Below are 66,935 nucleotides of genomic sequence, written 5' to 3'. Positions count from 1 at the left end.
AGCATGTGAGGCAATAGGAAGATTTATCAAGGTCAAATCATTTTTTTTTTATTTTCAGAATTAATTTAGCTTAGATTCTATAATTGCTAAAGATAATTATCAATAAGATATGTAAGTTAAGTTTTGATCAAATTATTTTAAACAGTTATTTCTATTAAAAATTCTGGTTATGACTCAGATTGTGACATAAAAACAAAATGATAAACTATATTCTCAATAAAAGATCTAGTTTTAATAGGAATAATATGAATTGATATTTCTACAACTAGTATCTTTTCATTGAATATTTTATATGCATTGCTTAAAGAGTAATATCCAAAGAAATACTTGTTTTATCAGATTTGGCATATCTTTCATTGTTGAGAACATAACATGTACAACTGAAAAACATGAAAGTGTGCAACATTTGATTTTCTCTTTTTTTTTTGAGTTCACATGGGGTTTTCTTTAAAAATAGATCTAATAGAAACCTTATAATATGACAGGCTGTGATGATAGCATTAATTAAAATCAATTAAGCAAATTACTATCACAAAGCATCGTTATTACACAAATTTTTCAAGAGTTCTATTTTTTATGTTTTTATAACCCTTATATGCAATGGTGTTCTTGGTGCAAGAATAATTGTATTCAATACCATTTTCTATACAAAACTTATCAACAAATTGGTTTTCAAAGCTGTGCCATGAATTTTCACAGTTTGCAAATCATTTTCATTTAAAACCTTTTGTAAGTTTGTGCCAAAGCAGAAAATATTTCAATTTAAGTGCCAAAAATAAAACCAATGTTAGCTTTGAAAAATCATCCACAATTACAAAATCAAGAACATTATCTTCTAGGTTCACTATCCTAGAGATCCAAATAAGTTCTTGTCAAGAATTTTCAAAGCCTAAAAGGTGGAAACAATATTTTCAGATTCAGAAATGATTCTAGTTTGTTTTCCTAGATGACATACATAGCAAACTTTGACCTTGCAGAAATTAATCTAAGTAAGCCAATGACAAGATCTTTTGAGATTAAGTACATACTAACATGAGTTGATTTTATATAACAAAAGTGGTTTCTTTAATCTTGGTATTCATAGTGCATATATTCAAATGCATACCAAGTGTACATTCTCATGTCTATGATCAAAAAAAAATAATGCCATGGATAAGAACTCTCAATCAAGCATATAGATAATTCATAGAGTTATTCTTAATAAATTGATTAATCATTTAGCAACTTATCCAACAGTAAGTAAAGCATACTATAAAGTAACGTGATTTGATTATATTTTTAAAAATATTACCTATATCACAAAATTGATTAATACCTGCAATTCATGTTTTAATTAGATATTAAGGCAAAGAGAATGATGAGATGCAAGGATTACTAATTACATTATTCTTTTCATTTCAATTACTTTTTTAAGTATATTTTAAGTTTCATTTTTTTAATATATGTCTAGAGCACCCAATGTCCAAATTAATATCTTTTGTTGGAGCTTTGAGTGCTAGACACACCTACAGAAAATATTCAGATTTTCAACATAGAAATCCAAGCTCTTTTGAGTCCTTGCAGGTTAGCTATTATTGTTTCTTTTGGAATCCATATTTTCTTAATAGCCATTTTGTCCATAGGCTTGCAGATTTTAGGATTACAAGTAGTGTATTTCTGCATCATCTTGTTAAATTTAACAAACATAGATTTAACATGAGTAGTAGATAAATCTTCAGTTTTTCGTTTTTGCCTTTTAGGTTCATTAAATTTGTAATGTACAGATTTAGGAACAACAGAATAGATTTTGCTTAGCTTTTGTTTCTGTTTATCAGCATTATAAGAATCTATTTTAAAATAATTAGAAACTGTTTTAACAAACATATTCTTGAAAGATTTTTGGATGTAACAAGATTGATATCTCAATCCAACTTTATCAAATTCAACTTTTTGATTATTTATCATTAGGATCAATTTTTCAGAGCTGAAAGTAAATCTATTAAAAACAGGTTTCAATTTGTCAACTTCTTTAGTTAATCTTCTATTATCTTCTGAAAGCAATTCATTATTTTTCTTAAGTTTATCATAGCTTTCAGTGAGAAGTTGGTTTTTCTGATTTAGTTCTTTATTTTTCTCAATTAAGATTTTAGTTTCATTAGTATGTTTCTTAATTAGTGTTTCATAATAATTAGACAGTTTCAGTTTTTCATTTACTAGGATTTTCTTTTCATTCTCTAGGTTCTTATTTTTACAAATGAGTTTCTTATGTTCTTTCATTAGATCAAGAAATGCATCATGTAACTCATCAAGTGTAAAATCATTTTCAATTTTATCATATACTTCATATTCAGAAGAGGGGACACTTTGTGTTTCAATACATACCTCATCCTTGTGTGCCACAAAGCATAGGTTTTCAATATCAGCTTGCCTCTCATCTTCTTCAGAGTTAATTTCAGATTCACTAAAAATATTAGTATTTTCATATTTAGCCTTTAGCATATTCCATATGTCTTTAGCAGTCATGCAAGAAGATATGCAATTAAACTCATTCTCATCTAATGCACAATATAACAGCTTCATAGCTTTTGAATTTTGTTGAGCCATTTCCTTATAATGATTAGTGCTTGTGTGTGGCCCATTGACTATAATACTCCATAAATCATAGTTATGTGCTTGAATGACAATGCGCATGCGTGCTTTCCAATGTATGTAGTTTATGCCATTAAATAGTGGAGGTCTATCAATTAATTATCCCTCTCCTGGAAAACTATCTATTTGAGTTGTCATGATCTTTGGCTCTTTGATGGTTAGGTCAAAATCACAAAGCAAGAAATTATAGAGCATCTGCTCTGATACCACTTGTTGCCTAAAGTGACAACCTAAGAGGGGGGGTGAATTGGGTTTTTCTAAATTTTTGGTGCTTTAAAAGTTTTCTTGTTAAGAGCAGTGGAAGCTTTCTTAAGTTACTTGTGTGAACTTATCCTAGAGCAAGAATCAAATATAAAGCAAGAATAAATACAAGAACAAGCACAACACAAACAAGACAATGTATAGTGGTTCGGTGCACCCCAAGCACCTACGTCCACTTCCCAAGCCTCTCCTTGAAAATTCACTATAATCCCTCGGATTACAGTTGGATTTTTTTTCGGGCTCACAATCCAAAACCTTTGCAATTTAGTTTTCCGGGATCACCAATAACCTATGTTGGTTTTGCGGGCTCACCAACAACCTAACCGTTGGTTTTACGGGCTCACCAACAAACCTATACCGTTGGTTTTACGGGCTCACCAACAACCTACAATATTGCTTTTACGGGCTCACCAACAACCTTACAAAGAAAAATAGAAAGAAAGTTTAAAACTCCTAAATGAGCAAATAGACAATTATGCACTAAAAGAAGAGATAAGAAAATAATTATCGTTTTGTAGATTCTCTTCTCTTCTTTGCTGAGATTGCTTCACTCTTCCATGAATTGGTTGAGCTCTTGAAGGCATTTGAATTCTGCTCAACACACTTATTTTGGATTTGGGATGAAGCAAAAAGATGAATCTCTGTAAACTTGGCTTTTCTCTTGAATGCACTCTTTTATTCCCCCAAGATGCCTTCCCTTGATGAATGGTGGCTTTTAAATACTTCTCCAACCTCCAGATAGTCCTTCCTAGCCATTGGATTGAAGAAATTAGCCGTTTATAGCCATTGAAAGTCCAAAAAGTACTTCTGCACAACTAGCCGTTATGCTGTCAGCCGTGCTCGGGTCGACCCCACCTTCACTGGGGTCGACCCCTACTCTTCTGGGGTCGGCTCAACAGTGCTGGAGTCGACCCCAATACTTATGGGGTCGGCTCTGACAGAAAATTCAGAGAGTATGTTTTTTCGCATTCCAGCTACAGTGTCTCGGGTCGACCCCAGCTACAGTGTTTCTGTGCCAAGTATGCTAAATGTGCTAGGGTTGGTTCAAAATTTTCTGGGGTCGACTCTAACACTGAAATTCTGCACTTCAAAGTTAGATTTGCACTTAAAACATATAATCATGAAGTAACAATATTGCAAATCATTTCTTTCTTCTTAGGATGTTTGGCACATTAATGTTTAAGCTCATGAAGCATGTAAATGTTAGAATTGAGTTTCAATCAAGAGAACTTGACTCTAAGGTTTATTAAACTGTAAATTTATTCTTTCCTCAAGTTCTTCCAATATAATTTGTTTTTAGATAAGTTTTTGAGAGTTGTTTTAATTGCATATATAGAGCGTATCAAGAATGTATCGTTTCTTTCTTTCTTGACTATTTATGTACCACATCAATTGAATTAAAAGCATTAGTACTACATATGACCTCAATGACTTTGTGAACATCAAAATAACATTAGGATGCTCAAAAAGGATCAGCCGTCATCATTCTCTAGTTCCACCCTTCCCGTTCTCTGCGTGCATCAAAGTTCCTCCCACAAAAATACTGATACTGCAATGAGAAACAATAATTGAGAAATCTTATATCCAAACTTGTGTATGAATATATGATGTTAACCCTTTTAACGCAATTAATTGAAAATGACAAGGATGTGCTGAGATAAAAATATCTCCATGTAATTAATGTGAACTCTTATAACCTACTAGAACAGTTAGTCGTCCCTCACTTCATGTAACCATCATTCATTTGAACATACTTGTCTCTGATAGAAAGATTTTTCTAGTTAAATTGTTGATCCCTTCAAGTGGAGAATTAGACTCTAGCCAATGCTAAATAAACATTAACCTTTTCCTTTCCTTGTGGAATTGATGTTAGCCTAATTATTTGCTGAACTAGGATCATCTCAACGATCCTCCTGATGAAGCAAGCATAACCCAGTCCATGCTTCCACCGGGAACCATGCCAGATGTGATGGAGACCTCTCTTTCACCAACCATACAAACTAATATTTATTTTTTTATATGATTTATAGGATCAAAAGATTGTTGCACCTGCACCTGCATGACATGTTGCCCAATCCACCTCCATACCACCCACATATTTTCTTCTTCTTCTTCTTCTTCTTCTTTAACCAATCCTTCTTTCCCTAAAGTGGATATGTCATACAATACCAATATGGATACACCTAACAAATCAAAAAATAACAGAACATGGAGTGCCTAAGGCAACTCCCCATTCTCAACCCATAGGGTGCCCCAAAATGGCTAGCCAAATAAGTAGTCATCCAATTTGCAGCTCCGTTAGTCTATTTGAATACATATTTAGTCTGAATAGCCATCCTATTTTTCACCAACATCTAAATATCTTGAAGCAGAAGATGACCCGCCCCACCACAGTTTGGACTCTCGTAGATCCAATGGATCAGTGTAGCCGGGTCATCCTTTAACGTGATAACACTACCAACCAAGCCTCTTCCGCCTGGTCAAACCTCGCGTGCAGCACAAGTGACGTCAACAACCCCACCATGGTTTATATATTTTTATATTTTATTAAAACAACACACTCCCCAATTTGTTCTCCGATGCGTCAGAAACCGGAGTCAACGGCGGTTTTAGGGAAGGGTAAAACGGGAATTTCGGGCCCGAGAAATCATTATTTCTTCCCGTCAGTCAGAAATCCATCTTGGTTTCCCACTGTTGGGGAAATTTCCATCTAAATTGTATTTCATATTCGGAAAATAGAAATAATCACTAAATACACGCACCCAATTCGGTTGCCTTTTGGAAAATTTTCATATAAAATATATTCATTGATCCGAAAAATGAATGTAATTGGATAAATTTACCAAAAAAAATAATTGAACGCACAGGGGTCTACTCCAACGTTCTCAGCGGCTTAAAGGTACAAGGCCAACAATATAGAAGGACCAAGAAAATGCGTGAGGATCAAAAAATGGACGTAATTAGATAAATTTATCCAAAAACTAATTAAATAAATACGCACACCGACTCTTCTCCAACAAAGTAGAAAGCCCAAATAAGCGCGATCTTGAGCAAGTCAATGTTAGTCATATTTGAATACCAAAATATTTTTTGTTTCTTCTTAGACAAAAATCTAATAACAATTACGGATTTGAACCAAATTTAACTCAACTAATATCGGATTTGAATAGCAAAATTTTAAGCTCAAATATTATAAACCTAATCAAAAATATATATATTTAACAATATCTATTTTATTTCTAATATATATTATTAATTTAATATTTTAAAAATATAATATTATATTTTGTTTTTAACTATTTTTTTATTACGATGAAGAGTCAAATTCGAGCTGGCTTGGTTAATATTTGCATATTTATTAATTTAATTTTCGTTTTGATCGAAATGAGTTTGAAATCTGAGTATTTTGATTCGAATTGAGTTTGTGCCTTAGCTACTCGATTCGGCTTGTTTTAATTGCACCCATGGCAACAATACGCGAAAACCTCAAGATGCAATTTTTTTGCGTTTTATTCCCCGAATGCCCTTGCTCAACTACCCCCGAGCAACTCACCAAACCCCGCGGCCGCCGCGAGCGACTCCTCCCCTATAAATTGCCCCCTTCCTTTCCCTGTCTCTCCTTAGGGTTTTCTTCTCTCTCTAGATAAAACAGCTCTCGACTCACTTCTCCCCAAAAAGGAGAGAGAGAAAAGTTTCCAAGTTCACGTAATGGCCCTCGCCACCGGCTCCTCCTCCTCACTCTCTACCAAATCCCTCCTCCCGCCTTCCGGCGGTGGCGGCGGGCATCAACTCCACCTCCCCTCCCTCCTCCGCGCCGCCGGGCGGCGGCCCTACCCCCGACCCATCTCCGCCGTCCACGCGGCGGAGCCCGCCAAGAACCCCGTCGTCGCCGACAAGCAGAAGGCTGCTTTCTCTGCGCGGCCGGGGAAGTGGGCGGTGGACAGCTGGCGGACGAAGAAGGCGCTGCAGCTGCCGGAGTACCCGAACGAGGAGGAGCTGGAGTCGGTGCTCCGGACGATCGAGAGCTTCCCGCCGATCGTGTTCGCCGGAGAGGCCCGGCACCTGGAGGAGCGCCTTGCGGAGGCCGCCCTCGGCGAGGCCTTTCTCCTTCAGGGCGGCGACTGCGCCGAGAGCTTCAAGGAGTTCAACGCCAACAACATCCGTGACACCTTCCGCATCCTCCTCCAGATGGGCGCCGTCCTCATGTTCGGCGGTCAGATGCCTGTCGTCAAGGTAACACCAAACCCTAGATCTGAAGTGCTAGCCTCCGATCTCCCCAAATCCAGGGCCAATCAAGCGAAATCGATATGTTTTTTCTTTTTTCTTTAGGTGGGGAGGATGGCGGGGCAGTTTGCGAAGCCGAGGTCGGAGTCGTTCGAGGAGAAGGACGGGGTGAAGCTGCCGAGCTACAGGGGGGACAACATCAATGGCGACGCGTTCGACGAGAAGTCGAGAACGCCGGACCCGCAGAGGATGATCAGGGCTTACTGCCAGGCGGCGGCGACGCTCAACCTTCTCCGCGCCTTCGCTACCGGTGGATACGCGGCCATGCAGCGTGTTACCCAGTGGAACCTCGATTTCACGGGGCACAGCGAGCAGGGCGACAGGTACCAACCCCCATGCCTCTGATCTCCATTGATTTCCTTTATTTTTCTTACCTTTTTTCCTTCGTTTCTATTGTAAAAGTTAGGAAATTTCCGTGATTTTCTGCTGGTCTTATTGAAAAAGCTTGGATTTTTCCATGTTTTTCTGCTATTATTAATGAAAAAAGTTTGAACCTTTCCTTGATTTTGAGCAAAACGTTGAATCTTTCCTTGTTTTTTCTACTGTTTTTATTGAAAAAGCTTTAGACTTTTCCATGCTTTTCCGCTTGTAAATGGAAACGTTTGGATTTTTACACGTCATATCAGTCCTTTTCGATCAATCTTCGCCACTTTTTCTAGAATTAGATCTATTTTGGCCTGTTTCTCGCATAAATATGAACTGGTTTTCTGAGTTATTTATGAGATAGTTATGGAAAAATAGCAATTTGTAATTGATATTAGGCTTAATTTCTTAAATTTTCGTTCGATCAATCGAGAAATAACTAGAGATTGCAGGATCTTTTTTGAACATATTTTTGCAATATTTATGCTGTTTTTGAATAAATATTACAGTTAAAAGTAACTTTAGGAATATTCTTGATCTGTTTTTTTTTTTTTTCTGTGATTCATTCCCTATTTTTATGGACAGAAAAATCTTCAAAAAAGTTCTCAATTGGATACACTTGACACAGGAGCTCGGTTCCCGAGCTGGAATTAGGCCGGGTCGAAACTCACATGCTGATATGGTGTTTGTTTTTTTGCTCATTTGGGAATCAACAGGTATAGGGAGTTGGCCCACCGGGTGGATGAGGCTCTAGGGTTCATGGCTGCTGCCGGGCTCACCGTCGACCATCCCATCATGACCACCACCGACTTCTGGACCTCCCATGAGTGCCTCCTGCTTCCCTACGAGCAGGCCCTTACTCGCGAGGACTCCACTTCTGGCCTCTACTATGATTGCTCTGCTCACTTCCTTTGGGTCGGTGAGCGCACCCGCCAGCTTGACGGTGCTCACGTCGAGTTCCTCCGAGGCGTCGCCAATCCCCTAGGCATCAAGGTGAGAAATTTCTTACAGATGGAATCCCAATCTGTATGCCATTTAGTTTTATTATGTATAAGGGGACTGATTTGGTGTTTGGTGGATTGACTCAGGTGAGCAATAAGATGGACCCGAAGGAGCTTGTGAAGCTGATCGAGATTTTGAACCCCCAGAACAAGCCAGGGAGGATCACTGTGATCACAAGAATGGGGGCCGAGAACATGAGGGTGAAGCTGCCACATTTGATCCGGGCTGTCCGCCAAGCTGGGCAGATTGTCACTTGGGTCAGCGATCCGATGCACGGGAACACCATCAAGGCTCCATGCGGCCTCAAAACTCGGCCCTTCGATTCGATTCTGGTATATGCCCATGATCCCTTACTGTGTTCTTACTCTACTTTGTCGTCTTCAAAGGCTTCATGCTCTCGTTAGTCTGGTTAGCTATGCCCCTGTGGACCACAGATAGAACTAATTGATGTCTAGTGCATTGAACAAAGTGGTGAAGCATCATTAGCTCTTTGCCTACCATATCAATAATGCCAATGGGTTTTGCCCCTGGTTCCACCACTTCTAAAGAATGGCTGTGGGAGCTGAAGTAGGTGATGCAGTTGTTCTGGACCCTTTGTTTTTGGTGGGGTTTTTGGGATGCCTTTATTTGCAGTACCTCCTGTTCTTGTTTAAAAGCTAGCAATCTCAGCTAGTAGTTGCCCTGTACATGATGATACTTGAAAAGGTCATAAGAGTGGTCGACATTGTGGACGAGCTTAGGAAAGAGGCTAGTCAAAAGCATGGGGTAATTTTCAGTTGTTTGGTGGTGGTTTGGTTTATTCCGTGAAATATCCTAGACTCATCTAACTATAGTTTGGTGGGTGTTTTAACTGAGTTCTCTGCCCAATGGTATTTGCTAGGCTGAACCCAAGTAATAGTCCATTCCGTTGCATATATGACTAAGATTTCCTTAGTTGAAACCTGAGAAACTTCCCACTAGCTTCTTCTTTGAACATTTACCTAGTCAATGTAAAGCTTTTTAAATCATTCAGTTGAAAGAGTATCAGATACAGCTTCTTCTAGGGTTTCCATTCCATTTGCGTGAATATTTTACCAGTTGCATTAGTGATAGTTACTTGGCTTGCTTGATCATTAGGCCGAGGTGCGGGCATTTTTCGATGTCCACGAGCAAGAAGGGAGCCATCCAGGAGGTGTGCACCTGGAGATGACCGGGCAAAATGTGACGGAATGCCTTGGAGGATCAAGAACCGTGACATTCGATGACCTGAGCTCGCGCTACCACACCCACTGCGACCCAAGGCTCAATGCCTCCCAATCTCTTGAACTGGCCTTCATCATCGCCGAGCGACTCAGGAGGAGGAGGATTGCATCAGGGCCCCTCAACCAGCACAGTCGCCCAGGATCCTTGCCCTCCATGGGGCTCTGAATGGAGGAGATGGATGTAGAGAGTTGTTGAGCTTAAAAATTATACATGCTGGTAGCTTACTGGTTGTATTTTTTTAAGATAAAGCAATATGTTCGTGTAAACTTAAAACAATTGGGTTTGGTATTTGAGATGAGAATAAAGAGGAAGGAGGCTCAGTCAATGGGGATTGTATGTTTGATTGTCAAACCCTTCACGCTTCTCTGTAGTTGGACTGCTTTAGTAACCATCTATTTCTTTTCTAATGTTTTAGCAATGGAACTCCTGATTGCCTCTTCCTTGGTCCTCTTCATGAAGGGGTGGCGGGTTGGAGGGAGGGAGGGAGAGCAGACAAAGTGAGAGACTCTTTTCTTTCTTTCTTTTCTCTTGAGGAAGGGGAAAGTATGGTGCTTTAAAGCTTTCTTTTCGGTACAAATGGTGCTTTAAAGCTGAGTAAAACCTCGCAATTTTGGCCCTTCATGTGCCAACTATCTGAAAATTTAAGTTTCATAATGGTTCTCTGTTTAAGATGAGTAAAGAAGGTGATAAAACATGGATGAAAACCAAGACTGCTTACTGGTTGTTCTTGGTGCATAAAGCTCTTTGTCCATCCCCCAACCGACCCCGTTGAAATTTTTACCGTTTTGATCTCTGCAATTTCAGTTGACTCAAAAATTAGCTATCAAACAACAACCAAATAGCTAATATATATATCCACATGTATTTAATAATAATTTTTGTTGCATGTACATAATAACTAACTCAAAAAACTCACTATTAAATCATATTAACATTTAATCTTAAAAATACAATAAATAAAAAAATACAATAGCAAAATTTTAAGCTCCAAGATTTGTGCAACCACTATGCATATATATATTTAAACAAATTATTAATGGTTGAATTTTAAAATGAATAGCAAAATATGGTTTCCAATTTCCCTCACCACACCCTCTTTTCATCTGCATACCCTTGAGATTAGGGCCAATATTTCCCCTCACCCTCGCTCTCTTCTCATCTCCCTCTTTACAATCATACTTGCCCTGATCCTCCCTCTTGTCGGAATGTTTTGAGATTCATGCCGATATTTCTCCTATGCTCACCTTTTTATCATCTGGGTTGCTTTGAGAGTTATGCTGATATTTTCATCTAACCCTCGCCCGCTTGTCATCTCCCTGCCCACGATCATGCCCGACCCCCTTCCACCAGATCGATTTGAGATTCGTGCCCATATTTCCCTCACGCTAACCCTCTAATCATCCGGATCGCTTTGAGATCCATGCTGATATTTTCCCTCGCCCTCTTATCATCTCCCTCATCTTGGTCCACCCATCCCAATCACCCCCTCCTACGGCATAGCTTTGACATCCATACCAGTATTTTCCCTCACCCTCGCTCAGTTCTTGTCCTTGTTTCTTTGAAATGTTTTGAGATCCGTGCCCATAGATCGATCTCTATTTTCTTAGAGACTGCGAGCTCTCTAGAACATTCCAAAGAGCTTCGGCTTCTTCTCTCACCAGGGGCGGCTCAATGCATTTGGGGGCCTAAGGCGAACTTTCTAAGAGAGGCCTTTTTTTTAAATAATAATAATAATAATAATAAATTTTAATAAGTGCAAAATATTTTAAAAATTTATTTAAAAATAATCCGTCTAGCTTTTTGAGATGCAAAATTGCTAATCAAACTTTTGTACTCAAGATTCATTAAAATACTATTTTCAATCGATAATATAGCTAATCCATTTAATCTTTCTTGTGACATATTTGACCGCAAATAAGATTTTATCAACTTTAATTTTGAAAAACTTCTTTCAGCAGAAGCAACTGTTACAGGTATTGTTAACAATATTCTGTAAGCAATGCATGCATTTGGAAAAGAATCTGTTTTTTTAATAAAACTTAAAGTATCAATAGGGGTACAAGTTTCTATTTGTAAAATTTCTTTTAAAACGTTTAACTCTGAAAATAGATCAAGACCATCAATATCAGAATATTCACCATGCTTTAAATAGTTTTCAAGATTAAGACAACACCTTTTCAAATTCTCTTCATTCAAAGATTTTAACTTTCTAAAATTAAACAAAAAACCAAAAAAATCTTCATATATGGTGAATTGTTCAAACCTACTTTGAATTGAAGAAATAGCTTGATCTACTACATATAAAAAGTAATCAATTCTAAAAGATTCTTCAGCTGATCTTATTGTCTCATCATCAGTATTTTCATCAAATTGTTTTTTTCTACGGATCACACGTTTTTCACGAAATGTAGGTTCTATTTCCATTTCATTTGCAATTTCTTTAGATGAATTCAAAGCATTCATAAATCCATTTTCTCTATAACTTTTTAAATAAGAAAGAAGACCTTTTAATTGATCTATAGCAACATCAATATGCATGTCTTCAGATTGTAAATTCTTACTAACTGAGTTAACAGCAAACAATATATCGTACCAAATATTCATGCCTAATAAGAATTCAAAATTTTCAATCTCATATGTAGCTAAACATATGGCTTCACTCTTTATTTTAGGATCTTCACTAGTTTCCGCTAATTGAATTAAGGCATCTCTTATTTTAGGAGCTTGATGTTTAATTGCTTTGACACTTTCAATACGACTTTCCCAACGTGTTTGTGATAAAGGTTTAAGAGTTAATGTAGATACATTATCTTGTAAAATTTTCCATCGTTTTGTAGAAGAAGAAAATAAGGTATAAATTCGTTGTATTACTCCAAAAAAAGATATAGCCTTAGGACATGAGTTAGCAGTATCACATAATACTAAATTCAAGTTATGACATCCACATGGTGTGTAAAATGCTCTAGGATTTATATCTAATAATCTTTTTTGTACACCTTGATGTTTTCCTTTCATATTAGATCCATTGTCATACCCTTGTCCTCTTATATCATTAACCTCAAGTTTATGTTTTTCTATTATATTTATAAGTTCATTAAAAAGGCCCTTTCCAGAGGTATCATCTACTTCTAAAAATTCTAAAAAATATTCTTCTACTTTTACTGGACTTGTTGAAGTATCTACACATCTTAAAACTAGGGTCATTTGTTCCTGATGGCTTGCATCAGAAGTGCAATCAAGTATTACAGAAAAGTATTTTGCTTCTTTAATCTTTTTAATTATTATAGCTTTAATTTCAGACGCTAATATTTGAATCAATTCATTTGGAATATTATGACCTAAATAATGATTGTGAATTTCACCATGTTGAATGCGTCGAACATGTTCTTGCATTACTGGATCAAATTCTGCAATCGTTTCAATAAAACTTAGAAAATTTCCGTTATTGCTTTGATAGATCTTTTCATTCTTTCCTCGAAATGCTAAATTATTTTTTGCAAGATTTTTTACAACAGCAATAATTCTCAATAAAACTTTTTTCCAATGATCCTTCTCTTGATTTATTTGTTCTTGGAGACTTTTATCAATTGTCTTATTTTTTATCAATCTCACTTCTATATCAATCCACCTATTCATGCTAATGATATGCTCATTAGTTGTTTCATGACTTTTAAGCTTGATACCTAGATTTTTCCAATCCCTACTTCCTTCATTGACTAATTGACTCGTGCTAGACTTTGAATCAAATAATTTACAACAAAAACAATATACCCTATCCAAATCCTTTGAATACACTAACCATCTTCTATCATATTTTTCGCCATTAGGTAACTTACGAATATAATGTATAGTAGAAAAGTGTCTATTATTTTCATCCCTAGGAAAATGAAGATCATAATCTCTAATTGGACCTCTTTCTACTAATAGATCTCTCAACTTTGTATCAATATTTTTCCATTGACCAGGATCATATATATTTATAGAAATAGAACTAGTTTCATTAAATTCTACACTATCCTTATTTATCCTATCTTCATCTAATTTCTTATTGTGTTCTTCACTAGATATTGTTTGGTTGTCAATCTCAATTTGTTTCGTTCTTTTTATATCATCTTCTAACTCTATTTCGTTTTGAGTTGAACTTGATGTAGTGTTTTGTTTATTTGTGACAATAAATCTATCTAAAGCACCTTTTTGAGATTGAATGAGTTTTTCGATTTTTCTTTTCTTTTTGAGTTTTTCATTCCCACATTCAAATTTTCTATTAGACATTTGAATCCAAAAATAATATTATCAAACCAAACAATTAAGACAATCACTACAAACAAATCAAAATAGAATAGAGTTGAAAATGATAAAACCCGAAATGCCAATAGAAGGGGTGCCGGACTCGACGACGAACTCCAGTCCCAACAAGCGGTGCCGGACTCGACGACGAACTCTGAACTCAAATCCCAACAAGCGGTGCCGAACTCAATTTTAATGGAGACCCTAGACATGAAAAACTATTATCAATTTTTAAGAATAGACATAAAATTTATTTTCAAGAATCCGACAATAAAAATTTTGATAGCATTGAAATATAAATAGTAAAGTGGAAATGGGTGCCGGGCTGCCGGCTGCCGGCACAGTTCCGGCAGCCGGCACATTCTGCCCAAAAAATAATTAATAAATCCCCCGTTCCCCAGTGCGTGGTTACCCTCAGGCCAGATTTCAATCACAACAGACATCATCTTCTCAAAAGAATAAAAAAAGTTGCACGGGACTATATCAAAGAGTTTGAGACTCAAAATCTTTCATACATATCATAAAGTGAATTTCTATTGACTATACAGCATACCGATGAATTCAGAATGTAATGCTTCAAGAATCTAAAGATAGCAAGAATGCCAAGAAAGGCCATAATTTGGGAATGGAATGCAATACTTTGGGGAAACACAATGCTATCGATGCATTTCCATCTTACAAGAATAATCAAATTGATTACAGTGGCACAAAGCCACAAACTGTAAGAAATCCCCACTCCCCAGACGGCCAGACCCAGACTGCCAGACAGGCAGACACCCAGGGGCGGAGCCGCGGAAACAAAGGGGAAAACGGAAAACAGGGGCGGAGCCGCGGAACGGAAACAGGGGCGGAGCTGGACTGCTGGAGAAGCCAGAAGGAGAAGGAGAACTCACCTGAAACAGGGGCGGAGCCGCGGAACGGAAACAGGGGCGGAGCTGGACTGCGGAGCTGCGGAGGGCCGAGAACGAGAAGGAGACCTCAGACCTGGAGAAGAGACGCCGGCGTCAAGTCTCAAGAACCGATTTATCGAGATTCGAGGAACGGGAAGCCGGGAAGGAAGAGGAAGAACTGTTGAGTGACTTGAGGATTAGGGATTTAAGAACTCAAGGATGAAGAAAAAGACGCCGTCCACTTTGGTTATTTGGGATTTAAGAAGCAAGAAGACGGTGGCGTGCCAGGCGGATGGTTGGATGGAGAAGACGGGCTACCTAGTTGGCTACGCTAGGGCTTGGGCTAGTTGGCTACGCTAGGGCTTGTTGCCGTTGGCCTGGAAGGCTGGATGCCGGTTGCGGAGGACCGTTGGTCGCTGGCTCGCTGCCCGCTGGTCGCTGGAGGAGCTCGCTGGGCGGAGGCCGGAGGCGGAGGCCTTCCTTTGGTTCGAGGCCCTAGGCGACCGCCTCGACCGCCCTAGGCTGAGCTTGAAATTCACAATCATTATTTAGGTCATAATATTCAAAATGAATTGATTCAAATATTAGCGTCTGAAATTAAAGCTATAATAATTAAAAAGATTAAAGAAGCAAAATACTTTTCTGTAATACTTGATTGCACTCCTGATGCAAGCCATCAGGAACAAATGACCCTAGTTTTAAGATGTGTAGATACTTCAACAAGTCCAGTAAAAGTAGAAGAATATTTTTTAGAATTTTTAGAAGTAGATGATACCTCTGGAAAGGGCCTTTTTAATGAACTTATAAATATAATAGAAAAACATAAACTTGAGGTTAATGATATAAGAGGACAAGGGTATGACAATGGATCTAATATGAAAGGAAAACATCAAGGTGTACAAAAAAGATTATTAGATATAAATCCTAGAGCATTTTACACACCATGTGGATGTCATAACTTGAATTTAGTATTATGTGATACTGCTAACTCATGTCCTAAGGCTATATCTTTTTTTGGAGTAATACAACGAATTTATACCTTATTTTCTTCTTCTACAAAACGATGGAAAATTTTACAAGATAATGTATCTACATTAACTCTTAAACCTTTATCACAAACACGTTGGGAAAGTCGTATTGAAAGTGTCAAAGCAATTAAACATCAAGCTCCTAAAATAAGAGATGCCTTAATTCAATTAGCGGAAACTAGTGAAGATCCTAAAATAAAGAGTGAAGCCATATGTTTAGCTACATATGAGATTGAAAATTTTGAATTCTTATTAGGCATGAATATTTGGTACGATATATTGTTTGCTGTTAACTCAGTTAGTAAGAATTTACAATCTGAAGACATGCATATTGATGTTGCTATAGATCAATTAAAAGGTCTTCTTTCTTATTTAAAAAGTTATAGAGAAAATGGATTTATGAATGCTTTGAATTCATCTAAAGAAATTGCAAATGAAATGGAAATAGAACCTACATTTCGTGAAAAACGTGTGATCCGTAGAAAAAAACAATTTGATGAAAATACTGATGATGAGACAATAAGATCAGCTGAAGAATCTTTTAGAATTGATTACTTTTTATATGTAGTAGATCAAGCTATTTCTTCAATTCAAAGTAGGTTTGAACAATTCACCATATATGAAGATTTTTTTGGTTTTTTGTTTAATTTTAGAAAGTTAAAATCTTTGAATGAAGAGAATTTGAAAAGGTGTTGTCTTAATCTTGAAAACTATTTAAAGCATGGTGAATATTCTGATATTGATGGTCTTGATCTATTTTCAGAGTTAAACGTTTTAAAAGAAATTTTACAAATAGAAACTTGTACCCCTATTGATACTTTAAGTTTTATTAAAAAAACAGATTCTTTTCCAAATGCATGCATTGCTTACAGAATATTGTTAACAATACCTGTAACAGTTGCTTCTGCTGAAAGAAGTTTTTCAAAATTAAAGTTGATAAAATCTTATTTGCGGTCAACTATGTCACAAGAAAGATTAAATGGATTAGCTATATTATCGATTGAAAATAGTATTTTAATGAATCTTGAGTACAAAAGTTTGATTAGCAATTTTGCATCTCAAAAAGCTAGACGGATTATTTTTAAATAAATTTTTAAAATATTTTGCACTTATTAAAATTTATTATTATTATTATTATTTAAAAAAAAAGCCTCTCTTAGAAAGTTCGCCTTAGGCCCCCAAATGCATTGAGCCGCCCCTGGTGCCACCTCTCCATTCCTACTCCACATGCACCCTTTTTTTTTTTTTTTTTTTTTTCTCTGTTTTTTTTTTTTTCTTGTTTTAGTTGGCTACTACATCCCCCGGATAGAAGGCAGAAATTGACACACTTTTCATATAAGTTTATTAAGGCAGGTACGATTGTCCTTTTTTTTATTTGCAGGATAGGGTGAAGATGCGACCGCGAAGCAACCAACGCTTTCAAAGTGGTTGGCGCCACGTGGAGGCTTTTGATGTCGGGCGAATGTCAATGTGACATTTGTCGTTCCAGGATACCACTGGGCTCTTCTTTAATGTATTCTATAAACTTTGCTTCTTACGTGAGAGATAACTATCTTATCTCCTTCAACCAAGAAAATGGTCAAGAATTTGTTGTGCTGCCCCTTTTTATATGTTCTGCAGTTTCTTTCGGAAGTGACGGTCCATTGCCAGTGGACAGGTTGGAGGGAGATTCTCGAGCCAGTTATTTTGGAAATGTGGGTCCTGGACTAGATTAAAGATGACAAATTAGCCTTGAGGGTAGGTAAACATCCATTTAGATGTAGGAGACTAAGAAATCAATAGTTTGGAGTGACAATTAGCAGGGGATAGGGGTTTGGTGGCCAACTGGGTGCCGGAAGAGGCCAAGCTATAAAAATAGTCAATGCTGGCTGCATAAAAAATAATTAATTTCTTTTAAAAAAATCTGGCTTGCCTCTCAGAATAGAGTACGTCCTATAAGAAAATTATTTGGATGTCAGGTGAAGCCTCTTTTAGTTAACTATTTTATCTATTTAACTTATTTCAATCTACATACATCAAATTAAATTATTTATTTAATAAAATAATTATATTCAAGAGTAAATTTTTGACTCTTGATACATTAGATACGAGTTGATAAATTTTTAATCTATCATGCATTTAACTCTATTGCCATCCTTACCTCTAACCCACATAATCATGGCTCGGCAACTCCACATTCATTCATTCTTCATATACTGCATCAAATTATCAATCCTTATCAGCTGCACTAACCATCTTGTACTATATGGCAGAGAAAATTATATATATATATATATATATAAAAGATACACATCACATAGCAATATTTCTGAATCCTAATATCCCTAAAAATTTTAACACTACAATCCCCAAAATTTCATGGTACAAAAAATTCAGAGGTTTTGCAGAAAAATTCCACTATTTTTGTTTTTGCAGAAATACTCTAGTTAATGTCTGCTTTGAGCTGGAAGTCTTTGTTCAGAAGAAGAAAAAACCTACATATTCCCTAGTCTTGGAATCGCTGTATCCATAAACAACTTAATCCCACACCTCTTTATAATAAGGGATACCGCAAGGATGAGGAAGCCAAAGATCCAAAGGGTAACTGGCTCATTTTGCTAGGCTAAAAATCGAATGTTGATGTGAGATATATTACAGTAGGGTTTGAAATTCGTATTTTGAGAAAAGGAAATAGGATATGGGTGGCATTCTAAAATCCATCTACAGGAAAAAGGAAAAAAAAAGAAAACAAAGGAAGGAAAGAAAAAAAGAAAGACAAGAAAAAAAAATAAAATGCAGAAGAAAAAGGAATTAAGAAAGAAATGAAGTAAGAAAAAAAATAAAATAATAAAATAAAAAAAGGAAGAAAAGAAGAAGAGAAAGACGCAGAGCATGCACAATGGGGACAGCCGGAATGAAGCAAGACAATAGGATGCTTTTTTTTTTTTTTTGGAGAAAACGTACACCGCCCCATGAGATTTAAAATTTTGGATTACAGAAGCTAAATGCTAACTTCGATCCATCTGCTTATGAAGTCCTTATCATATTTTTAACATTTCTTTTCAAAAACTTGATCCCTCGTTCGACCACAATCTTTGTAGTTAGTCCTGATATAGTTGGGGCCTTCTCTTGCATATGTTCGTATACATCCATGCAGAAAAGCATACATATTATGTACAAGCATACAATGGTCGTCGAAATCAAGACTTGTGTCAAAAGTTTTCTATCGGCAGAGAATATAAAATGCCAGTCAATCCAGAAGATAGATAAACTTTCCTCTCTCTTTCATTTGCCTACTTCTAATGTGGGGAAAAACCGCCAATATGAAAGGATAATCCTTACAAGTTAAGATTGCCAAACAAGAAAGCTGTTCGTGAGCTTGGTCATATTAGATTCAATATATTTATGATTCAGTTAATGCATGTCACTTTAATAGCATGCCCGAATAAATCACTTTTCCTCTCTGTTTTTTCTTTCTTTTTGCCTTTTTTTTTTTTCTTCTTTTTCTTGGTAGAACTCTTTCTTCCTCCTCTGCATTGCATCCAATACCAGCTCTATTTCCAACACTATTAAATGGGAACCAACAACATACAAGAAAAGCATTTTAACAAAGAAAATTCAACATAAAATGGGAGGAGAATTTGGAAGGCCTGTAAATCCAACCCCCAGAAAACAGCACTGGCCAGAGCTGAACTTGCTGGTTGACCAACCAAGACAAAGTGCATAAATGCAAGATACTTCAAAGCATCATATTTCTGGCGAAGATAGAAAGTTGTAACATTAAAATAAACTATATCCAGCATGAAATAAACCGCAGTCACAGGAAGCTCGTCACCATTCATCAAAGCTCATAAGCAGAGAAGTAACGATATCAAGTGGGACCCGTGCCACTTGCATAGAAAACTTCGGGACAGACTCCCAACTTCAGGCTAGCATAACAGTCATATTACCCTAATTGAACTATTCATCATTTAGTAGTAAGGCCTATAGCGCATTGGCCTTCTGAATCTGGGAACTTTCCTGCAAAAAGGGCAAAATAGTTTGTCAATGATAGGCTTGAAGCAGGAAAATGGTCAACAAAAAACGATCCAGGACCATGTAACTAACCCATATCCATAGGGAGAGTAAAAATACGGTGGCATATAGGGCCTCCTAAATCGGTAGCCCGAGTATGGATTGAATCGCCGCGGACGGTACTGCTTCATTCCAGGGAGATTAGTTCGTTTGGCACATACCTGCGGAGCAGTGTCTCCATTTAAAGGCATGAGAGATGCAAGGAAAAGAAATCAAAATAATGATCAACTGGGCGAAAGCTTCCATCACCAAAACACCTTCAGTTGGCGGCCATGTAATTCAGATTCATTCAAGAGGAGAGCCTCTTGTACAGCCTCAACTTCCAAAAATTCCACATAAGCAAAGCCTTTGGGCTGGCCAAACTTGTCAGTCAGAATTGTCACCCTGTTTACTGTTCCACAAGATTGGAAATGCTGCTGCACTTCTTCTGGTGTGCATGCGTAATCCACCTGCAGTGATATGAGCACAAAGCAGATGTTAAGAGTGTCAAGTGGCAAAAGCAGTAACTGTTCAAAGGATCATATGATGACAGCAAACAATTTCGGCAGGGTGCATGTCACATTTACAGCTAAAATCAACACAAAAATAAAATTATGGCTGGTTAGGTAATAACAGGAAATGAAAAAGATGCATTCATAGTTTCATGTTTAAGCCACAACTTCAAAACTGAAATTGCAACATTTTCATTTCACCTGACATCAATCTGAACCTGAGGATTGTTTCGAGTTTCACTTGCACTGACCCATAACAAGCATAGAGCACGTTATAACAAAAAGATAATAGAGTTTTTCACACTTCACTTTCTTCCTATAGTATTGTTGTTCTAACATAATAACATTTTCTTGAGACCCGCTTGGATGAAGTTTATGAGGATGGTACCTATGATAGACTTGGCACCTTGCACTAAGTACCGGTGTCCACATGACATAACACAGCACAGGACCATGAATAGAGTCCGATACATCACCAAAACACAACATTCTTTTGAAACAGGAAGCAGAGATAGAGGGGGAGGATAAGGTCTCGAAAAAACAAGAAAGAGAGGACCAGGAAAGGTTTACCTTGGCGGTTCACCAACATAAGAGATGAGGTGGGCCGCTGGAGGGATGGTTTGGGCAGATGAGGTCGGTGGTGGATGGATGTGGTGTGCAGCAAATGGAGGAAACTGGGGGAGATGATGGAGGCTGCATCATGTTTAGCATCAAAACCGATGAGACAAAGGACTTCATTGTTAGGGTGAATTTTAATCAGGCTTCAAGTACATATTTGTGTGCATGGTTTCTTCGAGAGCATTTAATGGATGTTGTGATGGATCCCATCAATCAAGATTTCTTTTGATAGGTAAAATTAACAGGTCCATGGTTTCTATGACATTTAACAATCAAGGGACATAAACTGAGAGTTTTTATCCCTGGTCTATCGTTTTCATGGCTAATCAGTACCGACGTATAAAACAAGGCATAAGTATGCATGTACAGGCTAAAATGTGTATAGATTATAAAAAATGGCACAAATGTATGAAGTCCACACCAATAACTAGAAGTTAAATGAAACATGGCAGAGCATTAATCATTCAACTGTCAGTCAGATTTGCCCCAGGCCTTCATGCCTAGGCACCCTGCAAGTTGGGCTCGAGTTGGCCCATCAAAGGCCTCCAAGTTTGGACAAGACTAGATGATGTATAACATGTCAACATACCGCCACCCAAATTTTAGATCCCTTTTTTAGCCAAAGTCCTCATGTCCTTAGTTTTGGGATACAATGGACTGGACCCTTATACAATCCCCTTTACCCGATACCTTTACCTCCATTTCCCCTTATATTCCTTGTGCATATCCACCATGACCCTCTCTCAACCTTGCTCTGTCACTTGTAGTATCTTCCTGCCCTGCTCACCCCTCGAGAAAATTGACAAGGCCAAATCCTAGTAACGGACCATTTGCAAGTCTTGTAGTTTCTCCCAGAAAAATTTATCTCTAGATTAAATGCTAGAAGTATTTCTGAAATTTTTGTTCAGAAACTAAATGCTTTACTGAAGCACAAGAAATTTTTCTAGGACTTTTACAAGTTTTTCAGGTCAAAGACGAGAAAAGGGGATCAAAATATTTAATCAAAAATGTAGTGAATGGATAAGATTTGAACTCAGATTTGCTCGATCCAACTTAAATTTTACAGGCATCAAAACAAAATATATCTAATTTTAGCCTTATTTTCATGCCTTAAAAATTATAAGTCACATGCTTCTACTTGAAACTAAATATAATAGTATTCATTAATATCGAATTCATATTCATATGCCGTCCAAGTTACATTTTTATATCGTTAATAATTTGATTGTCATCAAACATTTAAATGTAATATAATTCATTGATTTAAAAAGATCAAAATTATTTATATAGTTTCAACTTTCAAGCAATCAATAACCCCAAAACCTATATGTCCAAAGATTTAAAATACTATAATATGCTCTAAAATAATGTAATACAAACTTTTACCATTTCTATTCGCTTTATGTTTCCTGATCTTTTCATATTTCCCTAATTCTTTCACTGTAGTATAAAATTTCAGCTGAAACTTCCAAATCCACCAAAGCTACTGGAAACAAAAATTGGCAAGCCATCTTGAAAATGAAACTGGGGTTCGAAACCTTGCCCCTTATTGGCCATTGGTAACTGAAAAGGGCATTCATTTTGTTCATTGGTGATTAACATGTTCTGCTACCTGGACATGGCAAAAATTACATTTTGCCATGTCACCAGGTTCACACGACATGAGACACATCCTGCGTGTTGTACATTATAGACAAAGCCTGTTTGTTCAGGGTTCTCAGCACCTTTCTTTTGTGCAAGCTGACAAAGGAACTGGTTCGAAATAGAAAAGCAAAGAAAAGAAAGAGTGGAAGGAGGAGGGGAAAGAGAGAAAGAGAAGGGAGAGAGAGAAAGAAGGGAGATAGAGAAAGCTTGGCCATACCTGCTTCTTCTCTACCTTGAGAGCATCCTCCCCCCGAAGACGTGGCAATAAATCCTTTGCCCTAAACTCCTAACCACCTCTTGAAGTTGCGGGCAATGTGAAATCAAGCAAAAGGACACCCTATCCCCCTCTCTAATAACCTAGGGTGTTGGGTAATTGGAGACCCGAGAGAGAAACAGAAAGAAAAAGAGCAGTGGGATTTAACATCACAATCAGATAGGTGAAGCAAATAAACATGCACCCCTACTTTCTGCCTATACCGGCCTGCAAACAAGTCACAACTAAACTAACATGGACCTATAAAAAATTGCAGCCCAAAATTATTGCTTACCTACAGTCTTAATATTTTTTGAAGCCCACATAATTTCAAATAAATCCCAAGACCATATTCCGTATCACAGTTAAATTATGCAGACGTGTTGTCGTGTCCAGGCTTTTAGATATGTTGTGTCAAATTCTTCAGGACACTTGGCAGCGTGATGCCCCTGTCCCATGTTCAGAAAACATTTTCGACATATAATATCCAAGATAGGTCCCTTTTATCGGTTTGCTATATTTCGAATGATATAACGGTAAAATGATTAACCCAGGTTCTTCATTGTTATTATGGTGCTGTTGTTCCTTAAAATATAAGATGGGTTTAGAATGCCATCATACCCATAAAACAAAAAAAAAAAAAAAAAAAAAAAATCTCAAACAGCCTAAAAATTTAGAATAGTGTGAGCTATATTTGAATTTGATTTTAATTTAGGAGCTTGTCCCAGTAAATCAACAAAGTTCATAAACAATTTTGTATCCTGATCTAAAGCATTACAAAAGTGTTCCTGGATTTTCCCTAAGGCTAATCTTTATTGTGGCCAGTTTTTATAGTACGATTTTTCTGCCATAACCCATGAGACAGTTATTTCAATATATTTCCACAAGGATGTTCCTAAAGAAGCAATCCATTCCTACAATTTTTTAAACTGTGGTAATTTCTACCCAAAAAAAAGGGCCCTTCTGGACAAATGGCAATTTTTAACCTAGTCCATATAAGAATCCAAGGAAAAAGACCAATATTCTCTTCACTTTCTAAAGTCAAAAGTGATATATAGGTGACAAAACTATCTGGAAACATGTATAGTATAATTAATGACGTACCACCCAACATGTTCGCTCTCTGAAATTTTAATGCACATGAAGAAAACAAAATGAAAATTGAATATGATGGACAAATCCATGTTTACGTTTGACCATAAGAATAGTGTGCTAATACAAGTTTAAATAGCATCTAACACCTCTATGTATGTGCCAAACACCACCAAGACCAGTCTCCAAGCATATATGAAAAAGGTGGAGGGTGGTTGTTAGGTTGATAGCCACTCATAATTGAAAATCAAAGTATGAAATAAAACCAAATTTGATTTTCATGACTATTAGGGCCTCCCCTGTCATCACTGGAAGTTGCAGTAGATAAGAAAACAAGGTAAAGACCTAAATAAGAACACCCAACAAAGGAGGGCATGTAAAGCCAGCTTCAGATAGTTAGGACAAGGCTTGATGGTGGTCTTAGTTATGCTATTTGTTGTCTGTGTCAATTTTATTGTGCCTGAGAAAGTCAGTGACTACATTAATTTGGAAGATCTTTTATAAATTGTTCCTTCTATATGCATTCAAAAACTTCAGATATAAGATGTCATCAACGATTGTAGGATTTGGCATAGGTTTAAGAAGCTCAACTTGGGCTGATTCCAAAGGATTGTCTAGTACATCACTACGCTCAAGACATTCATAGCTGCAGATGAGCAGTCCACATAGAAGACATTGTGGACAATCTCGAAGACTGTTATACTCTGGCAGGACCACCTTACGGGTGTTAGTGACAGTAAAGATCAAGCCCAAGAATGTGATAGTTGAAGACACACCATCAAGAGAATTGTTGATTTTGTCATGCATAGTTTTCAACTAGTCCCTAGACCTAAAGGCACTGCCAGTCAATATTAGTCCAAACTAGTCAGTTTTGGCCAAAGCACCTGATTGATCATTATTTTATTACATAAATCATATCTAGGTTGGAGTAAAAATAGAATGTTCAATGAAGAAAAAATATGCCAAGTCGGCGACTTTATCAGGCATAGTATATGGATTCAATAAAAAAATAAATTTTACATTTTTTAAAAAATATGTCAAATATTATGCTAGATTGTTTTCCCATTACATTCTAAACAAATAAATAGTTTCTAATGTGTGTTCGCTGAAATCTATGACCTTCATGATTCATTATTGACATGATCAGAAACATCGTATATTCAGCATGTTTGATAACAGAATTTTAAGTATTTTCTGTTTTTAGGCCTTTATTTACTGTTACCGGATGTTCTTATATGTTTTAAATGGTTTTCTATTTGTATGGTTGAGATTAATTCATAATCACAATAATGAAGAGTCACAATCATTGTAAGATGTGGCAACTTAAATCAGCATACAATTTGTGTCCGGCACTTATTGCCTGACTGCTAGCAAATAAAAGATAAAAGAGAGAAACAAAGAGAGAGATTTGGGCATCTGTACAAGTGCACAGAAGCCCAATTTTTCATTCTCCAAGCCATGCAAGCGATGATGCTTCATAGGTATATGATGAACTCAAACAATAGTGCAATGTCTGAATTACACTCTAAGCGATGCCACCAATCATCTCATCCTTAGATTTTTGACTTCCTCTAGATCTTTAAGAACGAATTTTCATAGATCCTTTGAAAAAAATTGTGCTACTCCACCACCTTTAAAGCATAGATTGATCTAGTCTATCCAAACAGCTGGAACCTGCTTCTTCTACAAAATAAAGCTACCCCACTTTCTTAGTAGTTTCCTTTTTCCAACCATATCATTTTTAAGAGAAAAAATGTTTAGAAAATTCAAACTTCAAATTCCACAGGGTCTTTTATTACTATAGTTTTCTTCATGATGTTAAATTTCATTCTTATGCAACTTTTTCACTTCAGATAGCTTCACATCATGTAAGTTATAATAGCATCAACATATCAGGTCTACCAAAGTATAACTTAGATTACCAGGGCTTAAAAAAACACCCACAACTTACATTATGGATGAATCCAACAGTAATACAGTTATTCATGGCAATCTGGAAAGCTACCAAATGGAACCACTTCCAGTGATAATGAAGTAAAAGAGAAGGCCAGCACATAACAAGACTAAACAGCTGAAATTAAAGGGAAAATTATAATAATTCATATTCTTCTAGACCATAATGCTAATAATCAGACCGATGAAAAGATATTAATAAGCTATGCATACGACACAACAATGAAATCTCTTTTTCTCTTTAATATAGATATCTTAACAGTTTTCACCAAAACAGGGTGACCAACCTGTCTGACTGTAGCTTGATACAGTTACCAGAACTGCACTATCAAATAGATCAACTTCATTCTTTCCACAAAGTGAATATCAATGATGATAGGAAGACAACAAAACAACAGTCAAATCCTCAACATATATCACTTGAAAAAAAAAGAAAAATTGTCAAATAGCTTAGAGGATAAGCAAGAAGGAAACAAACAATTTTGTAAGAGGATGACAAAAGTGATCAAGGTAAGAATTATGAGATCCAGGACCTCTCATTATTTGTTGAAAGTAACTAGATGCCCCAAAGGCATTCCCAACTCACCTAAAGATGCACGTACCCATCGTGTCGTGTCATTGTGCCAAATATGCTAGTGACTTCAGCACGTCTGCACAATTATAAGTTCTGGGTGGCTACTCAGCCCTTCCAAGACTTCAGAGTACCACATCCCAAATACCAACATTTCCTGCTTCCACACCCATGTTTTCCTCCCTTTTCTTAGTTTTTTTGGGAGCTAGAACAGGTTTTGTTTTTGGTCTTCATACATGCTTTCTTTTTTCTTTCCTTTTTTGGTTCCTTGAGTGATATCACTCAAGCTGCTGCTTTTTTATAGGCCCCTCATTTTTTTCCCTCTATCGACCTTTATTGTTTTTTTTTCCTTTTTTTCTTCCCTTCTTTTGTTTCTAATAAATCATACATGACTTTCATTCTTTCTTTCTTTTGTTTATTTTTGACAAAACTTCATGGAATCCCATATTTTTGGTAACAAAAAACTGGAAGAATGAAAATTAACCCTGCGATTGTTAAACAACCAGTCAAAGAGAGACTTTAGAATTAAAAACATATATGCACAAAAATGTAAAGGACCATTATGAGAAATTAAAAAAGTAAATAAAAGCAGTCAAAAAAATTTCTTTGTTGCTGAATGCAAATCAGGAACCTAGCCACCCATCCAATATATTATTTAAATCAATAAAATGATGATTATTTATAACAGCTGCCAAGAATTATTTTATTATCTTCATTCACCTATAATCATATGGAATTTTATCAATTCTTCCTGAAGCAGAATATCAAAAGTTTTGGGAGTGAAGCTTTCTCCCTAATCTGTTTAAAGCAGGGGGAAACATTGCATGCCAGTGATGATCAACACTAATTATTCAGAGGGTCAAAAAAAATTCCTCAGTTATCAACACAAACATATTTTTTCTGAAAAAGCCATCAGCTAATGGCATATTAAACATTCATTTTGCTACAATTGCATCTGCAGTAGTAAAAGTCTGATGCATGCAGGCAAGCAGGTGGCAGTGCAGGATGAGCTGGCGCACAAGCTGGCAAACAAGAAAGCAGACGCATGCTTGCACGCATTCAATGTTTTAAGAAGCTGCTGCAGCATGCAGGTGATCAAGGGACCACACAGTCCATACGAGGTATCCAAGCCACATATGTAGTTACCAGTTTTAACTATTTAAAAAAAAATAAAATACATTAATGCAATAAAAACAGCACTAATAATTGTAATGTTTTTGGATAAAGAACAGTAATGATTACTATCTGGTACTTAATATCTAATGGCAATAGATATACATAATGAACAATATTAACATTATTAATACCTTTACTAGGCCCACCACACACCACATCAAACCTAATTATCAACTTAGACTTGCTACATATGCAAGGGCCCGCATAATAATGGAGTGTTTTTGACTTAGAATGTTAAGTAGGGCACATATGCAGCCACATAATGCAAAGTACACTGTTTATGCTGCTGCCTTGTCCAAAATGAAACTCTTTTTTTGACCCATATGGGCAACGCAATGTGGTCAAGGGACCACATATGTATATGGAGGCACATACATATTCGCATGCGCCATATTTTAAAACAATGATGCATTCATGCCCAAAATGGACGAGTTTATGCACAGAGACAAATATAATACATTAAGTAACTGTATTCAAAGAATATTTAACATATAAGATTTACAATGCTAGGTTACAGCTTGGAGAAGCAATAGGTTGAAATTTTCTGTCAAAGATGGGTTTTGAGAATATATATTAAGTTCAAATTGTACCCCTAGTGGGTTAGAAACCAATATGAATTGTAAGAGTCAAATAAATAAATAGCTAAAATTAATTGGACCCTGCAAGCTCTAAGAGGAAGTATGGCTGCGTAAACTGCCAAAGGAGGATTAACAGAAAAAACTGCTCCTCGATTCAAAGAAAGAATTAAGAAAAAATGGATGGCATTAATTCTTTCTACTAAAATTACATTGTTGAAAGAAGCTATCCTCCTGGTCTTTAGCAGAGAACAACAACTGCCAGACCAAACAAGCAATTACTTTAACAATCATAATTGGATCTTAGTTACCTAAAGCAAAAGTGGGTGCATAGGTGCAGATATGCTTGTAGATATGGGGAAACAAATCTCTTTTTCTCTTCAGAAAAATAAATAATGGATGTGTTCAGTAAGCAGATGCAATAGCGAAACTCCTAAGAAGTTGTAAGATGTTTGTTGCACTTTAGGCAAAGTTTCTTGCTATTGAGGATAAGATAATCTTTTTTGTTTTACCTTTCGGACTCATTTGGTTTGTGGGAAGAATTTTTCCTCACTAGAATATTTTTTTCTGGGAAGCTGAAGCCTAGGTATATGATGTCGGAGAAAGTGGTTTTTGCATATTTAGTTGAACATGAAAAGGTAGCACATTGCAGAGTGGCTTATGTTTGATTGAGCATCTACTTTCCTCGGAAAGTTATATAAAATATCTGTTATGCCCTTAATAAAAGCAAAAACCATACCCCATTCTATCTAAAAGCTTAAGAGAACTTTTGAAAAAAAATTGCCCCATTTGCCAGCCAGTAGGAATTGAACTTTCCTACATCGCACATGGGTTTTTCTTTGTCATCAAATGTGGAAATCTAACCAAATATGAGATATTTCTCTATTTTTTCATTGACCGTACTTTCCCCCCTCCTCTTCCCACAAACCAAATGGGTCCTTCTTACTTAAGGCATTCTCCTCTTATTATCTCAAGGTAAACCCAAAAACTATGTTAGATAGCCAAAACTTATTTATGCCACTTTTCTCACTTGTGAGATGCAAAAACTTCCACATGAGCATATCAATCCTTGTCCCTCGGGAAACAACCCCCAAACCAAATTGGACAATAAGGTACACTACTTTTTAGGCTTTAGCTGAACAAATTAGCAAAACCTAAGTTTCCCCCTATTCATTCCTTCCCATTGTCATCTGGAACTTATTTGCAGAGTTAGTTTCTCCACGGGAGATCTAATCTAGGATGATACTTCATCATCTCCTCACTGTAGTTCTGGAGCCTCTTTTCTATCTAACACTAGCTAAAACACAGTTGAGTGAGTAAAATAGAGCACAAAGAATCAAAGTGGCTCTATTTTCAGTTCCAACTCACTATAAAGTCAACTTGGATTAAGTTTGCTTCTTTGCCCCTCTCTCACTTACAAAACACTGGTATTTGGCACATCACCAAAAAGTAGCAAAAGGTAACAACACAAAAAGTATCCTCATCTTCTTCTTCTCTTAAAAACAAAGACAGACATGGGATCTCCCTTCCTCTCTTAAAAGCAAAGACCAAAACAGGATACCTCTTTTATTCTTTTCATTGTAAAAGATAAAAAGAGAGAGAATGAAACAGAGGGGGCAATGGAATCCATTAGGTGGTTTTTCCATTACTTCCTTCCCTTCCAAACCCATTCTGACCACTGGAAAAGCTCTGATTTGCATTTGCGGCAGGATAAATATCTTCCCCATTGAATTACATTTTTCGCCTTTATATGAGGGCTTGAGAGCGTAATCTATAGATTGGGCACAGTAATGACAAAAACCATTATCTTATAATGTTAGAAATCAAGGTAACCCATAAAAATTAGTTTCTGATAGCCCCATTAGTATAAAAGCTTCACGTAATGTTGGTAGCATGTGCACAACATCTACATTTCCTTTTATCCCAGTAGGTACCAAATGTTCAAGGGGTTCTACACTATATGATGTATTGTGCTGGCCTTTGATTCCACAAGAACAATACACTATTTTAATCCTTACTAAAAGATAAGCAACAGAGATAGCCAACAAAATATCTCCACATTTTTTTATATTTTAATATGGCAAATGACAATTTTACTTGGTAATTGAAAACATGTCAAATATGGAGATAAGCTGAATGATTAAATAATTTTGTAAAAGATATAAGGATAATTGAACTCACGTTACCAACAAAAACTGATCGAGAATCAACTTCCTCCCTACTTGCTTGAGTCGCAGCAGCACTAGCAGGATCTGTGGAAGGAATACATGTGTAAGGTCATCATTGTATAAACATCAATAGCAGAAAAAAATGAGAAAGATGATTATTGTGTCAATCAGAAATGATTATGTTAAAAAAAAAGAAACAGACCAAGAATAAATGCAAGTTCCAATTCATACAATCTCAGCTGTTTGGGTGGTGCAAGATAAGCTAAGATTTTTCACATTTTCATTGAATTCGATGTTTTAATGTGCAAATGTCAAGAATGCTCTCTAGGTTCTTTTTTGGTTGAAAGAAGAGGAAAAAGAGCACTATCAAGTTGGTGGATAAAAATATTTATAACAGGTAAAAAAATACTAGGTCCACCCTACCTAAATTGTTGTATATTCCAACCCACATCCATGAAGTGCCTATGCAGGCATGGAGAGATTAAGGACTCATGGTCCATTTCCATTGCATAGTGATAATGTATAAGTTAAAGTTCAACATGATATAGAACAAGGGAATAATATGACAAAATCCATAAGCCATATCTTTGGATATTTCTCCCCCAATGTGACATGCACATGAAAGTAACATAAATTAATCCCAACATATGCAAAATCATTTATTTCATTTGATAGCTTTAATCCCTTATTTCCTCTCCACCAGACCAATTGTATGCATAGTTATCAAAACTGAATTGGACATCAACCAGGTTATGGGGTTGTCTAATTGGGTTATTAGTGTAACTACCAGGCCAATCAGTCAAGACAGAAATATTTAAAAAATTGAATTTTTTTTGAATATTATAGAAAATAGATATAATGTAGGAAAATTTGCATAACTTATTGAGAATTTCTTTTATTTTAGATATTAAAGGTTTGAAACCACCAAAGTGGATGAAATGAATCACAATTATTTTTCATGTGTCGTTAATATTAAAAAAATGGTTTTTAAAAATTGATAAACTAAGTCTTGAGATCATAGGATTTGATTTTGATATTCATATTTATGCATATATATATGTATGTATGTATACATATATATGCATATATACATATTTATGCATATATACATATATATATATATATATATATATATATATACATATATATATATATATATATATATATACATATATATATATATATATATATACATATATATATACATATATATATATATATATATACATATATATATACATATATATATATATATAACATAACATTAATATTAAACAAGCCGGCATTGTGCCTCATGGGTTGAGATGGTGTTAAGACTTGCTCTTGGCCAAGGATCTAGCTTTGAGAATTGACCAATTAAAATTGAAATTCTCTCTCTCCCTCTTGAGGAAGTGGGGTGCCTGAGTTGCCTGGGTCACTGAACATGACCAGGTCAAGCGAGATATGGTCAAGTCTGGTGGGTTGTACTAGGCCAAATGCCACATCAGTCCAGGTATAAACCTGAACCAGATTTAGGCTTGGCTTGCTCGGATATGCCTATCTGACCAGCTGATCCAATCCAGGCTAATAACTATGATTGTATTCCAAATTGCAATCGAGATAATTTTCTGTTGCTAAGTCAAATAGGGGGAAAATTGAATCAAGGAAAAGATCGAGGGAGGGCATCTGATCCATGTTTTTTGCATTTTCCTTCTTTCCAACATGTAAAAGTCGAGTATGTATCCTAGCATTGATGAATATGAAATGAACATGAATAAATCCAAAAGTTTCTGCTTAAACCAAAGAGAGACAAGAAGTACTTTAAGGGAGAAATAATTCAGAATTTAGGTTTAATGGACAATTTTGAAACATAATATTCAGTTACTATTCTAAAAATATATACAAAACTACTAAAAATATATTCAATGTAAAAATACATAAGCTGCTATAAAGTTTAAAATAGCAGTTGTGTCATAACATCCTTATAATGGATTTAGAGGGCTCTCATTATGTTATGTATTCCAAGAAGAGTATAAGTGATGCTTGTTAGCAGACTGATATTCCATTCTACAGGCCATTTTGTAACAGAATACAACAACCACATTCAACAACTTCATTGTTTAATCTGACACAATCATATTTTTAGTTCAAAAACCGATGCCAGATAGGAATAACTTTTTCTGGTTTGGTGAACCGTGGTTTAAGCAAATGATGCATTTGGTTATCTTTTATTTTCCATTATTTACCACAGCAACGGAATATAAGAGTGCCAATATAACATCCACTGTTTCATTTCCAGGCAAATCCAGCAAGGAGTCAACTTATCAAATTACAGCCATTACATGTTATATTCATGATAACATTAAGTAACAGTCTTGGAGGGAGGTCCACTATTTGCGAACATTGGCATCATTGTAGGTTGTCATTGATCATATCACAAGATACCAATAGCTGTTAAAATGACTCAATGTGAGCATTTGTGATGAACATATCATGCTTTTCTTATTGTTAGTTTTGTCATTAGAATGTTTGTCTCCATGAACTTGATTGCATAATATATGGCTGCATCAACACCACCCCCCCCTAGGGAGAAGAAAGGGAGATATCAGCTAAGTCATGGAGTCTGGTAGATGGAAATAGTCAAATAATCAACCCCCACCCGGGGGTGCAGAGGTGCAAATGTTATAAACTATGAAGATGAAGAGGAGGGTAAAGAAGCACATTTTGGTTTTTAGATGGGTATGCCGGGATGCATGGATACTCTGACTCATTCTAGCAGATCACAGTATCAGAAATGTTATAAACTATGAAGATGAAGAGGAGGTAAAGAAGCACATTTTGGTTTTTAGATGGGTATGCCGGGATGCATGGATACTCTGACTCATTCTAGCAGATCACAGTATCAGAAAATGGATCTAGAGGACGCAAGCAAAAAAAAAAAAAAAAAAGGAGAACCAAGGCAGGTGAGGTATGACAAAACAGCATAAGAGCAGACATGTGTGAACAAAATGAAGCTGACAGTGTTTCTTCTGTATTTAATTTCGAACAAAACAAAGATAATAAGTTCTCTACAGCACAAACTAGAGCCCCTGCCTTCTATCATTTCTACATAAACAAAGACACGAACTTTTGCTGATTATACCCACTGATCATAACAGAATTGCGCCTTCTGAGGTGATAAAACTAAGGCAAGGAACAAAAAACATAATTTAGAAACGGATCAGCTCAAAGTTCAAATTTTGACGGCAAAACCCGAAAGATGCTGCTGAGTATATCAGTATACCATCACCACAAAGCGATAATTAGGCGAAAGCAGTTCAAAAAATGGGCAGTTGACGAAAGATAAGGCGATTTGATCAGTAATCCGTATAAAATCGAAGGAAATCACAAAACCCTAGAGGAAAGAATAGAGGAAGGAACCTTGAACGGCGCCCATCTCCTTCTCGACTTTTGCCTGCATCTCGCGTAGGGCAGTGGCTTCCTCCTCCATATCCTTAAGCCGCTTCTTCATCTCATCGAGCTCCTGTATCGGGGATCAGCGTCAGCACTATGGTTACAGTTAGGGTTCAGAGGGAAGGAGAGGGAGGGGGGAGAGAGAGACTTTGACGGCGTCGTCGTCGGCGCGGGTCATGTCGACGTCGGCGCCGTGGGGATCGATGTCGCCCTCCATCTCCCCCTCGTCGGGGATGTCTTGGCCGTACACCTCGTGTTCTTCTTCCTCCATCACTCCGCTGCCCAAATGCCCATGGGCTCTCTGTTCATATTCCCCGGAACCATGGTAACACTTGGCACGTTTCGGTCCGAGCCGGCATCAGGTAACGCGATTCGCATTGGAACCGACCCGGTTTTTGGGTTTGAGACCCGTTTTTTAAAAAAATAGGAGATAGTATTTAGCAAATTTACAGATATATCCCTGTAACTTTTGGCCAATTACATTTAAATCTTAAAAGTTTGGAAACTATCAACCATCTATATCCGTCATAAAACATTATCATATGAGGGTCACTTGATAACTAAACTTCTGTAAAATCCTAGAATTTTTACTCCCACTGATTTAGCAAGGGACTCTTATCTTAGTATGAATTAAAAAGGAGTACTTTGTGATCTATACTGATAGATGAATGATATAGAGTACTTTGAGATTTGTGCAGATGATGAATGATAGAGGACAGAAGAAAAAGCAATTTGAGATCTATATAGGTGTATGGATGATGAGGGCTAGAAATGGGCTCGACTTGGATCAGGCTAAAGGCTAGGTCCAAAAGAGATCGGATCGGATTTGGCCTTAAATGTAGAAAAGCTTATTTGTTTTTCGAGCCAAGCTCGGATATATCATTAGCCCGGCCTGGGCCTAGCCTATGCCCAAGCCTAAATAAGACCATAAATTGAGCCCAAATTCAAGCATCAATTCAAGCATGGATTGATTTATTTTTTTTTTTATGTTGTTATTTAGAGAGAATTATGAGGAAGCAAAGAACAAATTAAAATAGGTTGAGCTGCGAATAATGTATCATTTACTTGTATTACAGAAGAGAGCCCAATTTTTAGCTAGCTCATTTATTTGTGAAGCAATATTATGAAATATTAAACTTAAAGTCACATTCAGGCCAAACATATTTTTGGCCTAAATGGTTAATTTGGGTTGGCCCAATCAGGTTTAGGTCAGGCTCGAGCCTGAGCTTGGGTCGGGCTTGGGATTGGATTATCCAAAAAATTTCGGGCCTATACTCAACTCGAAGCCTGAAAAATAATTCGAGCCAAGTTTGAGTAGGGGCATGGAGCGGCCCAACCCACTTCCAGCCCTATGAATGGTAAAGGATGTAGTGCTTTGAGAATGTACATGCGGATGGATGATAGAGGTGTGGCGCTTTGAGATCTATGCAGACGGACGTTTGATAAAGGATGGAGTACTTTGAGATCTATGCAAGTGGATGGAAGATAGGGGAGAGAGTACTTTGAGATCTATGCAAGTGGATAGAAGATAGAGGAGAGAGTGCTTTGAGATTTATACAAGCATACGGATGATAGAAGATGGAGTGCTTGGAGATCTATATAGCCACATTGATGAAGTGGATAGGGTGCTTTGAGATTTGTGCGGGTAGGCAAATGATAGAACATGGAGCTCTTTGAGATCTATGCAGACAGACAAATGGCAGAGGATGGAGTCCTTTGAGATTTGTGTAGGCAAAAAATGATAAAGGATGTAGCTCTTGGAGATTTGTGCAGGTGGATGGATGACAGAAGATGGAGTGTTTTGACATCTGTGTAGGTGAATGAATGATAGAGGATGAAGTATTTTGAGATCTAAGTAGGTGAATAGACAATAGAGGATAGAGCGCTTTGAGATCTATACAGATGGATGGATAACGAAGGACAGATAACAGAGGATGGAGCACTTTGAGATATATGTAAGTGAATGGATAACAGTGGATGGAGGCCTTGAGATCTGTGCAGGTGGATGGATATAGTAGATTAAGTGCTTTAAGATTTTGTATAGGTGGATGGATGATAGAGGACGAAACGTTTTGAGATCTGTACAAAGCAGGTAGATAATAAAGGGTGGAGTGATTTGAAAGCTTTGTAGATGGATGAATGTTAGAGGATGGAGCACTTTGAGATCTATGCAAATGGAAGAATAATAGAGAATTGAGTGTTTTGAGATCTATACAAGTGGATGAATCATAAAGGACAAAGCGCTTTGAGATCGCATGAAAGCTATGATCTAGCCTCTCTGAATCAAAGAAACTTTTTTTTTTTTTCTCACTCCATTAAAGGTGTTAGGATCCAAACAAATGGCTGCGCCATATTGCAACGAAAATAAGGTTTTGCTGGCTAATTGAAACTTTCTAAATATTTGGGGTCTAAATATAATTGGCCCAAATTTGAAGAGATATCTATGTAATTTTTCTAGTATTTGAATTTGCAGAAACAAAATACATGAAATTATGTCCTTTGGATGTTTGAAGCAGGGTTTATTTTGGTCAATACATTTTTGACACCATAACTACTAGTGTAAATCAAAATTACAAAGGATTTCATTGCAAGCCCATGTTTTGCCGATCGGCTGCTTTTGGAATGATGTTATTAATCACAATAATTATCACAATTTCAACTCCGGAAACATAGTATAATGTTAGAAATGTATACACCACATCTAGTGGGCTCATCAAAGGTGGGCCTTGGAAAGTTGCTAATGGATCTGCAAAGAGAATATCTCTTATGGACCTAATGCTAAAAAAAAAACCTTAGGTCAAGGATTATTATATATAGATTAAAAGCCAAGGTAAAGATCAATTACCAAGGTATGGACCGAAGAATAAAAGATGCAGATCAAGCTTCAAAGTGCATGCCGAGTTTTATCCCAAATTACAGATCGAGAATTAAAATACAGATAAAGTGCCATAGATGCAGATCCATCATAAGTGCACAGACCTTATATATGGCCAGTCCCAAGGAAACATACAAAACGCAAATCAAAATGGTGGAAGTCTTCATCCTAAGATGAGATGTTTAGTGGAATAAAACTAAAGGAGAATAGCTAACTAGCTATTATTACTACTCAAAACGTGGGAGGAGTTGGAGTACTACCTAGAACATAGTAGCGGAGAAAATGATAATTTTTATGTACAATGGATAATGTGGCACAAATTAATTAACGAGCACAAGAGAGTTGAAGAATGATAGTTGTCCTAGCAGTTAAAGGAGGTACTAGTAAGTATCAGAAAGTAACAGAAATGAGGGGACACTCTCTTTTGGCGCTACAAAAAACTAGATCTCATATCTTTATTTTTTATCTTAATAATACTTTATCCCCTATCAAGTTTTTGTCTTTTTTTTTTTTAATTCTTCAACATAATTTCTATCATCAGCCCACCTTCTAGGGATAGCATCCTAGTAATAAAAGTTCTTGATGTTTCAAGGCACTAAAACCAACATTATTTCATAATCACTTACCAAACCTCTATCTTGTCCAATAACTAATTTGTGGCATGTCCGTGCATTCATCTAGCCAACCTTATAGATGTTTTCCTTGTTCTCATTTTCAAGAGAAATAAGTCTTGGCATGCCTAGTGGGACACGGGTAACTACTCGGATGCTGCTTAAGAAAATGAATGATGTGCTGCTATTCGATTTTACTCAAGCATTGTTGCTGATGAACAGGAGACACCACAAGAAGAGCTATTGAGACTGGGCTTTTTAGATAGTTCACTCTGCTTCGGGCCGGCTTTTGAGTTGAAACTCCACTCCTCGGCTTAAGAGCTTTAATAGCTTCTCTTCGGAGGTTTCTGGCTTTTTTCTAGGTTTTGAAGTGAGGAACCCTCGCGTTAGGCTTTCAAGTTTTCCTGTTCGAGAGCATAGCTAACAGGCTTCCCAAGGACAAGTAACTACTTTTAGTGGGCAAGCTAGTTCTAAACCATCAAGAGGTCATGGTCCTAAAAATTAGATACCCATGTGGTATCTTTTTAGAAGCAATCATCAGCTAAGTAGCTGATGCAAAAATAAAACTGTTCTCCCAAGTGCAGGAGAATCGCACAAGTAATATAACTCGGGAGTCCGAGGTCGATTCCTCAGGGAACGAAATATGGATTATTAGCGTAATTTCAGATGTAATTTTTAGTTGATCTTTAGAAATTAAAAGCAGAGAATAATATGTGATTAAACAACGTTCAAGAATATAGAGATGGCTAGGGATCCGGAATCCTCCTTAACAATATTACTTTCAATAAATAAACTCGGCGATTCTTGATTAAGGATTAATATGATAAAATAGTTCTAATCATGAAGTATACAATCTTAGAACATGAATTCAACATCCAAGTATTTATCGTGCCGATTACGTCTACGATAAATCAAGCATCAAAACAATCCATGCATCAATATATATATAAACCATACAAGATCTATCTTATAGATGAGTAAGCAAGAATCAAAATCATACCAATGGATATTAAACAATTAGAATACAAGTTTAGAGTATACTTGATGAAAGCAACATGCCAAGGGTTCATCCATCACCCTTTGCCAAAGGAATTAGGCTCTCATTACAAACATCACCTCTTCCCTATTTTTTTTCTTTTTTTTTCTTTTCGGAAACAGGGCATACCCTGTTTCCTTCTTCTCTTTTCTTTCCCCTGCCGCCGCCCAACTCCTCCCTTCAATCGCAGAGGCTCCTCTGTTTTCCCGATGAGAACCCCCATCCCTCTCAGCCGACTACCTTTTATAATCAACTCTCTCCCTCCATGGATCTTCGGAATGCGCTGGAATCAATGCTTTAGAGGCAAACGGCTGGGTCTTGGGCGCGTGAGGCTGAGGCGTTGGAGGAGCTGATCTCGGCCGGATCCGGCGCTGAGAACGGACGCGATGGAGGAGGCGGAATGGCTGGGATGCTCGGGACTTGATACGGGAGCTGGGATCACGGGCTCGGGGCTGATCGCGGACTGCTAGGAGGTCGCCGAGATGCGGGTTGAGGCTTATGAACGGCTGGGAGGCGCTGATCGCTGTGGAGGAGCGCGATCTGGAGGACGCCCGGAAGGGAGCTGATCACGGACGGCTGGGAGGTTTCACGGGCTTGGGCGGATGCTTGGGAGGTGATCGCGGACATGCTCAGGTTGTGAGGCTGAGAAGGAGGAGAACGCGGACGAGACGGATGCCGGAGGTGATCGCGGACGTGGACGTCGTGCGGATGCTGGGAATCCGGAAGCTTGGATGCGGGCGTTGATCGTTGGTGAGGTGGAATCTGGGAGAATCGCCAAAGACGCTGGCTCACGGATGCAGGGGATGAAACTCGGACTCGCGGAGGGTTGAATTGCGAAGCTGGGATGAGCGAACGAACGGGATGTCTGGATGGCTGAAATATGGCATGCTCTCCACCGTGCCAAGCATCTGCTGATCATTCTCTAGGCCATAGGTTGATGATGTGTAGTTCTAGGATGATCTTTCCTTAGATGTTTCATTGCTCGTTCCCTCTGGATGGTCGCCAAGTGTTGCTCCAGTGTGATTAGGCTTGACTGCTATTTGTGGTTGTGGGCTTGATAAATGATAGGTTCGACCATGCCATAGTGAGATTGGGTGCGTACGTCTTGGGGCCATGCATCTTTCTGAACCCAATTGTACCAAATGTACATTTTATCTCTAGTTTATGATAACCTGCACCCCTCAAAAAAATATAATATTAATGCAACACTTTTATCATTATTTATTAGCAGTAATACTAATTTAAGTGATGTGTAAATCGCACTTTTGTGCTCTCATCACACCCCCCAACTAGCTTATTGCTAGTCTCTAGCAATTAACGAGCAAATAATAATATGAGAGTACAAAAAGTGTTGGTCAATCATTTGACTTTTTATTAAAGTTAAAGACATAAAACTAAGATATGTACCCACTTTCGTAGGGTATCACGATTGCACTTAGCACGTGCAACAAGCCGTTAAACCTCTAGGTTACCCTAGTGGACGAGTGTTGTCTCGTGAGGGTTTGCAGTGATGTTACCCACAAACATCATTCATAAAATGATATATAATGAAATTTAAGTCAATGCACACGTGATATATATTTTTTTTCAAGCATGGCAACTATCAAAGCAAGGGTAATACTGAAGTGTAGTATGCATAAACAGATGACTTTCTTAGAGCACTAATACCTCCACCACAACATGGTACCGCTTGAATTTTAGGTGTACTACTCAAGTTCACAAGTGTTTACTACAGTTTATTAGGGCCTGATCCATCAAATTTTCGGAATATCTCATGTTGTCTAAAATTGTCAAGAATGGTTCGTATGTAAAGAAAGAGCTATCAATCCCAACTAAATATCCAAAGTACACAAAGGTCCAATACAATGGAGTCAAACCAGCCATTACCACATGTCACTGGGTTCAGCCCGACCAACCCTATTCATGTTTTTTTTTTTTTTTTCTTTTTTCAGACATATGGTGATTACAATAGTCCAACCCCCTTAGGCTCTAGCAAGGTCCATGTAGCGAGTTTTCGGCCAATGACTCTTGATCCAGTTGGCTCAAGGCATTAGGTGAAAACACCCCTCGGGCTTAATTACTCGAACCAAACTACACCACGAGGTTAGACTTGTCATCTCCTCATTTATTTATTTATTTTAAATTTTTTTTTTTCAAAATAGAGAAGGTAAACTGAACCATATAACGTGACTGCATCGTGACTATAGGTCAACCAAGGTCGGAACATAAGGCACTTAGGTGATCTAGCCAGGGTATTCAACCTCTATCTTTATGTGAAAACCAAATCATGAACCTTATAGTACGGACAAGGATACTCGTACTTCTTTTACAGATACGGCTTAATAAAAATGCATTAAACAAATATGAACTCCTGAGGCCTTCCTATAATCATTAAGTACATGTGCGGGGATCTAATAATAGGTCTCTGATCAGTCATAATATGCATGTGTTCCTTGCCGTAATAGTTGCACAAACTCAATATGAAAATACATGTGCATTTGCTTAGAAAAGAATGCAATTTTTTTTTTTTTTTTTAATCAAAATACTTCCCTCCCCCCAACTTAAACATTGCATTGTCCTCAATGTAATAGATACAAGAAAACTATATACGAGAGACAGTAGAGAAAATAATATTGGAGAGAAGAGGAATACCTTGAGCTGCTGATATCCAGAAAATAAGACTTACAAAACTAGAAAAATAATTCTGACTAATATACACATACCTTTGCCTTCATGTTCAGTCATAAGAAGGCTCCCCCAAGGAAAAGGAATCCTCTTCATCTGAAAAATTCTCAAGAAAAGGTTTTAACCTGTGTCCATTTACCTTAAAAATTCTACCATCCCGTGGATTCTCAATCTCTACCGCCCCATGTGGAAAAACAGTTTTTATGACGTAGGGACCTGTCCATCTTGATCGTAACTTACCAGGAAACAGATGTAAGCGGGAATCATATAAAAGAACTTTTTGCAAAGGTTCAAAAGATTTTTTCAAAATTGATTTATCATGTAAGATCTTTATTCGTTCTTTGCAAATTTTAGCGTTGTCATAAGCATCTCTGCGAATCTCATTAAGCTCGTTTAATTGCAATTTTCTAGCTAGACCGGCATCTTGTAAATCAAAATTCAATTTTCTAATTGCCCAATACGATTTATGTTCTATTTCTACGGGCAAATGACACGCTTTACCGTAGACTAGCCGGTAGGGAGACATGCCAAGAATGGTTTTGTATGCAGTACGATAGGCCCATAATGCATCTGATAGTTTTAAGGACCAATCTTTTTGTGATGGGTTCACCGTTTTCTCTAAAATACGCTTGATCTCTCGATTGGCTAACTCTACCTGGCCACTAGTTTGCGGATGATATGGGGTAGCAATTCTATGGGTGACACCATATTTTTTCAATAAGGTTTCGAAAGGCTTATTACAAAAGTGTTTTCCACCGTCACTAATTATGATTTTAGGCATCCCAAATCGTGAAAAAATATTTTCTTTTAAAAACTTTAGGACAGGTTTGTGATCATTGGTCTTACAAGCAACAGCTTCTACCCATTTGGACACATATTCGACACCGACTAAAATGTACTCATATCCAAAAGATGCTGGGAATGGGCCCATAAAATCGATGCCCCAACAATCGAAAATTTCGATAATAGTAATGGGTTGAAGAGGCATCATTTGCCTACGAGTTAGGCTTCCAATACGTTGACATGGATCACATGTCCTGCAGAACTCGTGGGCATCTTTGAACATAGTAGGCCAATAGAAACCACATTGCAAGACCTTTGCAACAGTTTTCTTAGAGGCAAAGTGTCCACCGCAAGCATCAGTATGGCAGAAAGAAAGTACGCTTTGTATATCATGATCCGGTATGCATCGTCTAAGGATTTGATCGTTGCAATATTTAAATAAATAGGGATCTTCATAGTAATAATTTTTTACTTCGCGCAAGAAAATTTTTCTATCTGTCGACCCCCAATGCTCTGGCATCCGGTTTGTAACAAGAAAATTTACAATATCTGCATACCATGGCATACTAGAAAGTGCAAACAACTGCTCTTCAGGAAATGAGTCCTTGATGGAAAATTGTGGCATTGAATCATGAAAAACTAGCCGTGATAAATGGTCAGCAACCACATTCTCTACTCCCTTTTTATCTTTAATAGTGATGTCAAATTCTTGGAGTAGAAGTATCCATCGTATTAAACGTGGTTTGGCCTCTTTCTTATCCAACAAATATTTTAACGCTGCATGGTCTGTGAAGATAACAATAGGAGCACCAAGGATATAAGAGCGAAATTTATCTAAGGCAAATACTACTGCAAGCAATTCCTTCTCGGTGGTGGTGTAATTCATTTGAGCATTGTTTAAGGTTTTGCTTGCATAGTAAATGACATATGGCTTATTATCCTTGCGTTGTCCTAGGACAGCTCCTATTGCATAGTCGCTAGCGTCGCACATAATCTCAAAAGGTAATGACCAATCGGGTGGTCGCACGATGGGTGCAGTGCTAAGCATAGACTTCAACTTTTCGAATGCCTCCTGATAGGTTTCAGTCCAATTGAACGGTGTATCAAGGGATAGGAGGTTACATAATGGTCGAGCTATGACACTAAAGTCCTTAATGAACCTCCTATAGAATCCGGCATGACCCAAAAATGATCTGACATCTCTAACTGTCTTGGGTGCAGGTAGCTTAGCAATTAAATCAGTCTTAGCTCTATCTACTTCCATTCCTTTTGATGAAACAATGTGTCCTAGGACCATTCCCTTTGGCACCATGAAGTGGCATTTCTCCCAATTCAGTATCAAATTCGTTTCTATACATCGAGCTAAGACTGCTTGTAAATGTGACAGGCAATCATCAAATGAGTCACCAAAAATGGAGAAGTCATCCATGAACACTTCCAAAAATTTTTCGTTCATGTCTTCAAAAATGCTGAGCATGCATCTTTGAAATGTTGCGGGTGCATTACACAACCCAAATGGCATTCGTCGGAAAGCAAATGTGCCAAAAGGACAAGTGAAGGTAGTCTTCTCTTGATCTTCTGGTGAAATTTCAATTTGATAATATCCCGAATAGCCATCAAGAAAACAATAGAAATCATGCCCTGCAACCCTCTCCAATACTTGGTCTAGGAAGGGTAGAGGAAAGTGATCCTTTCGTGTGACTAAATTCAGCTTTCGGTAGTCAACACACATGCGCCAACTCGTCGGGACACGAGTTGGAACTAGTTCACCTTGTTCATTTTCTACTACCGTCAAACCCGACTTCTTAGGAACAACTTGAGTAGGGCTTACCCACTTGCTATCGGAAATTGGGTAAATAATACCCACATCAAGCAACTTGAGGACTTCTGCCTTAACCACATCTCTCATCGTAGGATTTAACCTTCGTTGCATTTGCCTTGTGGTTTTGGCATTGTCCTCCAAATATATTCGGTGCGTGCAAATTAAGGGGCTAATTCCCTTCAAGTCGGCAATAGACCACCCTAAGGCTCCCTTATGATTTTTTAGAGCACCAAGTAATTTTCTTTCTTGGATATGATCAAGTTCAGACGAGATAATTACAGGAAAAGTATCCTCGGGTCCAAGAAATGCATACTTAAGTTCCTTTGGTAAGGGTTTCAATTCGAGCTTGGGTGCTTGCTCATGGGATGGTATTATTTTCGTTTCTCGAGTTGGCAACTGTTCAAATTTTTCTACTTTTGGTCTCCACCCATTGATCATCATGGCGTTCGAAAAATTCATACTCGGTTTGACCAACAAATCATCTTTATTGGTGCCATTAGAACACCAATCAATTAAACTATCGCCGGATGGATCGTTAAATGCTTCAGCTAACAAATATTCCTCCGCGATAGTTTCAACCCAATCAACCTCCTTACTCTCTTCGGGATCATTAGGTTGTTTGCACACATTAAAAATGTTCAGTTCTAAGGTCATGTTACCAAAAGAAAGCTTCATGACGCCATTCCTACAATTAATTAATGCATTAGAAGTCGCAAGGAATGGACGTCCTAAAATGACCGGAATCTGAGACTGTGAGTTCGAAGCCGGATGTGTGTCCAATACGATAAAATCGACAGGAAAGTAGAACTTGTCTACTTGGACTAATACATCCTCGATAATCCCCCTTGGAATTTTAACTGACCTGTCAGCTAATTGCAAAGTGACGGAGGTTGGCTTCAACTCACCTAAACCAAGTTGCTCATATACAGAATATGGCAACAAATTCACACTTGCCCCTAAATCTAACAATGCTCGCTCTATCCTAAAGTCACCTATGATGCATGAAATGGTTGGGCAACCTGGATCTTTATATTTAGGGAGAATGTTGTGCTGCAATATAGCACTCACATTTTCAGTTAAAAATGCCTTCTTTTTAACATTTAATCGGCGTTTGACAGTACACAAGTCCTTCAAAAATTTGGCATATGAGGGTACTTGTTTGATTGCATCAAGAAGAGGTATGTTGATCTTTACTTGTTTAAAAAGCTCAAGAATTTCAGAATTAGGTTCGAGCTTTTGCAACGGCTTTAACCGTTGTGGAAAAGGTGGAGGAAAAGGACATTCAACTTTCTTAGTAGAAGTTGGGACCTCAACTTCTTCTTTGTCCCTTTCATCAACTTTGGGAGCATCAGAATCAGAAGTGACCTGCGGTCTCAATGGGACGGGTTGATCAATGACTTTCCCATTACGCAAAGTCATGATGCTCTTTGCATGCTCTGTATGCGAACTAGAAGGAGCCGTATTATTACTACCGTGCACTTGTGGGTTAGGTTGGGGTTGAGCTGGAAGCTTACCCTTCTCTTGGGTACTTAGGACGGTAGTCAACATTGACAATTGGTTCCTTATGTCTTCAAAATTTCGAGTATTTTGAGCATTGATATTAGCTTGACCTTGTAGAAAAGTTTGTATGGATTGCAAGGTATCCTCGATATTTGGCTTTTGAGAGGGTGGTGATGCAAAAGTAGGATGTGCAGGTGGAGGAGCTGAATGGTGTGACTGTTGAGGATGATCGTTTCTCCACCTAAAGTTTGGATGATTCTTCCAACCAGGGTTATAGGTATTTGAGTATGGATCGTTATAAGGCTTTTGGTAGGAGTTCATAGCATTTGCTTGATCGTGCAAGACTTCTTTGAATGCCGGTATGGTGGGGCAATTTGTAGTGGTATGACCCGACATATCGCAGATGCCACAACACTCGTTTCTAAGCTCTATAGTTTTGACAGGCTCAACCTTCCTAAGCTCAATTTCTTCTATCTTCCTAGTGAGGGCTGCCATTTTAGCATGAAGATCATCCTCAGTTCTGAGGTTGTAAAGGCCTCCCTGTACAGAGCTAGTAGACTTAGGCAAAGACTTGTTGTTTCTATCCCCGTTATCCCAAAGTTGGGCAGTCTCAGCAAGGGAATCCAAATACTCCCATGCCTCATCAGGGTGTTTTTCTAAAAATCTACTATTGCACATGGTCTCTACAAACTGTTTCAACTGTGGAGATAAACCTTCATAAAAGAAGCTAATGGTTCTCCAAGTTTCGAACCCGTGATGAGGGCATGAGAGAAGAAGGTCTTTAAATCTTTCCCAACATTCATAAAATGTTTCATTATCTTTTTGTTGGAAATTGCTGATATGTCTCTTCAAAAAGTTGGTCCTTTGTGTGGGGAAGAACTTCTTTAAAAATTCTCTCTGCATATCTTGCCAATTTCTTATTGATCTAGGTCGCAAAGAGTTTAGCCATGTTTTGGCCTTATCCTTTAGAGAGAAAGGAAACAATGTCAACTTGAGGACATCCTCGGTGACATTTGGCACTCTAAATGTAATGCTCAATTCTTCAAAATCCTTTAAATGAAGATACGGACTCTCGGACTCTAACCCATGAAACTTGGGCAGCAATTGGATTACCCCTGGTTTGATGTCAAAATGACCTACATTATCAGGAAAAATTATGCATGAAGGCTGACTAGTCCTAGCCGGTTGTAGGTATTGTCTTAGAGTCATAACATGGGGTTCTCGTTCTCGATTGTGGTGACTTCCCGCATCTTCATTTAGATCAGCCATCTCACAAGGTGTGAGATATTGCGAAGGAATTTCAGAAGTATGTCCTAAGGGATGATCTAAAGTTGTACGACTTAATCGACCGGTGTCGTCCCTATTCCACTTTAGCATGCAAAATATTTCCCTCTTTTTTTTTTCTTTTTCTTCTTTTTTTTAAAAAAAATAAAAGAAAATAAAAAATAAATATAAGTACCAACTAAAGTTACCCTAAAACGATATCCTAAAACAAAAATTTTATTCACAATCAAACATGCAACAAGACATCACACCTCAATTTCTAATGTTTTTCTTAAATTTCTAGACAGCTCCTAACTGGTTTGAAGAGGACACCTAAGCCTCCAATCCGGTCCAATGAACCGAGTTGACCAGGTAAGCTCCCAGGTAAGTGGAGGGGTCACGATGCGTTCGCAAAGGTCCCACTTAAAACCCACTTGCCTCGAACAGATGAACTGTCTCCCTTATAGGGACAAAGCTTGCCTAGACATCAACTAAGCCACAGAGCGAAATTGGTGCAACTTTCGGTGGTCTTCGTCCTATTGAGCTCGAATGTCCTTAGGGGCCAACGTCTAGTTGATTTTAGTTAAGCTTAGGACATTTATGCACTGGGGTGATTTTTGGGCTAAGGACGAGTGATGAAATCCCGACCTTATCTTTTTAAATGGGTTCAGCCCTTAGAATATTTTATGCTGATGCCTTATACTATATGCAACAATCAAGAGATTTTTTTTTTTTTTAATGTTTTATGACATGACATTAAATTTCATTGAATAGGTGATCAAGCAAATTATTTATTTATTTTTTTTTAAATTTTATGAGTTATAGTTTGAAATTTGAATTCTGAAATTTGAAATTTGAAATTTGAAATTTTAGGTTTTTTTTTTATTTTTGAATAATCACCCTTGATCTATTCTTAAGGTTTCTTTTCTTCAATTTTTAATTAGCAACAAGGGTTAATGAGATATAATAACAATATAATTCTGATTCTAAAAAATAAATGCAGAAAATTCAAAACAGAAATCAGCAAGGTTTCGTATTAATCTGATGGTCTTAAAAATATCAGAATGTCAATCAGACCGTTCAGATTATCTAACAATGTGTCTTACACTAGCTGACCAAATTTGAGTCAAATCAGACGGCTAATTTATATGATATCAGAGTTTGATGCAAACTGTGCAGGGAATTAAAAATAGTAGTAAAGATGCAATTTTTTTTTTTTTTCAAAAGAAAAATACTAACTACTAAAGTAAAAATTAAATCTAAATTTATACTAATAACTCAGCCGTTCCCCGGCAACGGCGCCAAAAACTTGATGCAAAAATAAAACTGTTCTCCCAAGTGCAGGAGAATCGCACAAGTAATATAACTCGGGAGTCCGAGGTCGATTCCTCAGGGAACGAAATATGGATTATTAGCGTAATTTCAGATGTAATTTTTAGTTGATCTTTAGAAATTAAAAGCAGAGAATAATATGTGATTAAACAACGTTCAAGAATATAGAGATGGCTAGGGATCCGGAATCCTCCTTAACAATATTACTTTCAATAAATAAACTCGGCGATTCTTGATTAAGGATTAATATGATAAAATAGTTCTAATCATGGAGTATACAATCTTAGAACATGAATTCAACATCCAAGTATTTATCGTGCCGATTACGTCTACGATAAATCAAGCATCAAAACAATCCATGCATCAATATATATATATAAACCATACAAGATCTATCTTATAGATGAGTAAGCAAGAATCAAAATCATACCAATGGATATTAAACAATTAGAATACAAGTTTAGAGTATACTTGATGAAAGCAACATGCCAAGGGTTCATCCATCACCCTTTGCCAAAGGAATTAGGCTCTCATTACAAACATCACCTCTTCCCTATTTTTTTTCTTTTTTTTTCTTTTCGGAAACAGGGCATACCCTGTTTCCTTCTTCTCTTTTCTTTCCCCTGCCGCCGCCCAACTCCTCCCTTCAATCGCAGAGGCTCCTCTGTTTTCCCGATGAGAACCCCCATCCCTCTCAGCCGACTACCTTTTATAATCAACTCTCTCCCTCCATGGATCTTCGGAATGCGCTGGAATCAATGCTTTAGAGGCAAACGGCTGGGTCTTGGGCGCGTGAGGCTGAGGCGTTGGAGGAGCTGATCTCGGCCGGATCCGGCGCTGAGAACGGACGCGATGGAGGAGGCGGAATGGCTGGGATGCTCGGGACTTGATACGGGAGCTGGGATCACGGGCTCGGGGCTGATCGCGGACTGCTAGGAGGTCGCCGAGATGCGGGTTGAGGCTTATGAACGGCTGGGAGGCGCTGATCGCTGTGGAGGAGCGCGATCTGGAGGACGCCCGGAAGGGAGCTGATCACGGACGGCTGGGAGGTTTCACGGGCTTGGGCGGATGCTTGGGAGGTGATCGCGGACATGCTCAGGTTGTGAGGCTGAGAAGGAGGAGAACGCGGACGAGACGGATGCCGGAGGTGATCGCGGACGTGGACGTCGTGCGGATGCTGGGAATCCGGAAGCTTGGATGCGGGCGTTGATCGTTGGTGAGGTGGAATCTGGGAGAATCACCAAAGACGCTGGCTCACGGATGCAGGGGATGAAACTCGGACTCGCGGAGGGTTGAATTGCGAAGCTGGGATGAGCGAACGAACGGGATGTCTGGATGGCTGAAATATGGCATGCTCTCCACCGTGCCAAGCATCTGCTGATCATTCTCTAGGCCATAGGTTGATGATGTGTAGTTCTAGGATGATCTTTCCTTAGATGTTTCATTGCTCGTTCCCTCTGGATGGTCGCCAAGTGTTGCTCCAGTGTGATTAGGCTTGACTGCTATTTGTGGTTGTGGGCTTGATAAATGATAGGTTCGACCATGCCATAGTGAGATTGGGTGCGTACGTCTTGGGGCCATGCATCTTTCTGAACCCAATTGTACCAAATGTACATTTTATCTCTAGTTTATGATAACCTGCACCCCTCAAAAAAATATAATATTAATGCAACACTTTTATCATTATTTATTAGCAGTAATACTAATTTAAGTGATGTGTAAATCGCACTTTTGTGCTCTCATCAGTGGCTATGGTGTAGAGGCCATTTGTTGATTAACTAGAGAGAAGACTTCCTCAACTGCCATCGCAAAATAAGTGAAGTTGGTGAATGTGTTGGCAAATCAATATTAGCCATTATAAAGCCCTCAGTCTACCATTCAATTGTAAGTTTGACAGGTCAAAGCCTATATGCAGTTTCTAAACAAATTAATCTGAGCTTACAAGTATGGGGGTATAAGGATATTGGAGAGGCCAATCCTCTAGAAGTATATGAACTATGATAAAGGTGAGGTCGAGTTTTGAATTGGGGAGTCCTCAGAGTAGGGTCAAGATGATCAAGAGATTGACCCACCAACAAATGGAAATGAGCAGGGTCAAATCAAACAACTACCTATAGACCCCTCAGCTAATTAATGTCAGTCTAAACATGGAATCCAGGATGACTTTGAATACGGGAAGCCAAGGTCGATTGGACAAAGAAACCAGACCGCTCTTCGAGCATCGGTCAAACCTTGAATAATGTGGGAAATGGGGGAGCAAACTTTCACTCTATAGGTGGGATTTATGCCCCAGAATCCATGAATTGGACGGCAAGCACCACACAGAGTCTTGCCAAACCTTTGAGGCCAATCTCAGGCTAAGCATAGAACTTATAACCTGCATTGGAATCTGCTGCATCAGTAAGCCCTAAATTTGCATGTCTAGCATCCCACTCAGAATTTGATTAACCCACTTGATTGAGATAAATTCCATGAAACTTGACTCAGCTGACTGAGCTAATAAGAGATTCGTTAGGTTTTGCCTATTAATCAATAACAAGGCCAATCTACAAGAATTCTTATCTAGAATGGTCTAATCAAATCTATGAGCTATCTAGGGGACACAGTCCTCGAATTTTCAAGATTTTCTGGAGACGATAACTTGTCTACCATGGACCACTTAGGTCAATTTTAAGTTCAATGTTGAGAAGCTGAGAATAATGACAATCTTAATCTCGAACTTGTCTACGGAACCAAACACGAGGTGTCAGTAACTAATTTGACCAGGTTGACTCAACAACATAGAGAATCTTGAAAAGTATATGGCCAAGTTTGCATGAGCTAGGAATAGTTGTTACGCGTCACTTAGGGAGCCTAGTATGTCAAGATTATCTAGAATTGTTTGAATCTTAAGCTAAGAAAAAAATTTGTTGAACAAGAGCTTTCTGATTTTTTCCAACTTACTATACAAGCTGCAAACTATGAAACTATCTTTAGAGAAGAGGAATAAAGGAAAATATCTAAAGCGATGTAAATGGGAGACTCCAATTATGAGATTTCAGCCATTGATACTGACCTTAATCAGTTGACATCCAATAAGGATGAATGCAAAGGGCTTGATATGGCCGAGTTATTGATTGGCAAACCATATATGCGTAAGATCTTGACTGAGCTGAGTGCACAAAGTCAGCCATCAAAAGAGGTTCAACTAGCTCGATACCCATTCAATATAACTGAAGGGAGCAGATCTTTGAACACTTGTTAAAGGATAGGTCAATTAAGCTTGTCGAAGAGCACAAGATAGCATTTTATAGTGATTGCAAATTTATCACTGAAACATGTTATACCCATTCAATATAATTGAAGGGAGCAGATCTTTGAACACTTGTTGAAGGATAGATCAATTAAGCTTGTCGAAGAGCACAAGATAGCATTTTATAGTGATTGCAAATTTATCACCGAAACATGTTAACCTCTTTTTATTAAATTTAGAAAATCAAGCATGTTTATTCTCAATATCTTTTTTTTTTTTTTTTTTTTTTTTGCAGAGAGGGGGGGGGGGGGTTACAAATGCAAGATAACGAGCGTGTATAGAGCTCCAATTTGTCTAACAAGATCAATTTAAAGAGTTAGGGAAGTTATTTCCCATTATGTAGTATTTTCCACTAAAAAACTCGCCTTTGAGTTAAACATTATGCAGATTAGCTTACTTGCACACATGCATAATTTAAAAAGACTAACTTTTATAAGATGATATGAGACAAGGGTAGGGCCGAGATAATAGATACATGGAGAGGAAATTGCATATCAGCCATAATATATGATTAGTTAGACCAAAGAACTTGCTCTGCAAGTTTGTAACATTGGCTCATCAGCTATGAAAGTTTCAAGCTTATAGTTCATTTGCCCATGGAATCATCCAATTATCCAGCCAAGTTCAAACAAATAATATCAGGGAACACCATGGAATGAAGCAATTCTCCTGCCAAGTTCGATTACATGATATCATGGTACAAGAAGCAAAAATATACACTAAGATCAAAATGATCCATTATGATTAGTAAGCATACAACATATCTCTTTAGATTTATCTTTATGTGATACAAAAATTTATAAAAAAAATTACAAAAATTCCTATAAAATTAAAAATAAATTTTACTTATATCTAATAGTTGAAAAATTTATGTTTATCTTTTCTTGCTTCTCAAAATATTAATCAAATCATTAACTTTAAATAAGAATGGGCATCATGCTCTATATTTAAAAATAATTTTGATTTTTTATATAAGATAAATAATTTTATTAATGTCGTTATTTTAGTAAGACATAAATATAAATTTTATAAATTATTAAATATAAATATATTTTAAAAAATTATAATTTACTTTAAAATTTAATATAAAACATCCATCCGCCTATCGCTTGTTTGTCTGGGTGTTTCTGGAACCTCCCAGCGCCCCCCACGAACGTTCTCCACTCTTCATCGTCTTTAACGTTCCAGAACTTTCTGTACTCCTGTAGGCTTCCTTCCCAAGAAACGGAGCGCATCAACCCCGCCCCCCTTCGCTCTGTATAAATACAAAACCCCTTCCCCCTCTCTTTTCCCCTCGAATCACGCAGGTCAACCTAAAGTTACTCCCAATTCTTTTCGCGATCTCTAAGTCTCCATGGCCGCAATGATCGCCATAGGGAGGGCTCCCGTCTCCAAGCTCCTGGAGAAGCTCCTCGTTTCCCCCGCTCGCCCCTCTGCTGCCGCCGGCTCCCGCCTTTTCAACACCAACACCAGGCTCCTCGACCTAGATGATAACCGCAGCCTCGACGTCGACCGCCGCCGTGACGACCTCTCGGGCGCCCCTCGCCGCCGCGGCGACTCTTCCTTCTTCCCCAGCATCTTCCCAGGTAGTCGTCATCTCATTCCCCTTCATAACTCGTCGATTCCTTTCCTGATTATTTGATCTCTTTGCCCGATAATCGTTTCAAGATTCTGAATCGGGTCTGCTTGTGGGGTTTCAGATGTGCGGGATCCGTTCACTCCGGCGAGGAGTTTGAGCCAGGTGTTGAACTTGATGGACCAGATGCTGGACAACCCGTTCGCGGCGGCGACCCAGGGGGCGATCGGGGGATTCCGGCGAGGGTGGGAGGCGAGGGAGGACGGGGACGCGCTGCACCTGAGGATCGACATGCCGGGATTGGGAAAGGAGCACGTGAAGGTGTGGGCAGAGCAGAACACGTTGATCATAAAGGGAGAAGGGGAGAAGGAGACGGAGGAGGAGGAGAGCGGTCGAAGGTACAGCAGCCGGATCGACCTGCCGCCGGAGGCGTACCAGATCGACCAGATCCGGGCGGAGATGAAGAACGGAGTTCTTAAAGTGGTGGTTCCCAAGGTCAAGGCGGAGGAGCGTAAAGACGTTTTCCAAATCAACATCGAGTGAGAGATACTAAAAGAGTTCTCATTCTTCTTTCTCTCCCTCTGTTGTTTCGGTAGATGCAGGGTGTATCTTCTTTTTGTTCTCTTTCCTCAATGCTTTGTATCTTCTAACAGTGTAGAACTTTAATCCATATGCATGATAAAGTTAGTTTGTTGCAGTTATTTGTTCTTTTATATTGCAGCTTTGGAAGGCTTGAGCATGCTCTTGGACGGGCCTGACTAGCTAGTGGTTTTGGATGTGGTTTCATTTATCCTTTGATTTTCGTCCTGATTTGAACTGTTTGGACTTTGAACATGGGCGTGTTCAATTGGTTGGGTCTGATTTATAACACCCTTGGTTATATGCCGGCCGAGCAGATGTTTTTTTCGGCTCTGGCCGGAAATTCTAGCGGGTGTTCACGTGTTTTGTGATGTTTAGATTAGTTTGGTTTAAGATACATAAATAAAAGCATCTATAGATCCAACTTTTAGACTTTCGTTTTTTTTTTTTTTTTTTCTTTTTTGTTTATGGTAAGTGTTGCTAGAAATTGGACCCGGGGGCGACCGTCGGCTGAAAAGGGGAGCTCAGGCGAGAGTTGGTGGGTGACGGTTCGTCGGTAAGTGGCGTCCTCCGGGAGACCTGTGACAAGCTGGTGGCCGAGGTTTCCGGCGCCGGCCCTCCGATGCTTAAGTTAGAAGGAGTGCTTAATGGAGAAGAAAGGAGATGTGTCTTTTTTAGGTTTCAGAGTCCAACCCCCACTAAGATAGGAAGGTTCCTCTTTTATAGTGGGGTACTGGATTACCTGTGATATGACGGGGCGAAGTTACCGTGTGATTGAGCGCGTCGTGCGAATTAATGCACGATCGTGCGAATCAATGTCTTGCCGTAGAAGATCAAGCCGGAGCTCAGGAATTGTTATGGCTGATTTAATGCTGCCGAGCAGATTTGCTGTAGAGGGCTTGAGATCCGTAGATAGTTCGAGATATGCGCATTGATTGTTGAGTAAGTCGGAGGTCTGCAGAGACCATGCGCATTAATTGTTGAGTAAGTCGGAGGTCTGCAGAGATCATGCGCATTAATTGTTGAGGACGGCAGCAGGGCATGGTCCTTGGTCGTACTGTAGGTGGATGTGACCACAGTATACAGGTTGGGCGCCTTCAGGTCGGACGTCGGGCCGGGCGCCTTCAGGCCGGATGCCAGGATGGGCGCCTTCTAGTCGGCTTTGGGCCGGATGCCTGGACGGGCACCTCCAGATCGGCTTCCAGTAGAGCGCCTGGTCAGGTGCCTAGTCGAGCGCCGGACCTCACTCTCACCAGACCTGACATCTGCTATGCCATACGCCTCCAGGTCGGATGTCGTTAGGTACATGCCGACCGTGTACCTTTATGTTTCGGAGCGGCTTATTTTCCCCCGGTGAGTTTAGCGAGTGTGGTGGTGGATGTTGTCCGAGGAAAAAAAATTGGGATATGATGAAATTTGCTAAATTTATCCTTCTAATTCCTATTTTTTAATGATATGGTAATAATATCGTACACAATATATTATATATTTTATTATTATATTATTTATAATACATAATATAATAGAGTAATAAGATATTATGTTGGTAAGATTTTGCAGCCAACTCTCTCACCATCTTCATCAGTTGAAGCACGTTGGACGCCTTGGCGGTCCCTGTTTCAGAATCAAATCCAGAATGAAAAAAAGAAAAAAAATCAACATTGCATGAGAGTTAGTCGCTGTTAGTCTTCAAAAAAATCCTTACCTTGCTTATAGAGCGGATCTCTTTCCGCGCGAACAAGTATCTGTCTTCTTTCTCCATTGTCTCGAGCCCTGCTCCTTTCTTCTTCTTAGAGATTGATTACGCCCCACTTGATTGTAACAAGCCTCAAATCTGTTCGATCCACGGATGAAAATAGGTTGGGTTGACCTCGATTCTAATTTTATTTTTTATTTAAATTTTAATTTTAGATTTAGATTTAATTTAATAGTAGATTGGAACGGATCTATTGTTACAAGTTTTGACTCAATAAATTATTCAGTTGGATCGGATTCATGTATAATTTGGATTCAACTGAAAAAATTTGAATTTGGTAGAGTTTGGATCATCCGTGGCTCAGAACTTGTTGGTATCCTGCGGGCTGCCATTCGGAGGTCCAAATAATTATATAGATTCGAGTCGAAATTTAAAAATTTAAAATTATCTAAATTTTAAATAAGTCAGATTGGATTGGATTTGAATTTAGTAAACTCAAATCTGACTCAGAAAATAGAATGGAACGGATTTAATTTTAGGATCCAATCTGGTCTCATGGGTCCTCCAAAATAGATCAAATCGGGTCTAAATAAATTGGGCCGGGTCATGGGTTAACCTGACCTATCTGCTATTGATGAGGGGCAAAATGGATTATCCTGCTCACTACAGTAGGATCCAATTTTAGCCAAATAAACCCCAGCATCAGTTGAGCTAGGCCTCGGCCCCACCAAGAGTCAATCCAAGCTCGAACCTTGTCAAGGCCTCAGCTGACAACTTGCGTCAATCTTCTCTGATGCTCATAGCAAGGCACCCCTTATGGGACAAAGTCGTGAAGGAAAAATTGCCGCATACGATGTTAAACACGTGTGTGCTCCCCCAAAGCGGACAATACCTTATCTCCGTTGAGCTGCCCCAGCGCTCTGTATAGACAATGCGCCCAGGTCGAGCTCTGGGTGCCCCTATATTCATCGATGCACCTTGACTGAGCTCGGGGTGCCTTATCCAATTACGCGCCCCAACCTCCGAGCTCGGGGCTCTCTACCGAGCACATTTCGGAATTAGGGACCCCAGGCTATCCTCAGCACCTGTTAAGCCGATCTCGCCGAGTATATGATGCGACCCCTCAACGAGCTCGACCTTGCTTACGGTCGCATCTACGAGTGTGCCTACGCCCATCTACGTGGTTGTACATCGCAACATCTCCGCGCCATGCTTTACCTGCTAGCCAACGACAGTCAAGGACAACGCCATGCTATTCCGGCCGCTCCCTGCTACGACTGTCAATGCCTTACCATTCACAAAAACAGACTGCACTGAGCGCCACAAGCAACCCCAGCTACACGCTATCTAGCTTAAAGCCATTCTCTCTCATGATGAGAGCGGGCCATATCTCCGCTACCTGGACACCTTTATAGGGACTATAAATAGACCCATAAAGTAACGTAAGTGGGGGACTCTGAAAAATCCATTCTAAATCCACTTTAACTTAATCGTCGGAGGGCCCTCACCGGAGCCACCGTTGAGGCTTTGTGCAGGTACGATGGGCTGGGACATGTTGCATAGCTTCACCCACGGACTCTCTCTCGGACGCTCTCTTGTTAGCAGCTGCCACGTACGGGGCTGTCTGGATGTCCGCATCAAAATAAACACGAATCTCGGAAGAAAAACATCTAATGTGCATTGTTAAATGCAAACACCGTAAAAAGCACCTTCAATCATATTAGAGCTCATTTCTAGTAAGCAATAATATTGAAGAATAAGCACAAAGTTTCGAGGGAATAAATATTCAGTGGTTCAAAATAAAAATAAACTTTTTAGAGTAATAAAAATTGTCGAGTGATAAACAAAAAATCTCACTGATGTTCATTATTTTTTTATATATATTTTTAAAAATAAATAAAAACGGCTCAAAAAATAAATACTAACCATTTTATAATAAATATAATCTCTTAGGATAAATACTTAGTCTATAGGCAATAAATATAAATACTGCAAAAATAAATGAAAACTTGGTTGTCTATCCTAGTAGATATATAGCAATAGTAGAAGATTAATACAAAATTTAAAGAAAGTAAATACTAAATGGTCCAAAATAAATATAAATCTCTATTGATGAGCAATAAATTGAAAATTGCATGGATGCTCTCAGTCTTTCTATATTCTTCTTTAGAAATAAACAAAAACTCTTTAAAAATAAATATCAACTACTTCAGAATAAATATAAATTTTTTTTTACGATGATTAATACAAACATTGTAAACATAAATAGAAATAAAGAGTCGTGTTCTGTCCCATCGTATTAACTATTTAATTTTTAAGAACACCAATAATTGACAGCTAACGGAAGAGTATTGGATTCCTAGTGTTCGAGTCAAATGGAAGGTAGGTAGGTCAATCGGATTTGAGGCTCCCTATACTCGAGTCAGGGGCGGCCCAATACATTTGGGGGCCTAAGGCGAACTCATTAAAAGAGGCCTTTTTTATTATTATTTAAATAATAAATTTTTTTAATAAGTATAAAAATATTTTAAAATTTTTATTTAAAAATAATTCGTCTAGCTTTTTGAGAAGCAAAATTACTAATTAAACTTTTATACTCAAGATCCATTAAAATACTATTTTCAATCGATAATATAGCTAATCCATTTAATCTTTCTTGTGATATAGTTGATCGCAAATAAGATTTTATCAATTTTAATTTTGAAAAACTTCTTTCAGCAGAAGCAACTGTTACAGGTATTGTTAATAATATTCTATATGCAATGCATGCATTTGGAAAAGAATCTGTTTTTTTATAAAACTTAAAATATCAATAGGGGTACTAGTTTCTGTTTGTAAAAATTCTTTTAAAATTTTTAACTCTGAAAACAGATCAATACCATTAATATCAGAATATTCACCATGCTTTAAAAAATTTTCAAGATTAAGACAACACTTTTTCAAATCATCTTCATTCAAAGATTTTAACTTTCTAAAATTAAACAAAAAGCCAAAAATATTTTCATATATGGTAAATTGTTCAAATCTATTTTGAATTGAAAAAATAGCTTGATCTACTATATATAAAAAGTAATCAATTCTAAAAGATTCTTCAGCTGATCTTGTTATCTCATCATCATTATTTTCATCAAAATATTTTTTTCTACGGATCACACGTTTTTCACGAAATATAGGTTCTATTTCCATTTCATTTGCAATTTCTTTAGATGAATTCAAAGCATTCATGAATCCATTTTTCCTATAACTTTTTAAATAAGAAAGAAGACCTTTTAATTGATCTATAGCAACATCAATATGCATGTCTTCAGATTGTAAAATCTTACTAACTGAGTTAACAGCAAACAATATATCGTACCAAATATTCATGCCTAATAAAAATTCAAAATTTTCAATCTCATATGTAGCTAAACATGTGGCTTCACTCTTTGTTTTAGGATCTTCACTAGTTTCCGCTAATTGAACTAAGGCATCTCTTATTTTAGGAGCTTGGTTTTTAATTGCTTTGACACTTTCAATATGACTTTCCCAACGTGTTTGTGACAAGGGTTTAAGAGTTAATGTGGATATATTATTTTGTAAAATTTTTCATCGTTTTGTAGAAGAAGAAAATAAGGTATAAATTCGTTGTATCACTCCAAAAAAGATATAGCCTTAGGACATGAGTTAGCAATATCACATAACACTAAATTTAAGTTATGACATCCACATGGTGTGTAAAACGCTCTAGGATTTATATCTAATAATCTCCTTTGTACACCTTGATGTTTTCCTTTCATATTAGATCCGTTGTCATACCCTTGTCCTCTTATATCATTAACCTCAAATTTATATTTTTCTATTATATTTATAAGTTCATTAAAAAGACCCTTTCCAGATGTATCATCTACTTCTAAAAATTCTAAAAAATATTCTTCTACTTTTACTGGACTTGTTGAAGTATCTATACATCTTAAAACTAGGGTTATTTGTTCCTGATGGCTTGCATCAGGAGTGCAATCAAGTATTACAGAAAAGTATTTTGCTTCTTTAATCTTTTTAATTATTATAGCTTTAATTTCAGATGCTAATAATTGAATCAATTCATTTTGAATATTATGACCTAAATAATGATTGTGAATTTCACCATGTTGAATGCGTCGAATATGTTCTTGCATTACTGGATCAAATTCTGCAATCGTTTCTGTGGAGTGATTGATAATAATCCTATTTGATTTTGATGAGCTCAAAGCATTTGAGTATATCTTATGTTTACTAATGAATTCAATCTATTGTTTCAGTGAAAATCTTGTAAATTTATGGTTAAGTGTCTCTAGATTTGGTTCAAGACATTTTGGATAAGTTAAGAAGTGAATCTGAACCAAAGTCTGAGACTCGAGTCGACTCCGGGATATTACGAGTCGACTCCAAGCGTATCAGAAGCACTGGCACAGACGAACAGAAAGACTCAACTCAAAACCTGTCAGCGAGCCGACTCCGGAACATTATGAGTCGACTCCGACTGAGAACAGACAGACGAACAGAAAGACTCAACTCAAAACCTGTCAGCGAGCCGACTCCTGAAGAGCGCGAGTCGACTCCGATGCTTGCCGAGTCGACTCCGGAGTAGTATGAGTCGACTCCAGGGAGTTACAGACAGAAAGACAGAGAAGTCATTTTGAACCCTGAGAGCCGAGCCGACTCCTGAGGAACGCGAGTCGACTCCGATGGTTGGCAGGTCGATTCCAAAGGAAGCGAGAGTCGACTCTCAGTGTTATACAAGACAAAAGTCAGAGAGCAACTTTCGGACACTGAGAGCCGAGTCGACTCCCGCAAAGCCCGAGTCGACTCCGAGACAACGCGACCCAAAAAGACAGAAGACAATATTGTTGTCTTTGAGACGCGAGTCGACTCCAAGATAGTTCGAGTCGACTCCAAGGCAGCGCTACTCCAAAAAGACAGAAGACTGTTTTTCGGATACTGAGAGCCGAGTCGACTCCGAAACAGTCCGAGTCAACTCCAAGACTGCACGAGCCAAAAGACAGAAGAACGGAAGTTCGGGCTCTGAGTGCCGAGTCGACTCCCAGAATTTCCGAGTCGATTCGAGTGAGCAAAGTTGAAGAATACCTCTATGGATTCCTTGGAATGAGTCGACTCCAAAAGTGCAAGGTCAGCTCCAGAATTTGGGGAGTCGACTCTGGGTTAAGTCGAGTCGACTCCCAGTCGAGAAGCTCACTTTAATTCAAATTCGGAACAGTTGGTGAGTCGACTCCAGAAAAGCATGAGTCGACTCCTGCTGCAGCCGAGTCGACTCCAGATCGCGCGAGTCGACTCCGATCCCAACGGAAACATTGTCAGGATGTGCAGAATGTGCAGCACGGCTAGTAGATTGTGTCTAACGGCTAGTTTTCGTGGGGAATGGCTTAAATAGCCACAGAGGACTGTAGCAAAGGAGGGAAGTGACATTCCTTTCAAAGAAAACACAAAAACTTCATCTGTCAAAGGGATCTAAATCATAAAGAAGGAAGAGGGCCATTAACTCCATTCAACCAACTCTTCCCAGCATTAAAGAAGTCTCCTTCAGCCTTCAAGTCTTCAAGACATTCAAAAGGAGACCCAGAGTTCAAGAAGCCCTCCTCTACATCATCATAAACTTGTTTGAGGGCTCTTAACTTTTCTCTTATTTATATCGCTGTATATCTGCTTTTTAGAAGCTCTATTTTTCTGTTTGTTTTTATTCAAACCGTTTGTTCCTTACTTGATTCAATCAGGGGATTGAATCAAGGGTGTAAAGGTTTATTGGTGAGCCTAGGTTGAAACCAACGGTGTAAGGGTTCGATTGTGATCCTGGAAAAACTGACCGAGTTCGTTGTGACCTCGTAAAACAACAAGTTGGGTTGTGAGCTTGTAAAACAACCGGCTGTAATCCGAGGGATTATAGTGAATTCCCAAGTAAGGCTTGGGGAGTGGACGTAGGAGCAAGGATTAGCTCCGAACCACTATAAATTCCTTGTGTTTGTGATTGCTCTGTTGTTCTTTATCTTCATTTCATTCACAGCACATAGCATCTAATTAATCAACTTGCAAAAGGTGTTAATTAGTATTTCATAAATCAAATAATTATAATAATTATTTTAAAACCCAATTCACCCCCCCTCTTGGGTTGTCTATCTGGGCAACAAGTGGTATCAGAGCCGGAACTCTTTTACCCAAAGAGTAAAAGATCAAAATGACAACCCCATTTGGATCTTCCGACATTGAGGGCCAGTCCACCCAAAGACCCCCATTCTTTAATGGATCCGACTACTCATATTGGAAGGCTAGGATGAGAATATTTATCCAAGCCCAAGACTATGAGATGTGGACCATTATACTAAATGGACCATACATTCCATCCATTTATGTAGAGGGTGTCACTGTACCCAAACTTGAAAAGGATTGGGATGACAATGACATTAGGAAGGCACAACTCAATGCCAAAGCAATGAATGTGCTTTACTGTGCATTAGATAGAAATGAATTCAATAGAGTCTCTACTTGCAATTCTGCAAAAGAGATTTGGGATAGACTTGAAGTGACCCACGAGGGCACGAATCAAGTCAAAGAATCCAAAATAAATATATTAGTTCATAAGTATGAATTATTTAAGATGGATTCTAATGAAACAATCACTTGCATGTTCACTAGATTTACTGATATTGTCAATGGCCTAAAAAGCCTTGGCAAAAATTATACTAACAGTGAGCTTGTCAGGAAGATTCTTCGCTGTCTACCAAGGTCATGGGAAGCCAAGGTGACGGCAATCCAAGAAGCCAAGGACTTGAACAAGCTTCCACTTGAGGAGCTTCTTGGATCCCTAATGACGCACGAGCTCATAATGAAACAACACAGCGAAGAAGAGTCCTCCCACAAGAAAAAGGTAATAGCCCTCAAATCTGTTTCTACTAACAAAGACTTATCTTGCAGCAGCAGCAGTGAAGAGGAAGACAATGAGGGAGATGATGATGAGGCTCTTCTCATGTGTAAGTTCAGAAAATTCATCAACCGTAAGAAGACCTTTTATCAAAGAAGAGGCCCCTCAAGTTCCTATCACAAGGATAAAGGTAAGGAAAGGGAAAATGAGGGAATCAGATGTTACGAATGTAAGAAACCGGGACACTTCAGAGCAGACTGTCCTTTGCTCAAGAAGGCCAGCAAGTACAAAAAAAAGAAGGTCCTCGTCTCCACCCTATCGGACTCCGATACATCTTCATCATCATCGGATGAGGAATAAGAAGAAAAGGCCAATCTATGCTTTATGGCAAACGAAAATGAGGTAACATCTGAAACGCATTTAGATTTTACCTTTGATGAGTTATATGATGCGTTTAATGAATTAATGGATGAATATAAGACAATAAGCCTTAAGAATAAAGAGCTAAAACTAACCAATCAATCTCACCTCCATAAATACGATAAATTAGTTAAGGATAAGAATTTTATCACTAAAGAAAATTTAGAACTTAAGACAAGCAACCAAATGTTAATTCAAAAAACTAATACCTTGAGTAAAGATAACGAAAAACTAGCCAAAGAAATTTCTGAACTTAAAAAGGATAAACAAACTATTGGAGGTAATTTCACAAAAGACTTAGATGCACTAAAAATAGAAAAACAAAAGTTGGCACTAGAACTTGAGAAGTACAAGCCTTTTGTAGAAAAATTTACTTATAGCTCAGAAAAATTAGAAATGATACTTAATAGTCAACGAGCTGTGTTCAATAAAGCTGGTTTAGGGTATAAACCTAAAAATAGACAAAAACTCCTTAGTAATTTCTTTGTTAAAGCAGGAGAAAGCAAAACTAAGAAAATAACATGTTTTTGCTGTGGAACTTTAGGACATAAAGCAAATGTGTGTGATTATAGAAAAGAAAAAACTAAAAAAAAAATTAAAAGGGTTTGGGTTCCAAAAGGAACCAACATTACTAACCATGAAGGACCTAAGAAAACTTGGGTACCTAAAATTGTATGATTTGCTTGTGTAGGAGTGTCTTGCAGCCAAGGTCGCCAAAAATTGTTGGTACTTGGATAGTGGCTGCTCAAGACACATGATGGGTGACAAGGATCAATTCTTCACCCTTGAAGCTAAGAAGGGAGGTGCTGTGACTTTTGGAGACAATAACCAAGGTCACATCATTGGTATAGGTAAAGTACAAATTACCCCTTCAACCTTTATTGATAATGTTCGATATGTTGATGGTCTTAAGCATAATCTACTTAGTATTAGTCAATTGTGTGATAGAGGTTTTGATGTTTTGTTCAAACCATCACTATGCATCATAACCAACTCAAATGACAATAGTTTAGTTTTTAAAGGAATAAGACGTGGGAATGTGTATGTTGTAGACCTTGAGGATCTTGCCAAACATAACCCATGTTTAGTTGTTAATGAAACTAAGGATAATGATGCTAGTTGGTTATGGCACCGTAAGTTAGGTCATGCAAGCATGGACACAATATCAAAACTAGTTAAAAGAGATTCCGTGATAGGTTTGCCAAAACTAAAGTTTGAAAAGAATAAAATACGTGAAGCTTGTCAATATGACAAACAATCAAGGAACTCCTTTAAATCCATAAATTGTGTCTCTACCTCTAGACCTCTAGAACTACTACACATGGATCTATTCGGACCAACTAGAACCACAAGTCTAGGTGGAAGTAAATATGGTCTAGTTATTGTAGATGATTATTCTAGATACACTTGGGTCATGTTCTTAGCTCATAAAGATCAAGCATTTTCAGTTTTTAAGAAATTTCATAAGGAAGTAACAAATGCTAGAGATACTTCAGTCATAGCTATTAGAAGTGACCATGGAACCGAATTTGAAAATCATTTATTTGATGAGTTTTGTAGTAAAAAGGGGATAACTCATAATTTTTCTGCACCTAGGACACCACAACAAAATGGAGTTGTGGAAAGAAAAAATAGAACTCTAGAGGAAATGGCTAGAACCATGTTATGTGAAAGTAACCTCCCTAAGTACTTTTGGGGAGAAGCCATCAATACCTCTTGTCATATATTAAATAGAGTTTTATTGAGATCCATTATAAAGAAAATACCTTATGAACTTTGGAAAAACAGAAAACCAAAAGTAAACAATTTTCATGTCTTTGGATGTAGGTGTTTTGTTCATAATAATGGGAAAGAAAATCTAGAAAAATTTGACTCTAAATCTGATGAGGGTATATTCTTGGGGTACTCTACAACTAGTAAAGCCTATAGAGTCTTTAATAAAAGAACCCTAGTTATAGAAGAATCCATACATGTTTTTGATGATTCTAGTGATATCTCTTCTAGTAAGAAAGTTAATTTTGATGATGATGCTGAAATTCTTGAAGAAAAGATTGATGAGATGACATTACAAGATGATGAACAAAAATTAATTGGAAATGCATCATCAAGCCAAGAGGCTATTGTGGATCATGGGCTGACTAAGGCTTGGAGGTATGCTCACGGACATCTTAAGGAATTAATTTTAGATGATCCATCTCAACCTATTAGGACTAGAGCATCTCTTAGGAACATAAATAATCATCTAGCTTTTTGATAAGTGCTTGATAATCTATAATTTAGTTATCTTTCCATAGCACTTATCAATGTTCTTAAACTGATAAATACGTATTTTACCATAAAATTGAATGATCATTGAAATAAATTTCAAATATGGTAAAAAGCAAATAATTCTTTTCTTAAATCAGACTCTGAACTTGTCTCTCTCTTGTTTGCAATCTTTCATGAAAATTACAGGAAAACATATAAGGAGGAGATTGTGTTGACCCGGTTTGGTAACCTGATAGAATTGTAGTCAAGCTAAGGTTATAATTAAATGGGTTTTGGTCCTGATTCGATCGAAAGTTATAATTTATTTTGTATGGGGCAGAGGTTTGATTAACCCTTTTTATTAGGTCACGGTCCTGTTTTTAGTCTTGTCTAGTCGAGTTCGATCTGAAGCAGCTTAGCAAGAATTAAATTTAAATGACAATGGGCTTAAGGACAAGTCAACCATCATGATCCACCTCAAACCCAAAGTCAATTCCCAACCAATTCCTTACCTACCTTCATATAAAATTTATAAATTTAAAACAAAAAAAGGGGAAATAAGGAATATAATAAAATAAATAAAAATAATTCTGGGGAGAATCACTTATTCACTGTTCATATGAACAGTGTCCCATAAAAACACTGTTCATATGAACAGTGTTAAAAAAATAATAATAAAAATAATAATAATAAAAAATAAAATAAAATAAAATAACAAATGAGTTCACTGTTTATCTTCTTTCCCCCCTCCTCCGCAGTGCATCCGGGCCGTTCAGCTTCTTCCCGTCGATCCCGCGTCGATCCGCCGCCCATGCCAACTCCCAGCAGCCAGCGATGCAAATCCTCCATGCGGTGCAGCCGGCGACCAGCTCCTCCACGATCACCGTGCGTGCAGCCAGCATCCCAGACCATCCGCTCGTCCCAGCGCGTTCACAGCAGCAGAATAATCGCAGCACCTCCCGTCGATCCGGCCCTCCGCTTCTATTCTCTCCATGATGCATCCAAGATCCCGGCATTTTAGCCTCTTCCGTTGTCCATGACGCACCTGGATCCACCTCCCGGAACTCCAGCACCCCAGCAAAGCCGCAAGAGTCTTTCCGGATTTCCTCACGCGTCCGTTTCTTCTCCAGCCAGCATCTCGGAAGACCCAATCCCAGCCGCATCGTCCTCTTCCGCGTGCGACCTGGTCGATAGCCTCCTCCCAGCGATCCCGCAGCACCCTCCATTCCGGATCCGCTCCTCTCAGCGTCTCAGCCTCTTCTAGCCGTCCGCAATCCATCCCGGCCGCCCGTGATTCTCCCCCAGATTTCAGCAGCCCGAGATCCATTCCCCCTTCCCGAATGAGCACCCCGGACGATCCTCTCCACGCGATCCATTATTGGCTTCTAGGAGGAGTCTATATAAGAAGGAAGGAGGGGCGGTGCCAAGGGGAGAGCTCGGTTGGAAGAACAGGGGAACCCCTGTTTCGGTGAAGGAAAGGAAGAAGAAAACCGAGCGGGAGAGATTAAAAAAAAAATATAAAAAAAAGGAGAAAGGAGGGGGGGGGAAAGAGAAGAGTTGTGATATTTTGGGAAGAATGAGAGGTGCTCAATTTCATTTGAAGATGGGAGGTCGTCCGGAAGCCATGCTCGACTAAACATCTAGTCTAGGGCTGGATGAAGCCCTAGCAATGTTACAGGGCATTGTAGTTCTTATTTTCTTTATTATTTTGGAGCTTGTTTAAATTCTTATTATCAATGAAAAATCCTTTTATAATGTTTAAACTTTGAGCATGCTATTTATTGTTCATGTTTGCTAAAGTAGTCTAAGATGATCCATGCCTAGGAAGATGAGGTGTACTGCATCCTAGGTTAGCATAATTAGGTAGACACTTCATGCTACACCGAAGATGGATCTTCCTAACACTCTTTATGCTTTTATTTTAAAAGGCTTGTAGCCAATTTGCATGCCTCTCCAAAAGATAAAAATTAAGAACACAGTCCCTAATACAATGCTATGTGGTGGATTCCAAACCCTAGATCCATTTACTCTGATAAATTCTAATTCGCACTCATAGTTTAATTTAGTTTATTCGAATTAGCAAATTCTTTTTCTTGATTTATTTTTTTTTAAAAAAAATAACTTGTCTCCAATCCCTGTGGACCGACACCCGTAATCACTATCCTACAAGATACGTGCTATTGCGTGGTTTATTTTCAAAATTGAAAGAACCGATCAATTTTTGGCGCCGTTGCCGGGGATTGCTAGCATAGTTATTTTTCTTATGAAAAAAATTATTTAAAAATTAAAAAAAAAATTCTTTAAAAAAAATTTCTATT

The 66,935-nt window shown here is 38.0% G+C and overlaps 5 protein-coding genes, 1 long non-coding RNA gene and 1 other non-coding gene across 8 annotated transcripts; 5 read left to right on the top strand and 2 right to left on the bottom strand.

Annotated features, from left to right (window-relative positions):
• The first annotated feature begins 6,349 nt into the window (after positions 1-6,349).
• Positions 6,350-10,105, top strand: LOC120104018 (phospho-2-dehydro-3-deoxyheptonate aldolase 1, chloroplastic-like). The gene is made up of 5 exons (XM_039118954.3): positions 6,350-7,122; positions 7,219-7,496; positions 8,253-8,529; positions 8,625-8,870; positions 9,655-10,105. Exons 1-5 carry the CDS (start codon positions 6,598-6,600, stop codon positions 9,943-9,945), a joined length of 1,617 nt encoding a protein of 538 aa, XP_038974882.1. The 5' UTR covers positions 6,350-6,597; the 3' UTR covers positions 9,946-10,105.
• Positions 10,106-11,524: 1,419 nt separating this feature from the next.
• On the bottom strand, positions 11,525-14,052 carry LOC148703127 (uncharacterized). Its single transcript, XM_089924067.1, has one exon. The coding sequence runs from the start codon at positions 14,050-14,052 to the stop codon at positions 11,554-11,556; it is 2,499 nt and encodes an 832-aa protein (XP_089780193.1). The 3' UTR covers positions 11,525-11,553.
• A 5,501-nt stretch (positions 14,053-19,553) lies between these two features.
• Positions 19,554-34,344, bottom strand: LOC120111029 (polyadenylate-binding protein 2-like). Its single transcript, XM_039127315.3, has 6 exons — positions 34,160-34,344; positions 33,979-34,081; positions 30,593-30,663; positions 20,296-20,487; positions 20,072-20,199; positions 19,554-19,984 (listed from the first exon to the last, which is right to left on the bottom strand). Exons 1-6 carry the CDS (start codon positions 34,280-34,282, stop codon positions 19,936-19,938), a joined length of 666 nt encoding a protein of 221 aa, XP_038983243.1. The 5' UTR covers positions 34,283-34,344; the 3' UTR covers positions 19,554-19,935.
• Positions 34,345-37,962: 3,618 nt separating this feature from the next.
• Positions 37,963-41,076, top strand: LOC149753197 (uncharacterized). The gene is made up of 2 exons (XR_016395980.1): positions 37,963-39,146; positions 39,215-41,076. It is a non-coding gene; the product is annotated as an uncharacterized LOC149753197 (long non-coding RNA).
• Positions 41,077-46,071: 4,995 nt separating this feature from the next.
• LOC120112268 (small nucleolar RNA R71) lies at positions 46,072-46,180 on the top strand. Its single transcript, XR_005513746.2, has one exon. It is a non-coding gene; the product is annotated as a small nucleolar RNA R71 (small nucleolar RNA).
• A 6,223-nt stretch (positions 46,181-52,403) lies between these two features.
• On the top strand, positions 52,404-53,487 carry LOC120111030 (small heat shock protein, chloroplastic-like). 2 transcript variants are annotated; one of them, XM_039127316.3, is made up of 2 exons: positions 52,404-52,799; positions 52,911-53,487. In XM_039127316.3, exons 1-2 carry the CDS (start codon positions 52,565-52,567, stop codon positions 53,327-53,329), a joined length of 654 nt encoding a protein of 217 aa, XP_038983244.3. In that variant the 5' UTR covers positions 52,404-52,564; the 3' UTR covers positions 53,330-53,487. The 2 variants fall into 2 exon arrangements, with proteins under 2 accessions (XP_038983244.3, XP_038983245.3); XM_039127317.3 differs by having other exon boundaries at positions 52,412-52,796.
• A 7,510-nt stretch (positions 53,488-60,997) lies between these two features.
• Positions 60,998-62,322, top strand: LOC149753196 (uncharacterized). The gene has a single exon (XM_089924370.1). The coding sequence runs from the start codon at positions 61,267-61,269 to the stop codon at positions 62,308-62,310; it is 1,044 nt and encodes a 347-aa protein (XP_089780496.1). The 5' UTR covers positions 60,998-61,266; the 3' UTR covers positions 62,311-62,322.
• The last annotated feature ends 4,613 nt before the right edge of the window (positions 62,323-66,935 follow it).

The sequence above is a fragment of the Phoenix dactylifera genome, chromosome 7, assembly GCF_051530095.1.
Source record: "Phoenix dactylifera cultivar Ajwa chromosome 7, Ajwa_hap1_PhDact_Kaust_v1.1, whole genome shotgun sequence".
Taxonomy (NCBI): domain Eukaryota; kingdom Viridiplantae; phylum Streptophyta; class Magnoliopsida; order Arecales; family Arecaceae; genus Phoenix; species Phoenix dactylifera.
The sequence above is the reverse complement of the archived record's forward strand: the minus strand, read 5'-3'. Positions and strand labels throughout refer to the sequence as shown.

What these genes read in the sequence shown, in the direction of transcription:
- LOC120104018 (XM_039118954.3), top strand. Translation starts at nt 6,598, where the DNA reads ATGGCCCTCGCCACCGGCTCCTCCTCCTCACTCTCTACCAAATCCCTC. An exon ending in GTCAGATGCCTGTCGTCAAG is followed by an intron (nt 7,123 to 7,218) that starts GTAACACCAAAC and finishes TTTTTTCTTTAG; the next exon opens with GTGGGGAGGATGGCGGGGCA. An exon ending in CCAATCCCCTAGGCATCAAG is followed by an intron (nt 8,530 to 8,624) that starts GTGAGAAATTTC and finishes GGATTGACTCAG; the next exon opens with GTGAGCAATAAGATGGACCC.
- LOC148703127 (XM_089924067.1), bottom strand. Translation starts at nt 14,052, where the DNA reads ATGTCTAATAGAAAATTTGAATGTGGGAATGAAAAACTCAAAAAGAAA.
- LOC120111029 (XM_039127315.3), bottom strand. Translation starts at nt 34,282, where the DNA reads ATGGAGGAAGAAGAACACGAGGTGTACGGCCAAGACATCCCCGACGAG. An exon ending in GGAGATGGGCGCCGTTCAAG is followed by an intron (nt 30,664 to 33,978) that starts GTTCCTTCCTCT and finishes TTCCTTCCACAG; the next exon opens with ATCCTGCTAGTGCTGCTGCG. An exon ending in TACTCTCCCTATGGATATGG is followed by an intron (nt 19,985 to 20,071) that starts GTTAGTTACATG and finishes CCCTTTTTGCAG; the next exon opens with GAAAGTTCCCAGATTCAGAA.
- LOC120111030 (XM_039127316.3), top strand. Translation starts at nt 52,565, where the DNA reads ATGGCCGCAATGATCGCCATAGGGAGGGCTCCCGTCTCCAAGCTCCTG. An exon ending in CCCCAGCATCTTCCCAGGTA is followed by an intron (nt 52,800 to 52,910) that starts GTCGTCATCTCA and finishes GTGGGGTTTCAG; the next exon opens with ATGTGCGGGATCCGTTCACT.
- LOC149753196 (XM_089924370.1), top strand. Translation starts at nt 61,267, where the DNA reads ATGACAACCCCATTTGGATCTTCCGACATTGAGGGCCAGTCCACCCAA.